General features: G+C 29.0%; 2 protein-coding genes, 1 long non-coding RNA gene and 2 pseudogenes across 5 annotated transcripts; 3 read left to right on the forward strand and 2 right to left on the reverse strand.

The window, feature by feature from the left end:
• Window positions 1-21,275: 21,275 nt before the first annotated feature.
• On the forward strand, window positions 21,276-22,984 carry LOC111039986 (annotated as a pseudogene).
• Window positions 22,985-48,260: 25,276 nt separating this feature from the next.
• On the reverse strand, window positions 48,261-49,852 carry LOC111039991. Of its 3 annotated transcripts, XR_002605157.1 has the most exons (4): window positions 49,660-49,852; window positions 49,358-49,595; window positions 49,168-49,279; window positions 48,261-48,380 (listed from the first exon to the last, which is right to left on the reverse strand). It is a non-coding gene; the product is annotated as an uncharacterized LOC111039991 (long non-coding RNA). The 3 variants fall into 3 exon arrangements; XR_002605158.1 differs by having other exon boundaries at window positions 49,362-49,849; XR_002605156.1 differs by having other exon boundaries at window positions 49,358-49,848.
• A 12,390-nt stretch (window positions 49,853-62,242) lies between these two features.
• On the forward strand, window positions 62,243-63,316 carry LOC111039987 (the record flags this gene model as incomplete). The annotated part of the gene is made up of 1 exon (XM_022323678.1): window positions 62,243-63,316. A coding segment is annotated over one exon (540 nt), but the record flags the coding sequence as incomplete, so codon positions are not given.
• Window positions 63,317-65,431: 2,115 nt separating this feature from the next.
• LOC111039988 (putative nuclease HARBI1) lies at window positions 65,432-67,040 on the forward strand. Its single transcript, XM_022323680.1, has 5 exons — window positions 65,432-65,529; window positions 65,630-65,837; window positions 65,935-66,071; window positions 66,135-66,303; window positions 66,372-67,040. Exons 1-5 carry the CDS (start codon window positions 65,432-65,434, stop codon window positions 67,038-67,040), a joined length of 1,281 nt encoding a protein of 426 aa, XP_022179372.1.
• Window positions 67,041-67,358: 318 nt separating this feature from the next.
• LOC111039989 lies at window positions 67,359-71,867 on the reverse strand (annotated as a pseudogene).
• Window positions 71,868-72,089: the final 222 nt, after the last annotated feature.

Here is a 72,089-nt window from a genome sequence, read left to right on the forward strand (position 1 = left end):
AGGATTCGATGCCGGTCAACGTTTCCCCTGGTCGACAAGAGACGCAGATTCACCACTTATACTAGACTTTTTATCCGGGCAATTTCCATGTGACGCAGATTTATCAAGTGAGTCTTAATAATATATAAATAAAATTAATTTTTTTAAAAATCACATCTTATATTTTCAGACGACGCCCAATCATTTCATCCGAGCGATTACTCCGATGGAGGTAGATACGACGAGAGCCGTGTGTACAGAATTGTACATTGGAAAAAAAAAATAATAACTAATTTTATGTATGAACAATTATAAGTGTAAATAAAATATCTTGATAAAAATACTTAAGACTTTTGATTTTTTATTTTATTTTATTTTTTAAATATTTCAAACAGATTTCTATACCAATTAATATTAATATCACACCAAGTCTGCATCAAAGACAACATATAATCTCGGAGAGAATAATTATATTACACAGCTAGGTACTTGTTAAAATGTATACCACTCATTAAATGCGTTTAAAAATATCGATTATTAAATAATATAATAACCTTATAAATATAAAATAAAATATTTTTAAAAACCACCACCTATTATTTCGATGTATATAAATACATTTTATAACTTGTTAAATGTATATAATTTTATTGAATAACTAGATTTTTCAAAAATACAGTCACTTACATATTATACACCAATAATAGGATTAGGATAAACCTTAAAATAATAATAATAATAAAAAAAAAGTATTCATAAGTTATTATTTTTATTTTGTCGAAAATTACATATACATTTTTTGATATAGAAGGTAGGAGGAGGAGGAATAAAACCATGTTTATTACTGAAAATCTATAATAAACCTACCTTTATTTTTCCCCTTATATATTAAAGAAACCTTAGGTACATTCCCCACATTATATTCCAAAATGTCACTAAGCGAAATCCTGATCGACTTGGGTAGAAAAACGTGAATTGTCCCTCCAGTGTCGCCATCCCTCGTCAGCTGATGCTCAAGTACAAGTTACTAGTGGCGATATTTTTGTACCATTTGTATCTTTAATTGACACATCAAAAAAGTTAAATACTATGACAGGAATCCTCACATTTGAAATACTTGATCATATTATTTATTTATTTTCAAAAGAGTGTCCAGATACTAGGTGTCATCATTTGAGTATTAAAGAAAGATTAATTTTAGTTTTTATAAAACTTAAACAAGATTTGTCATTTGCTGTTTTAGCAATTTTATTTAAAGCTGTTTCAGGTGAAACATTCAGGGCTTTGTACAATTTATTCATACCTCTATTAGCAAATATATTAAGACCCCTTATATATTGGCCAAGTAAAACTGAGATCATATCAAACATGCCCAGATATTTTCAAAATTTCAAAGAAACTAAAGTTGTTCTTGATTGTACAGAAATATCTGTACAGTCACCAAAATGTCTTTCTTGTAGAATAAAACTTTATAGTAACTATAAGGGAACATATACTCTTAAATTTTTAGTGGGGATATCACCTGGTGGTCTTATCACATATATAAGTAAACCTTACGGTGGAAGAGCGTCCGATAAAATCATTTTTGAGCAAAGTGGACTTGTTAATAAAATGTCCAAGTTTGATGCAGTAATGGTGGACAAAGGTTTTTTAATAGATACAATTTGTGATAGTCAAAGCATTAAAGTAATAAGGCCACCTTTTTTAAGAAATAAAAATAAATTTACAAAAGAAGAAAGTTTACTTACAAAAAACATTGCCAAAGCAAGGGTCCATATTGAGCGTATTAATCAAAGGTTAAAAACTTTCAAAATTCTACAAAATAAATTTCCATGGGCTCATGCTCATTTGATGGATGATATTATTACTATAATTGGGGGAATATGTAATTTGTGTGTTCCCATATTTGGCGAAGATAAATTTAATGATGTTTAATTTAACAAATTGTTATAATTATTTGTATTATTTTAATTTGTTTAATGTAATAATTTAATACATTATTATTATTAGGATTTTATTTATATTGTGTGTGCATACATATTTATATTCATAAATACGAGTATATTTCCAATTAAATAATCTATGAAATATTAAAATAACAATCAATAAAATATGTATTTAAAATAAAACTTATTTTTTTAACATACATATATTGTGTCTCATTTTAGTAAAGTATGCATTTTTATTCATTTTTTTTTTTGTAAACTCTGTATCGAACAATATTTCTGATTTAATTTATGGGATATTTTAATCGGGGTGCCTTCATTATCGTATATAATTTCTTTGACAGCATTATTTGTAATAATATGGTCTACATTTGTTACGTATATATTTTCTTTGAGTTCGTTATTTACAATAGGTTTCTTTATATCTTGGTATTTATCTTTTATTTCTGTGATTATTTGTTGTAAGGGTGTAAAGTCGTTTATTCCAATATAATTGTGCGGTATTTTAAGTGAAGGATTTATGGATTAAGTGCCTGGGATCCAGTGTGTGTTTTTATTTGTATTGTACAGAACGATAGGGGGTCTTTTGTAATTTTTATCACAGTGGATAACGGCTGTTTTTGAAGTCTCGTCGAAAATGTAAGTGTCATGATTATAATAGTTTGCAATGGAGGTCAATTCATTGTCGGACTACCAATGACCTGGAAGGTCAGATAATTGTAATATTTTTAACAGTTGACATATGGAGGTTATTTTGACTTGTTTATTATCATTCAATGCGTTACATAACGCATATAGAAACCACAGTTTCCATCTCCGGGACATTCTCGCCGGCTTTATAGTTGTTAAAAATTGAATTGATTTCGTTACTTTCGTTGAAATTTTTGGTTGAATTATAATTGTAAATTAATTCTAATTTGTTAGTGTCATCGGTTTCATTATTGATGTTTTTGTTAACATTGAAGTTGTCAGAACACAATTTTGTTTTATTGTTAAAATTATCGTTAATGTTGTTAAGATTTTTAATTATTTTATTATAATGGTAATGATCACGTATTAAATTAATAACCTTTTCGTGTTCTTTTGTTTTCCAACTACTTGTTATATGATTTTGGGTTTTGTGGCAGATCAGTAATTCTGTATCACAATTTTGGAATTCATTGTAAATTAGTTGCTTTATTCTGGACCAATTTCGTTTGTTCAGTCCAGCTGCTATAGTGGGAATAGAGATTTTATAATCATGTAATTTGTTCATGGTTTTTTTTAAATTTTGTAAGGCGGTTCTTATATTTTCATAATATGTTGACTTTAGAAAATAATTGTTTTGTTATAAGGTTAAATTGTTAAATTGTTCTATTCCCTATGTTTATTGGAATGGCCTCACCTACCATTGGTTTTAATTTATCTAATTGGGCCGTAGCGTCTCCAAATTTATTTTTTATTTGTGCCGCTAAGCCTTTGCTCATTTTTAAGTCTGCCGAAATGCAATGAGCTATTGAATATTCAGGACTTGTTTGAAAAATATTTTTTGCTTCTTCTTTAATATTATTTATATTATTGTTATTATAAATGTTATAATTTTTTATTACTATAACATCATTATTTGTTTTGTTTCTATCATTACCCCTATTAATGTTATTGTGTTGTTCAAAAAGTCTATTTTGGCATTATGTTGGTATAAAAACAATTATTATATGATAAGATACATTTTTTATGACATATGCTTTAATTCATGGGAGTTTATTTTTATTTTTATTACGATTGATCCGAACAAAGTTAAAGGTTTATTGCTTGCTCCTGTTAATATTATAGGTTTTTTTAATTCACTATTTGGGGGCATCAAAGTATGTCTTATGCAACATATGTTTGCTTCTGTATCTATTGTTACTGGAATTGTAATATTGTTTAATGTAGCTTTAATATATAGTGGTTCGGTTATATTATTTATTTTGTAGTTATATTTTGGCAAATCTGAAGATAAAGGTGAACATCTATCAGTAGAGTTTAGCCTAGAAGTTAGTTTTTTGAGTTCTGATTGATAGATCGACACTTTTTTGCTGAGTGTCCTTGTTCGCGCCACTCGAAGTATTTTTCGATGGCACCATAATTATTCTTGTATAAAATTATCTATTCTATAATATTTCTTAATGGTATTATAATTATGTAAAAATTATATCACACTAGGCAGTCAGCCAACTATTGTTAGCATAATATGATGAGATTCGGAATACAGTCGGTCGGCAATATCGTGGGTCGATCGTCACGAATAAAACACTGCACCAAGCGTGTTTGACGTCGTTAGGCGTACGACTGTATCGGCCGGATCTATGTTTTATGTAAAGCGTGGGTCAGATCGGTCCGGTCACAAGGGACACCGATTGCAACTTAGATCATATACTATGGATGGAGCTATCCGTATAATTGCTATAGCACCAAACTGTTTCCAACATCATCCCCGCCACCTTCAAAATTTCACGGTACATGACACTAATGCGCATGCCCGAAAATCAGTAATCAGTATCAACAATGCCAACTGATAAGTAATAACACATTTTTAATAACTATTAACTATATTATAGTAAGTAGTAACTACTATTCTGAATAATGTTAATGCATAAGAAATATTAATTAACATTTTAACAATATTTATTAACCTTTACATTTTACCATAGTACACAATATTTAATGAAACAAAACTTAGTCCAAATTCTAATAAATAAACTAATAAATAAATTATGGTAATCACATTTGAAAATGTCTTAATTACATAAATATAAAAATTTTAAAAATACTATACAACATCAAATATCAATACATCATTTCATTGCCTACTGATTTTTGAATAAAATTAACTTTGTTATGTTCCTCCGAATATTTTTTTTGGTGATTGATAAAGTATGCATTTTAGCAAAATGATGAAATCTTATGTTGACATAATGGCGGATTATTAAATGTATTTTATGTATTAGTTGCGATCTATGATTATTGAAAACGTCTTGGTTCAATATGTGATTTTTCATTATGTCATTATTGAAGATATATGTTTCAGAACAAACTTCATTCATAGATTTAATGCATAAATATTGACTTATATTTTTTTTGGTTAAAAGTAGATGATTATTCATTCTAATAACATGTTCTGTAGCTAAGCAAATTTTTTGTATATCTGCAGATGTGTTAATTAATCCGCCGTTATTTTTAATTTTTAACAGTAATGATACAGATTCATTGTTTTCATTTTCTAATTGAGATTCACAGATCTTACAAATATTTGTTTGCCTTTTGATTTTACGGACTATAAATCCACTGGTATATTTAATAACATCTATTATATAATCTTCTAAAGAAGGTCTTTGGTACTCATAGTCGTGATCAAACTCTTCAAAATATTGTGATTCATCATTATTGTTATAGTTAAAAATCGCATCAGCGTCACTCCTTTTATTTGTACTCACATAAAGAATGGTAGAGGTGTCCAAAAAAGTGCAGTTTCCCAATGCTGAACCACTTATATTGTGACGTAAAAGTAACCTTTTTAATTAAGCGGCATTTGGATTATTATTAAATCCACCACGACTTCTCAAAGCACTGAAAAACACCTCAAAGTGATCTTGGCTGCTTTTATATGAAAGTAAGTATGAAATATGAGGTTTTAGAATTTCATATAGTTTTAAAAGATTTGTTAAACATATAATTAGTCCTAAAAATCCAGTTTTACGCTGACTTTTCAATAGATACTCATTGTTTGGATTATTATTGTTGTTGCAATATGTAAGGTTTTCAACGTATTTTTTAAAATAAATTAAAAACTCTGATATGTATTGTTTGTTTGCATCATTCAATGGACGGTAGTAATTTCCTTTTCCTAATTTGTTACGACAGTTTAAAAAATCAAATACATTGTTTATAATTTCACAAAATTCTGCTGTGGGCTTAACTTCTGATAATAATTAAAGCTCTTCACAAAACAACAAAATACTACTTACACTTTGACTAAGTGTTTGTGCTGCTAGGCGCGCATTCATTTTGTTTTCAAAATAACGTATATGTGTTTTTTTTAATTTATTGGCTGCATGTAGACCTTTAGACTCCTGTAACTCCTGTAATTTTACTATATGATTCCATTTTATTATTTCTCCTTTACCATTTTGAATTGCTTGTTTATCTGCTAAAGTATTGCGAACAAGTTTAATCATATGAGACGCATCCCAAAATACATAAATTGGATTAAACTGTAATGGTGTGGATGGATTATTAAACCATGGCTTAAATTTTGGAGAAAAATGATCAAAATTTGATCCCAGTGAAGTGCACATAGATAAATTGCTGGGAGCTCCATCAAATGTGATAGAATGGCAAATTACACCAGTTTCTTGCAAAAGTTCAAAACACTTGGTCTGAAGATTGGCCCTTTCACTCCCACATAAGCTATGTATCAAAAAATATCCTAGAGGTACTTTCCAATGACCGTTAACGCAAACCGCAAGGAAAACCAAAGCATTTGTTGCTTCTTGTGCATTGTCAAAATCTTCACTGTCTTCTCCAGCATTAGTACCCAAGTCCATCCGTCTATAAAATTTACCATTTAAATAGGATATTTGCTTTCTTATTGACATTTCATCAATAAAAATGTTGCATATTATTGGTTGAGGAGATTGTGTTACACGTAATTGAATAGCTTCAAAAGCTTCTTTTGTAAATCCGGGGTTACCGTCAACTACTGAATACCAAGTTTTTAATGTTGCTGGGTGAGGTAGTAAATTTTTAAAAGTTTTCCTGACACCTCCAACGAAAAGGGTCGTAACTCCATTTTTGACGTTTTTGAGTTACGACTGCATTCTGATAGAATACTTTTTCCTTTATCGACCAAGAAAACAGTCGTATCTCTAGCTATTCCAAAGATGTTTTAAACTAATATTTTATAATCTCCCCAAAGTACGGTTTCCGACGAATTAAGTCGTATCTTGAGTTATGACCTTTTTGAAATATTATTTACCGCCGAAGGAGGTCGTATGCTTAGATAAGAATCTAAAAATAAACCAATGTCTCCGACTAAAATAATAATTATTAACTATTTTAATATTATAATGGTTATTATTTCATAAACTATTATAAAAGTGTGATTATGTTGATAACTTAAAATAAACTGCCATCCCAACACCATCCATAATAATTTTGTATTTCATGAATTTGATTGTTATCTGCAAGATTTTAATTATAATAATCTCATTATTATAAGAAAATATAAAAATATTGGCTGTATTAGTATAACAATAGACCAATTTCCGAAAGTAAGTACCTATACTATTATTAATTTAAATATTACAGTAATAGTAATCTGTTTTTAATGTTGTATGCTATTCAAATGAAGAATTTATACTATTATTGACACTTTTTATAGGATAACAATTTGAGTGATACTTCTAGCACTTGTAGTATTTTAGATACATATATGTATGGATGTACAAGTTCATGTGAATCTAATGCATCTGAGAGTGAGGGTGAAAACAACGACATTTTTAATACATCCACTAATATCAGTTTTTTCAAACCCAAGAAAGACCTATATGATACATGTGAAAAGTATAAAATTTCAACTCCTGAAGAGAAAGAGTCTCAGCAAGTATATTATAATGAACATCTATCAAATAAAGATATTGCTAGGCAAAAGAAAATTGATGATAAACAGCGTTGAATTAGTGAACCTAATTTGTGTGTCGCAGCCTTCGATTTGGAAAAGGTTTTAACCACTCCACAAGGAGAATTGAGCAACTTTTACTATAAAAGGAAGTTTGCTACGTATAACTTTACCATCTTAGACATTGCAAGAAAATTAGGATATTGTTTTATGTGGAATGAGTCTGAGGCCAAAAGGGGTGCTAATGAAATAGCCAATTGTTTGTTTCAATTCATGACAATGATGAAAAAAGATGGAGTAACCGAATTTATTTTCTATTCCGATAATTGTGGAGGACAAAATCGGAACAGATTTTTATTTTCTATGTGGGAGTATGCTGCTTTCACATTAAAGGCTAAAATTACTCATCGATTCCTTGAAAGAGGACATACTCAAAACGAGGGGGATTCCATGCATGCGTGTATTGAGAATTCCAAAAAAGGAAAAACCATTTATGTTCCTGTTCAATGGATAACCTTGGTGAGGTGTGCGAAAGTCACTGGCAAACCATACCTAGTAACCGAAGTATCAAATGAAGATTTTTTTGAACTTCAAGCCAATCGTTGAAGATAAGTCATACAATTGGACTAAAACTGTTTATGGTTGCCAAATTCGATGGAACTGTATCAAAGAAATAATGGTCACCTATGATAAACCATTTGATAAAATATAACCTGACATCACCAGATTTTATTATAATAGATACAAAACAAAAAAAACAAAAGGGCAGATATCAGTCTCGTTGTTTACCTGTACAAGCGTATACTGAAAAAATTGCAATTGATAAAGCAAAGTATAATGACTTGTTATCGTTATGTAAAATGGGTCTTATTCCAACTACATACCATGGATTTTAAAAATCTTTAACTTCTAAGTAGTTATACCTACTTGTTTTATGATCCTATAATATTTTAAGTATTATATTGAATGCAAATTGTGTTTATTTTATTTAGTTTTACTTCACAATATAATTTATATCATTAAATTTTATTGAACTGTTAAACTAGCTGAACGTTATTATAATTTGAGTATTTTTTTTCTTTAAAATCCCAGAAGGATTGGTTGATTTTATTTTGTTTTACAAATTTTTATTAAGTAATTTTGTAAACTAATGAATATTATTATAATTTAAGTATTTGTTTGATTATAAAATAAGTTTATTTTATTTAGTTATACTTCTTGTAATTAATGTTACTTTATAGTTTATTACAATATTATTAAACTTGATGAACATTACTTTAAATTGATTTATTTTTCTTTAATCCTTCATTGATCATTGGAGAAACTAGTGTATATAATTTGGGGGCCTAACATACTTATTATTTTAAATTTTGAGATCCTTAAGGTTTCAACATTATGCTGTTATAAAAAAGGGTCCCATTATTCTGTCAATATTCTGCAAATTATTTTATTTAAAATGACCGAATACATTAGATACGACCTTTGATTTTCCCACGAAAAAGGTCTTATGTTGAGATATGACTTTTTACTATTGGTCGTATCTCAAAAATAAGCTATAAATAATTTTTTTTTTTTTTAAATATAGAAAAACCATAATACATGGTTCCTTGCATGCTAGAAGTATATTTATTAAAAAAAAAAACAATGAGAAACAGAAGAAGAATATAATTTAGAAAACGAATTATGGTCATCCTGAAAAGTTAACAAAATTTCGTTGGAGGTGTATTTATTATTATTATTATTTATTATATGCCTTTGAAAAGTAAAACTGTAATGTAAGGGCAAAGCTTCGAATAGATGATGAATATTTACTATTGTGGTATTTTAATGCTCTATTTAAAATATCTTTTATAGGCTCAGAAGTAGTGTTCTAGAAAAAATAAACCACTACTATTAAATTATAATTAACGTAAATATATTAATAACAATGATTTATATAGTTTATACATAAAACCAACAACTGCTCGGCTATAACTACTCTACTACTACTCTAGTGTTCTAGAAGAAAAAAATACACTGCTACTAAATTATAACTAATGTAAATATATTGAAATATTAATAATAACAAATTAATAATTACACAAAAAACACAATTTCATTAGAAAACCACAAACACAATTTTGATTTTATTGGTCCATTCTTGATACAAATCTGGATGATTGAAATTCATAAAAACAAAAAATAAAAATTGTATTAATATTAGCTGCACAAATAACATAATTCTAAGAGTTAATATTAATTTATTGTTTTCAATGATTTATAAAGTAAGTTTATAGTTTATACATTACCAGAATGTTGTCATGGGCTGCTACACTCAATAAATTCTGTTTTTTCATGTATGCAAACAAACTTTTCAATGATGATAATTTTTTTGTAACCTATTAATTCGTTGTTTTAATGTTTTGATTTTTCTCCTCTGTTTAATGATTTTTAATTTAGCCAATTTGAAATGTTCTTTAGGACGTTTCGGAGTACACAAATCTGGAGTAGTCACATCACCAACATAACAAATTCTCCTTCGTTTTGGAGTTTCTGAAATGAAATCATTCATTATTACATATAAATAACACTAATAAATTACAATTTATAAAAATATTCATTATTAATATACCAATAATGCACTAAGATGGTGTAGAAGATGGTTCATTGTCAGTAATTTCAATTACTAAAATAAAGTATAAAACAGTTTCAATTAAAATGAAATATAATAATTAATTAATAACTATTCTTACTTACTATTTTTACTATAGGATACCATACGATCAGGTTCAATCATTTGCATTCTGTTTCAAGAAAATAAAATTACTAAAAATAAAAGCACATTAAAAAAATAACCACATATACATGTTGTGCAATCTTCTTAAATTTTGTAGGAACTGCACCAGGTTTTAATAATTTACTCCTTGTCGCCTTATAACTATGTTGTTCAAAATGGAGGGAACATATTCTCCTGTCTGGAGAATAGTCGTTTTCATTATAGCCACAGGCTTTTAGCCAAGCGTTTCTTAAATGTTTATCAGTAAGTAACCTGGAAATGTAATTTTGATTTATAAAATGCTACCTATCATCAGCCAAGTATTCATTCTATATAACAATGTTTATATATTTATAACTTACGTGTGCAATGTTAAGCGTGAGATTTTGGATGGCGTTGATTGGCAATAAAAACAACAAACTCTGCCCATGTTGATGAAAACAATTTAATAATTGAATATACAATTTTGATATCCAATTAGTAATTACTAATTAGTTAGTACTTGCCACTTGGTAAAAAAAATTAATAAGTTGACAAAATTTAAAAATTTGATTTTAAACGTTTTAATAATTAATTTCAACGTTATCACTTATCAGTTAACAGTATCATTCACATATATTTCTGAGTATGCGCATTAGTGTCGTGTACCGTGAAATTTTGAAGGTGGTGGGGATGATGTTGGACACAATTCGGTATACGCATAGCTCCATCCATAGTATATGATCTAAGGATTGCAATAATGTACAGTTACATGATTGCTCAATCTTATTGATGACCCGCGTATTCGGTAAAAACGAATAAATAAACATGCGATAACAGAACGTTGTGGGCGCGGCTTCGAGAGCAGCAGCTAACCAGCTTTACCACGCCCAACGACACTTCATGGGCGGCTCCTGCGATGACGCAGCGGCGAGACCAGGCTATAAATACGAGTGCGGAGCACTAAATCGACCAGTGTGTTCAACGGAGCCATCTGCGGCAAGACCTACCCAGGCAGACTTGCACAGATAGACTTCATACACAAATCTACTTAAAAATTATAACATTGTGCTACACTAAAATAAAACCAAATACAAAAATTATACAGTCCACTGTTAAGCCTTTTCCTCGCCGGAACAGTCATACTTTATCTCAAATTTGGCATGTTATCGGATGTTTGTTATTAAAATAGCTGTTTTCTGTTGTATGATTATTTTTGAAGCATATATTGCATTGTTGTGTTTGACTATTATTTTTATTTCGAAAGCATGTCTCTGTAGTGTTATTGCTAAGTAAGCAAATTTCACACTTTTGTCTTTTATTGTTAGCATAATATTGATTAAAAAAATTATTTTGTCCCCTTACATCTGAAGGTTTAAAAAAGTTGTTTTTGTTCATGTTTGATTTTTTATTTTCTAATAAATTTTCAATTTTTCTATTTAACTTTTCATTATTTTCATTAGACACTTTTAATTGTTCATTGAATTTTTCCGTTATTTTATTTATTTGGTCAAACATGATTGCATTTTTATATCCGTTTTAGATTAAGTTGATTCTCCTGTTACCATAAATTCGATCAATTCATACTTTCTTATATTGTCTTTTAGTTGCTTAAGAGTAGTATTACCTAGTACGCCTATCCCCTATGTGTCTAATAATATTTGGTTTTAAGCTCTTCATAATCGTGTGCATTAGTTCTGTTTCAGAAGTTGTGGGATTTGTTCTTATACATAAGGATTCTACCTCATTGACATAATTTATTGTTTGTTTATCGTCTAGTTTTTTCGTTTTTGAAGTAATAATTTTAACATGTCTATCTGAACCGTGGGTTTAAATTCACTTTCTAATTTTTTTTCTAAATTCTCCTGTTTTGTGTCGTTGATTAAATTTGATTAATTATTATCATAAAAAGTTAATGCGGGACCTTCTAAATATGAAGGTAAACATTTTATTTTTTCTTCATCAGACCACCCGTTTATGCTAGCTGCTCTGTTGTATTTTTTTTATAAATGTGTCAATGTCTTCAGAAATTAGACCCGAAAATGTATTAGGTTTATAATATGGTTTTTTTGTGTTGTCCATTCTGTTTGTGTTAAAAGCACTGATAAAAGCGTTTGGTGTTGTTTCTCCTTTAAGATATTGTGTTAGTCTATTTTTTAAATTGGGAACTGTGCCCATGGTGATAACGCAAAAATAGAATAAATGTAAAATTATAAAAGAATAAAATAAGTGGAAAATCACCGTAAGTAATGATACGACGCCTGCCGATATTAATACTTAAAATGATCTAAATTTATGTTATTACCTTCCTCCTGATCGTCGGAGGGCTCTGGAGGTCGTATATTCGAGAATTTGATCAAATACACTCTACGATATAAATGTAAATGCATACGCGTGTAATTTAATATAATGCAGTCAACAATACTATATTTTATATTTTAATATGTCTTACCTGACTCGCAGCTATCTCTGGATTATGCAATAGGAGTTTTAGGTGACACAAACTAATTATTTAAATTACTCAAATAAAAATAAAGAAACACACTGATTATTATAAAAATAGTCCAGTTGTCGTTCGTAGAATTCGGTCTATAGGTTGTCAATCTGTTTTGTGGTGCGCCTGCACGCGTGAGAGCTTGTTGGATTGTAGAGAGGAGCTCGTGCACTGACGAAGGGACGATCCGGTTGTGTCGACTAGAGAGTGATAGGCGGCTTCATCAAAAGGTTGTTCATCCGATTTCTCTTCTGTAACAAGGACCTTGTCAATATCTAAGAAATAATTAAAATTATAAAATATAGGCAGTGAAGAATTAATAGGTGGGAGGTCATGTCAGTGAGCATGGCCCTCATATTATCTTAAAACCTGTTTTGGAATTTTGATAGAAATAAACTGCGATAAGGAAACATCAAACATATCCGAAATAGTATCAATTATTATATATTAATTATAATATTCAACATTGTTATTTGTTATTGACAAATACAATTTATTATAAAATCATAAAATATCAAAAATGACGGATTACTGCATCTGTGTTATGTTCACTGCTCAAATTGTGAACAAACAACAGATTAATGAAATCGTAAATTTGACTTAGACTTCGTAATATTCTGCTAAGTAATTTATTAAACAAGCTAGAGGTAATTTTTGTAACCAACAATTAATTTATAACTAGGACCAGGGATTAAATTTACATTGTACGCCTTACGCCCTTACAAGTAATTAAAAAATGTCCTTAACTCCTAAATTACTTTTTACCAAAATATTGCTCTTAAAAATGTTTTATTTTTTACAACTAAAAATGTATTTGAAACATATTGTTCTAATATTTAAAGAAATTAATTAGGTACTATTTTTTTTAATATTTCTTAAAAAAAAAAAATTCAAAATCAACAGCAATAATTATTACTTATTACTAATAATATATTATTATTATATATTATATATTAATATGTTATTACCATTAACTGATTGCTTTATCTTTCTAAACACAATACATTTTTTAAAAAAAACTAAGATTATGTTTTTCTAAGTTCAACTATTTTATAGGCATCTGTTAACCATAATAATAATTTTAAAAAAAGTTAAAATAATTTGAGGGATCAGGCTAACATTTTTACATACGATATGTTATGAATAAAAACTAGGTAAATAAAAATATTCATTTTGAGACCAATACAATATAATTTATTAGTGTGTTGCAATATCAACAGCAGTCAATACATTATTAACAATAACAACATAACATAAAACATTTTCACAATCAAGATAATAATGGTTGATGAAACATAATAAAATATATACACACAAAATCCATTTTATACATTTTTAAGAATTTTTAATTTTTTTGGGATTTTTCAACTCTTACATGTTTAATATTTTTTGAAATCAAGTTGAAATTTCTAAAAAGTTTACATATAATTAGATGTTTGATTAAAAATTCAATATGTGGAATACAAGTTTCATTAACATCTAATAAACTAACTAATTCTGTTTTTATTTTTTTTCATCAAATTGAGCTAGTTTTTTTCTGTGTGGTTTTTTTTCTAATATATCTGCAAGGATTTTTTGAGCCAAAATAATAAATTGCGTTAATTCAGAAGTAGGTACTTTCAAATGCATTTCAGACGTTTTTGAATCATAGTTTTTACAAAAAATTAAAAAATCTAATTTATTTGGAATTGAAAAATCAGACTTAATCAATAACTTTTCACAATTTAAGCAGGGAAATTTTAATATACTTTTCATTGCTAGGTAACCAGCAAAATAAGTATTTGAACAATTTTCCAAAGTAACCACAGCTTCTTGTTCTAATAGAATGCTGTCCATTTTCCATGAATCGGACGATTCACTGGATGATATTGTTGACTCACTACTATCTTCATCTGTTTGGATGTCATTATTTGCAGAGTGAGTCATTAAATGTATGTCATCATCTGGCTCACAGTTAGAAGAACTAGATGGTTTCATTAGGCTCATTTTCGCATTAATTCTAAATGTTGTGCGGAAAGTTCTTGCAGTTGGATTTCTGAAATAACATCAACATTTTATTAATTATTGACAATTTATAATATTCAAATTTCAAATTATATAAGAATGTATTTCAAGCATATTTTACCTATTATATCCTCCTCTTTGTCTAAATATGGAAAATGTGTTTTCTATTACATCAGAGTTGAGGCGTCCAGTCAAAATCTATGTGAATCCCATGTCTTGTTGTTCTTTATACAGCATTATAATAGCCTTTTAAGTCCAGCACATACCATCAAAGCAAACTGGTCTGTTTTCTTTTTTCCCTTTGTTAGTAGAATTTTTCTTTTTTAAATTTTCAAATGATACTATAGCTGTTTGAAAAAATTCTAGTTTTTGGGGTCTCTCGGTGGATAAAGCACATTTAAATGGGTTGGAATGGTACAAATTCATACTATTTATTACATCTAATAAATCATTGAAATACTTTATTATATTAGCTGTCTGTATAGCTGTTTTTGACTTCAGCTGACCAGTATACACACTGGTTTTTATAGCAGTAGACATAGTATTACTGAAAAGTTGCATAGCTAATTTACATGACATCAGTTGAAATGGCCCAGCCGCCCAGGGTTTATGTGATTGTCAGTAATTTTTAATAAAGAACGACTAGTAGAACTTTTTTTGTCAATGTCATAAACATCTCTTATGTTTCAGTGAATACAGATTTTATGGTATTTATATTTCCAGGATGAATGGGACTTTTATACCCTTTAGATAAAGGTATTCCTGAATTAAGTATATCAAAGAGACGATCAATTTGTCTTATAAAATACACTGTCTCTTCACTATTTTGAAAAGAAGAATCACACAAGTATTCTATTGCATCAGCAAGTACTGCTCAATGTTTGTGCTGCCAGCTTAACTTTCATCACTGAATTTCTGTAATTTATATGTTGAGCCGTTAGTTTATTAGCAAATTTTAATCCTAAATAGTTTTGAAATGTATTTAATGAGCATAAATAAGACTATTTTATATCACCATTATCCGATTTAAAAAAGCGTTTATCTGCTAAAGCAGATCGAGCTAACTTACGCCTATGGCAAGCGTCAAATGTAGCATAAACTTCTAAGGAATTTTGTACAGTAAATCTTGTGTTTAAGGAGTTAATGTCAAAATTGTAGCCCAATTTTTTAAAGCATTGTACGTCCATCACAAGTTACATTCCACACTTTTATACGTATTTTGTGCAACTTTATAATAGCAGTTGATACCTGTTGCCGCGCAACAATATTTATATAGAGAATAGCTGGTCACACGCACACCATCACATTTTTAATTATTTATTTTTGTTTCATTGTTTTTGTGTATTAATTATGTGATTGTGAATTATTATATAATATGTAGATTACGCGCAATCAGCCGCCTCTTGTATGCGAATATTATTTTAACACGGCGGTCGTGACTTTGTCTCTTACCGTACGTTGTTCCGACACCATATCATCGCGTACTTTATTATAATATTATTACATAGTTTTTATTCAAAGGTTGTTTGCCATCATTGTTATTCATATATTATATATAATTGTCGGGCCAGAAGGGCCTTGCACTATAATTATTGTTTATTTCTTGGTGCTAATTGCTAAAGGCATCTTATATTTATATTATTTTTACTGTTGTAAGCCATAAAGGAAAAATATTATTATATTATTATCAACATCATCATTGTATATTATTGCCTTTATTATTGTTAAGCTTTGAATTATATAGTCACCGGTAGCAGCTGGCCAGCGGTTTCACCGACAAATAAGTGAGTTTATATACATATATTATACTTTATTCTGTTGGGCCAGTAGGGCCAAAATATTATATATTTATTTGTCAACCAAAAGGGCTGTACATTTATAATTTTATATTTATCTTGTTAAGCCATAAGGGCTTGATTTATTACTATCATTATATTATTGTTCATTGTGCCATAAGGGCTATACATATTTATTATAATTTGGTTTGTTCGTGTCGTAAGGGCCGAGCTTTTTATTAAACCTTTTTCTGTTGGGCCAGAAGGGCCACAATATATTATATACGTGAATACGTCTATAGCCATAAGGGCTTTGATTTATTTATTAGATTATATTTTATACATTTGTGTTGCTGTGATTTTTTTATATATTTGTGTCATTATTATTGTGTATTATACAGCAACAGCAACTCATTACCAAAAACCGTGTTACCATTTTATTATTATTGTTTTATTGTACACACACCCACATATATACACACATAACACACAAATAATACACATAAATACACTACACGCATTACGTAGCTCGACAGTATTTGCCCGGCAATCCCGACCACTGCTGTTCGAGCTATTACACCACTACACACCCAGCTAGTCCTCGCATATTTAAGACCTGTCCTAGGTGTTAGTGGTGCTCTAAAGCATTGGCGTTCGGGCACGCGTAATATTTATTATGCTCCCGGCCCGTTCATTAAAGTACATAAAACACTACTATCAATCTTATTTCATAGAAAAAACCTACAGGACATTTAAATTGTTTTGTCAAACTAACAATCATAATTACTAAAACTTCAGTCGCGAGCTCCGAACTTTCTCAAAAGCCAATTTCTACATTTCCGACATATTTTCCCTTATCTGATTCCCAAATCAATTGTTTTCTTATGGACATGGAATCATAAACTAGAGAACAATCTTGTTACCAAGTATTTTTAGAAACTTCGCGTTTCAAAAATATGAATAGGTACACCCTCTAAAAACCTGAGATATATCATTTCTATAAAATGTATTAAAAATATCCAAGTTGGGTCATTTTGATTAGGTAACTAAATCGCCTACAAGTAAAGGAAAAAAATGAATAAAACATTGCATTTCTCTCGCAGACATTTTCATATTAAAATTTTTAAAATGTATTAGTTTTAGTGGTGGTGACAAATTACCAATTTCTGTTTCCCCATAATTGAAGCATTGTTTGCGATTATTTAAAGTCAATAAATCAAAATAATTCTGTTTTAAAAAAGTTAAAATAATATGACACATATTATATACTCCTACGCCATAAAAAATATCATGCATCAAATCGACAGCGTAATTCTCAACAACATGGTAAGAATTAACTGTATTGAATATTGAATTTTCAAATATTACTGTTTGTTTTGAATCATATTTTAATACATCTTCCTCATAATTTTATTTAGTACGTAAAGAATCAACATTTTCACTGGCCAGAAAATTAGTTTCATTTTTACTGTAGCGACAAAAACGGCAAAAATGGTTATAAGAAAAAGATCTTGAAAAACAGTGTTAATCCCCAGATTATCTCTTAAAAGTTAAAATTAAACCTAATGAAAAATATACATTTACTTTTTTACCATTTATATTTATTTCTAGTCCGCTATTGTCCAATTCATAAATATTTTTAATTAATTGATAAAATGTTCTACAAATTCCAATAAATTTTACATCTTTAGTATTAAAAATAGCAGCAATAAAAATACTGTTTAAATTTGAACGCAAATAATGGTTGGGCTGAATGAAATGAATAATATACCACAAAAATTGATGAGGAATGAGAACCCAAAGCATTGTTGACCTCAAAATCGTCAAAATAAAGAAAATACGTTATGACGAGTTTATTACCATGTAATAATGTTTTTTGATGCCATACATTTGAGTTAATTAAATTAGAATTATTAAAGTTTGTGGTAATGTGATTAAGATTGTTTAAAAATGCATTTAATACACCTGGCAATTCGAAATATTTCCTAAATTTAAATTTCAATGGTGGTATTACGCCTTTTATTTTTTTCACATCTATAGTATATTTTGTACAGTTCAAAATAATATTTTTAACAGTGTTGTTTAAGGTTATTGATTTGGGTTGTTCATAGAAATCATTTATTTCTAAATGTTTTTAAAATGTATATTCTGTATCAATATTTTGAAAATGGTTTTTACCAAAATTCAGAGATTGTGTTAAGTGATTCTTGTATTTGAGGTGAAGTGCAATTGTTTAGATTAATATTTTCAATTTCAACAGCAATAACATAAGTTATGAAATTAACTATATCTTTTTGTAATTCAGTAGCTTCTTTTCTAGAAAAGTTCACTTTGCTGTAATATCGTTATGAGAATTTGAGAGCAAAATCTTTTAACAAGTTTAAATGTACAGATTGTTTATTTATATTTTTATCATATTCAGAAACATTTGTAATTTTATCAAACTAATTGTAATTCATAGGTACATCACTATCATTTGTATGTATACATGATTCAGAATAAAATGAAAGAATATTTTGACTTTCAGCTTTCATATGTTTTGAAAAAGATCGAAAAGCAGAAAATTGTTGTTTACAATTAGGGAAACAGCAATGATAAATACTATTAGATTTAAGTGAACAAATAATTGTTCTAATTCATATATTGCACTTTGGCAAACAAAACAAAAATAGTTCATATTTTATTTTAATATTATGTATTAGCTATACTATTAGGTATATTATTATACATTTTAAATTTATAATTTTTTATTTAATCTCTCATATCTGAAATTAGAGACAGTAAAGGAGCATTTTTTATATCAATGTTTAAGTCAATTTTATAGATATATTTTTGAATAAATGTCCACACTAACTCGCACTGCAATGGAGTACTTTAAATTAAACACATGTATAATTTTAAAGCATGTATTTATGGCTTTAACAATATTAGTAAATTTGTAATAAGTGTTAACAAAGGTATGTTTAAGGGGGGCGAAGGGGGCATTCACCAACCCATCGCTCGTATTTTTTCTATATAATACATTGATTGAATTAAAACATATAATTTTGTTAAATGTAATTATTTTCGTTTGATAAAGATCGTAAATCGTAATGATATAGTACTTAACATAATACGAATTTTATACCTGCACTGTGGTCACACTGATTTCGTCGTGGTGATAATATTCATAGCTTTTGTTTACATCTACATCACGAGGAAGCCGGCTACCACGGAATTAGGTAATAGATATAGTCATATAGATAATAATCCGTGCAGGCTACTGACTACTGAGCAGTGAGCTCATGACATAAGTGACCTAACCTAACCTGTCATGAGTGAGATATCCGTTTTCATATGCAGTTATATTGTATTGATCTGTGGTCTGCGGTAGCGCTATTATGAGTTATACATTATTGTATCATGTATTTTGTTTTAAGTTCATAAGTATTTAATAAAATCTAAACTAGGTCAATATGAGTAAACGCAAAGCTACCTACAAAACCCAAAGTTTATTATCGGGATGGCTGGACAAACGCCCGAAAAAAGAAAATACTAATGATACTTCTCCGAAAAAAATTGGAGATACTTCTAAGACTCCGTGTAAATTAATTCTCAATGTCAATAGTGAAAAACCGATTGGAAAACTGTCAAATTGTCCAGATCTACTTCAAAGCAGTTTGCAAACAATTGAAGATACTTCTAAGACTCCGTGTAAATTAATTCTCAATGTCAATAGTGAAAAACCGATCGAAAAACTATCAAATTGTCCAGATCTACATCAATGTCTGCAAATGATTAAAGAACAGAATGGTCAGCCACCTATTGTGAGTACATCAATAAATGTGTGTAATGAATTTACTACTGACGTTGGTTATTTTGTACAAAAAAAGAAACTATGTCAAATTCATACAAAATTACTGATACTATGAAATATAAATTGTTAGAGATGACTAATATTCCTAGTGATAATTTTATTTACCCATTTTCGGTACACATAAAAAAAATAAAGAAGAAAAGAGATTCCTAAAACGATTGCACTTTGAGAAGCATACATAGCTTACTTTTTCTGAAAGTAAGAATGGACTCTTTTGTAAATACTGTGTGTTATTTTCTGATAAAGGTGGTAAAGATACAGCTACGCCGTTAAAAAAAATTGTCAATGAACTTTTAAAAAAGTATGCAAAATTGTGGGGTAAAGATGGTGATTTGAAAGCACATAGCAAACTACAATATTATATAGAATGTGTATTAGCTGCAGAAGACTTTAAAGAAAAATATAAAAACCAAGATAAAGATATTATAAATATTATCAATACCAAAAGAAAGAACCAAATTAATGAAAACCGAAATAAATTAAAACCTATCATTGAAACGATAAATTTTCTTGGAAGAAAAAACATATCACTGAGAGGTCACCATGATTCTGGCGATTATTTTCAAAAAGTAAATGATTCAGTATCGACAACAGAATCTACAGAATCTACTGAATAAAGGTAATTTTCGAGAGACTCTAAAATTTAGAATTTTATGTGGGGATTCCATGCTTGAAAATCATCTAATGTCGACTCATTCCAAATCTACTTATATAAGTCCAATCATACAAAATGATATTATTGAATGCTGTAAAGTTTATATAACTGAACAAATTCTTAAAGAGGTCCAAGAAAGTAAATACTACAGCACAATTTTCGATGAAACTACACACATAGCTCATGTTTCACAGATGAGTTTAGTTTTGAGATATGCATACAACGGTATAATAAAAGAAAATTTTATTTGTTTCATTAATTGTCATGATACTGTAATGGTCCAGCCCACAGATCGTGGAGTATAAGACAAGAGATGACGAGGTGTAAATAATTCTAACTCAAATGTAGTATATTATGAACATAGACTTTATTTTAACATGTAAAACTGATAGAATATTTTTGGTACATTGAAATTTGTCAGAGAGTCGACTGGCGTGAAGGTGCTCGTACTGGCTCTGGTAAATCACGTCTGAATATCGGGTGGACGTGTCCCTGTTTTATAGGCCTACTCTCCACTCTTCTCCTAGCGAATGAGATAGCGCTGACCCCGTTTACTATTGCACGTGTGCGTGGTCGTGGGTTTCCAGGAAACGGTTGCTCGGTCGTGTCGGTCGAGAGATTAGAGTAAAGATATTATAATATTATATTTTAACATTTTTATAGATGTTTCACGTTTTAACTCTTTTCATTTATATTTTCCCAACGCATTTTCGGTAGTCGGATTCTCAGAACTACGCACTCGATTTCTTATTGCGTCGTTGTTCTTAAATCCCCGAGGTCGACAACTTCTCAATTTGAATAATCTCATATTATGTCCCCCTCGCTATTTAAGCCTTTAAATATATGCGTATATGGCGGGACGTCAGTACATAGCAATACGTATAATGAAAAAGAAACTGAAGATAAGGATATAACGGAAGGAGACCCTATTACATTTGAACCTAAATTAACTGGTGATATATCGGGTGAAATTGTGCTTAATGTGTTAAACAGTTTTTCACTTAATCTTACTAACTGTGTTTGTGTAGGCACTGATGGATGCAGTGTCATGGTTTCTACAGTACAAGGAGCTGTTACAAAAATACAATCTCATGCTCCAAATGCCATTCATTGTCCATGTTCTAACCACGCATCGAATCTTGCAATATCAAAGTCATCATCTATACAAACAATAAGAAACTGTGTTGGACTAATGATGGAAGTTATATCATTTTTTAACATGTCGTCTAAACGAAATTTTGTTATGAAGAAAATTTTAAATGGAAATCCACGTTTAATAAGCTTGTGTGAAAGAAGATGAGTTGAGCGTCATGATAGCGTTATGATTTTTAAGTCATCTTTACCCTATATTGTAAAAGCTTTAACACTTATTTCCAATTGGCAAGAACACATCTCATCTTCAAAAGCAAAAATGTCATTGGCATCAATATGTAAATGTGAATTTATTGTTGGAATACTTTCTTTATCAAGTTTTCTATGTGTGACACCAGTGGTGAGTAATCTACTTCAAAGTAAATGGCAAGATAATTGTAAAGCAAATGAAATTATTTCAGATGCAATTTTAAGCCTTGAAGAGAAGAAAAAAAATGCAACAACTGGCTTTCATGAACTATACATTGAAATAAAAAAAATCATGTTGGACCTAGACATTGAAGAAAAAATGCCACGTTTACTTAACCATCAGACTAAAAGAGCCAATCACGCTGTTGATTCAATTGAAGATTACTATAGAGTATCTGTGTACATACCAATAGTTGAAAACATTTTAAGTGATATGAAGGCACGTTTCTGTAATGAAGAAAATCGATCATTTATATTTTTATTCAAAATTATTCCAAAAAATAGTCTTCTTTTATTATATCTCTTCCCCTCAATTTCTACTAATCCTTATCTCCAAGAATGAGCTCATTAATTCAATGGAATTGTAATGGTTTTTACAAACACAACACTGATATAAACCGTATTAAATATGAACAAAATCCAGACATTATCTGTTTACAAGAAACAAATTTCAAAAACCTCCACATAGGCAACATTAACGAATACACCGGATAAAAATCGCCCCGACGCCCTCAGAACCAGTGGCGGAGTTGCAACATACATCAAAAACAATATTAACAGCAAGGAAATATATGTCAACTCAACTTTGGAAGTAATAGCAATTCAGGTCATTCTGAAGACAACAATAACTATATGCAATATTGATATCCCCGACAGCACTACTCTTTTTCTACTAGATCTAAACTCAATAATAATACAAATCCAATACCCTTCTTAATTCTTAACCTTCGACAGCAGAAACATCTTACGGAGATCATCACTCACTGACAGCCGTGGGAAAACAATAAAAAAATTATTAGAAAATCCTTCACTAATACTTTTAAATAACAGCGACCCAACAAGGCACAACTCCACAAACAGTTCTTTAACAGCCATAGATCTAACAATATACAGCACCAATATCGCCCCTGAATTAGACTGGAAAGTACTAACTGAATATAACGGAAGCGACCATTGGCCAATCCACCTTAACATTTTCAACCAATCTACACCAGATGAACCAATTAAGCGATGGAAACTTACCAAAGCCAACTGGAGTCTCTTCGCTGAGTTGGTTGATCACCACTTATAAAATCAAGACTGGACCAAAAAGAATGCCGATGAATTAGAAATAGACCAAAACAAAATTGACTCCATAGTGGCCTCCCTCATCGAAATTGTTGTAAACGCGGCAAATATGTCTATAGGAAAGTTGGACAGAAACGGTTTTCGGAGATGCGTGACGCGGAAGTTATATTTGCGGGCGCTGTAAATTTACTAATTGCTAAAAGGTAGTCTATTTGTTTAACACCATCGATTGCCTTAAAGACTATAGCTTGATTAAGTTTAGGGCAGGCATTAGTTGCTGTTGCCTCAGCAAAACTTTTTGTATGAGTTTTTACGATTTCGGTGTTTGTATCTATATTTTAAATGTTGTTAGATTGAGAGTTGTTGTTGCTTAAAGTGAGGTTGAACTTCGGAGATTTTGGTGATGTTGTTAATTTTACGAGAGCATTATTATCGATATTGTTAATTGGTTGATGTTTTGATTGGATTGTAGATAGTGATGTTACTGCTCCCGGGGAGTAGGCGGTAGGGTCGCGCCCATCATCTGAGCGACTATAGACGGTGCGTGTTGGTTATCTAATTATATTTAAAATATAATATATGCATATTACCCATGTATGTCGCTGTGTTACTTTGCTATCGGGAGCTAATAAATCGAGGTACGGTACACACGTGTTGCACGGTCGACTGTCAAACACGAACTGTAAATTTTGTTTGGATTACCTTTTATCAAAATAATACTTCTTATTGCTTTGAATTTTACTTGACAATCATAAGTATCCTTAATTTTTGGATTATTAAAAATTGAATTGCACACTTCTGTCCAATCTAAAAAGTCAGTATGGCTCAGAACAATTATTGTGTAGGGACCAGTATATGAGTTTCTGATGTCTGTTGGCCATTCAGAAGGGGCCCATATAATTTTTTTTTTATGTTTTTCTCAATATGTGCATGTATTGAGTCTACTGGCATATAGGTATGACCAGGAAGTAAATAATTTATAGTAATAGTTTTGATATTGTTTAAACATCTTACAAGAAAATAATATAGCATTATAATCATTTTATGATTTTTATTTGGCCCAGGACAACTGTAACAGTAAAAAGCTATGTCCTGAATAATAGGACTTCACTCATCAACAGATTTCAAATATGAAAATATGATGCTGCTTATTTCATTCGATCCCCCAAGACCATCAACCTCTGACCACAAATAACAAAATCCTGCTTTTGAGTTAAATTATAGTAAGCTAATTTCCTAGAGTAATATAACAACATACTATCAGCAAGACTTGACGCCCCCAACGAAGAAGAATGTAACTCACTTTTTATCATTTTTCAGGAGAGCAGTTTAAAGTTTTCTAAATTAAATTCTTCTTGTGGATTTCAACTTTTTAATATTTTTTCAATATTTGTATTTTTTAGTATCAAATGGGAAATTACAATTGTTTTTTTTTATTATCTTTCTTTAACTGACCTTAAGTCATAATTAAGATATTTTATTTGTCTTACGTCCTTTTTCGACGGAAAAATACTAATTTTATGAAACATAACTCAAGTCCCGCGCGAAGGCAGTTTGAATTCAAACGGCCTTTACGCGGAAATCCGCGCTGTGCTTCTCAAATAAACCGCCAACCGACGACGGCCGACACCAGCGCGCGACACCCGCGCTAGGATCCGTCGGCCGGCCACCAGGTGAACCGGATCGGTCGAACACTTCTGTTTGCACGACTCGCTGACTACGAAGTACGTCCGCTTTTGTCCGCGCGAACCATTTTTTTGTACTTGTTCTTTTTTTTGTTACTGATCAGCAACATAAATAAATTGCATTTTTCCGACACCATTCAGATCGTGTATTTTTTTTTGTTTGTTTATCAAACCTCCGACGCTACCTCGCCTCGAGAGTCTCTCACCAGCAGGACCACCGTCCGTCCCACACTCGCGAGGTACGCGTCATCCTTTACGACGAAAAAAAATTAATTCTGATGAAAGAAAAAAAAATTATAATAATATTGTTATAAACTAACTATAGTTTTTTTAAAGCATAATATTCTAAATTGCAATGGGAAATCAATAAAAATAAATCTCTTAGTAATTCTATTAGTAATAATATGAATACTTTAATTTTAATAGTAAGTATAATACATTGGGAATACATTGAATAATGATCATTATAGAGTTTAATAAGAATACAATTATATTATAGACCTTATTTTTAATAATAAAACAGTTTATAAAAGTATACCAATGAACAAAATAAACAAAATATAAGTCATAATTAATAACATACTTATTATAGTAAAAAAAGTCTTAATAAGTTTATATTAAGTCTTTATATTTATAAAGATTTATAAAAATGGTGGTACATTGAAGGAATAAGTCCTTTATCACACATGGATACAAGATCTTTTTTTTAAGGCATTCAACTGTCATTTTTCTTTTATAAGCATTTATTGGTATAGTTCTTTTTTGGTGTCTTCCCTTGTTTAATGATGAAATTATGTGAATAGTAATAAAATCTGTTGCACAGTATTCATATTTTATTTTTAAAATAATTAAAATCTTTAGCAGTTGATGTTTTCCAATTTAGTTCTTTATTTTCAACTAATGGCTTAAAGTTCAAAAAGTCTTAATTGGACAATTCGTAAGCCACTTATACATTTTTATTGAGTTCGGTACATCTTACTAAAGTTATCCACTGAGATGGGACATAAATTATTTTGCCTTTTTTAGCACATTCAATGGTGGCATACATACGGTTACCTCCATTCTGTGTGTGCTCTTTCTCCAAAAATCTATGAATTATGTTAACTTTGTATGCTGAAGCAGCATATTCCCACATAGAATAAAAATATCTATTTCTATTTTGTCCGCCACAATTGTCAGAGTAGAAAGTGAAATCTCCTACACCTCAATCCTTTAAAAGTGCAATACATTTTAGCAGGCATGTTATTATTTCATTAGATCCTCTATTACCTTCAGACCCTGTCATTATAACAATAACCTTACTTATTACAAATGTCAAAAATTGTAAAATTATAGGTAGCATATTTAATTTTGTAGTAAAAACTACTTCACTCTTCGGAGAATTCAACACTTTTGTAGGTCAAGCACAGCAACTCAATATTTTAGATCATTTAGTGTCCTTTCTTTATCAGCATTTTTATTCAGTCTTGCAATTGTTTTGTTAGACCAAGGGCGTATTTGGGGGGGGGGGCGATGGGGCGGTCGCCCCCCCTCCCCCCTCGAGCCTCTGTTTTTTAATAATTTTAATATTTTCGTAATAATATAACGACTTATGATACACAAAGTGTACACCGAATATAGTTTAATAATTTTAAATTTTAAAATATTGTAACACTGCAACACTGTTTATCGCACTAGACAATGAGAAGTCTATGGTTAGCATAAGCTGGTCTATGACGGTTAGAAATATCGTGATTGTAATTGTGATTAGTGGTTATCAATTTATCATACAGTTTATATTTTTCGTTTATCATCTGGTTGATGCTATTGAAGGTTGTGTATTACAATTTGGTTATTGTATTTATTTATTTGTATAGACTAATAAGTTTTTTGTGAATGCCAATAATATAGGTACGTTTTTAAAATGAATAAACGAAAACAGTCTACGCTTTTAGAGTTTTGTAATAAAAAAAAGAACAATAGTTCCAATTCTACAGTGGTAACTGCGGATGCCGATGATGCAGTTGTAATATCCGAGGTAATACCAGCGTCAACAACAAATAAAGTAACTACTAGTAATAATAGTAATATTGAGGTAGAAAATGATATTTCTTCATTAGTTATTACTTTATTAGTAATGATATCGGTCATTATATTAATTCATCACGTATTATTGAAGATACTGTTAAAATAAAACTTTTGGAAAATAAGTGGAAACCACCCCCTAGTTTTAAATATTCCTTTTCAGATCATAAAAAACAGGGAAAGGAAGAATAACGGTTTTTGAGGTATAACCACGCTTATATGTTCAGCTGGTACACCGGAAGCCGGTACTTTAATAGAAGCTGGTGTTACATCAGATGCTATTGGATTGTTACAAACATTTTCTTTGAACTCCTTAATAATTCTATTTTCCATTTGAGCCAATTTTGTATCCAGTAACTTTTCCATAGTAACTAATGTAACCATTTTTTCATTTTCCATTTTATATATTAATATTAAGTATAATTATTTCTTTTATAATAATTGTATATCAAATATTTTTTACCAAAGTTGTTATTTTAAGCTTTAAATGTTCATTTTCCTGAAGTGTTACTTCATAAGAACTTTTTAAAGCCATGTTCCTTGTTTTTAAATTCTCCTATAAAGTTAAAAGAATTATTTTTGAACTCAGTATTTATTTATGTTTTAATAGATTTAGTTAAGTTAAGTTAAGTTTGTATACTATTAAAACACTTATTATTTATAAATACCAGTATTTATAATACATTCATAATACATAATACATATTGGAAATAATAAAAACATTTAAGTTATGATTTTATATAGATAGCTGGTTTTTTTTCTAAACATACAATAATCATACTTTGTAGTTTGTAGTATTAAATATCGAATGCAATATAATATTATATCAATGGGTTATGGCCTTATGGGTCACAGGAAAATCTCTTTAATTAAATTGACCGTTTACAACCAACCATTGATTTTAAAATATACAGATAAGCCATGGCATAGGCGTTTTCGGTGACAAAAATATTTATTTTAATTCTCACTAGGTGTCGTTAGCCATTTGGTGCCGTATACAATCAAGATTTTCAAGGAAGAATTTGGAGTGTATCGATACGTATCGGACTCGGACTTCGATACAGGTGGTACGTATCGATACGTATCGAATTTTTCTTCTTGAAAATCTTGATAAATTATATTTTCTTTGAAATCACAATCTATTTCGACTGCGGCGTAGTGCTCTGCACGGTCCGTTATTTTAGGGACCGGACCGGACTTCAAATTTTAACAGAAGACCAAAGTCGGACCGTATCATACTGAAAAGTAAACAGAGGACCAAAGTCGGATCGAACCCATGGTACATATTATTTTTAGACCGAACCGGACCAGTAGTTAATAAAATTAAATAGAATAGACCGGGACCGGACTGCCGGTTCGATCTTAAAAAATTCTAGACCGTTTATGGACCGGACCGTAAAGTTTATAGACCGGACCGTAAAGTTTATGGACCGGACCGTAAAAGTGTATGGATCGGGCCTAAGATTTAGTTAGTAATACATAAATCGGATCATATTATTTATTTTGTATTAGACTGGACCGGACTATATGGGATAGTCTGTACCAGGAATCAATCCGGATTCCGGACTGTAGCAGTGTAGTGGACTGTAAAAAAGTACCAGATTTCTAACTAAGTTATTTTTTCTTTTGATTTACTTGTAACATTTACCTGTTTTAAAAATAAAAGTAAGAATCTCTAAACTTAACTTTCATATTTCTATATTAACTTAACTTAATGAGATAAAAAAAATAGTTAACTTGCTCATACTTGCATTTTAATACATAGACATGAGTTATGAAGGGATTCAGAACTGAGTTTTTAAATAAAAAAAAATTATACAAATTTTAAATTATTAAATCTAACCATATATTTTGTACTGGCTAGTGGCTAATAGTTAGTAGTTACTACCTACACAAAAATGTGTTAATGTGATTAAATGGCATGAGTGAATGACGCCAACATGATATATTAATCTATTTTGTGATATTAGTATATATTAGACTAAGATAATGAAAACAATGTAATGTTAAATTAATTGTATGATCATTTTATAACATAATATCTCTCCAATCACCATGGTTTAGATCCTAAAAGTTTCATAGTTAATTTTTAAATATTATTCTAATAAGGAAGTTCCAAATAATTTTTATAATGTGTAGTGTGCAATGTGCATAACCATCAAGAACATTTTAGCTGCACAAAAATTAAACTCAATTTAGTAATTATACCTAATAAAATTAATGAAGTATTAAGTTTAATAATCATTTTAGATTCTGAGCAGAGCGATGAACGTATTGATTTACAATTATGTGTTTTTTATTTGTGTCAGTCATCAGTCATCACTTTTTAGGACTGTATAAATGCTTGGATGTTTTTCAACAGCATCTTTTCTGACAGAAAAGTGAGTCTAGTTGGTAATTTGAGAGGTCAAAAGTAAAAAATACAATGGAAAAACAAAAATTAAATTAAGGAAACACTGAGTTTTTTATTATTTTTCATTTGAATAATGGTTGTTTAAAAATAATATGGCATCAACTGTTGAGCCTTCAAGACAGCTTCTTCGTTCTTCAATAACTCTACCCGCAACACTGAATGAACGCTCGCTGCTAGCACTGGACGCTGGTATAGCAAGTACTTGTCTGGCGAGTTTTGACAAGTACGGAAATCGTAATGTTTGTTTTGACCAAAAATCTAATATTTGGTCATCAGTTATATAATAAGTGTCTTCTCTATAACTTTGCAACTATTTTTTGTACTTATAAATTGGTTGTTGAGGTCTTTCTTCTTGAATACTATCTTCCCATTCAGAAAACATGGTAGCTACTTTTGATACAATTTCTTGTAAGAGGGAATTCATAATGGTTTCTGTTGCAGAATTTGTCCTCTGTTCACCATCTTCAATTTCAAATTTTAATAGCATTGTTTCTATGTCACTAAATATTCGATTTCTTTCACCATTTTCTTGGGGAAACATTTTGAGCATTTTAAACTTTGGCCATAGAAATACAGCTATTTCGTGCTCATTACTCAATTGAAATTTAATATCAAGAATATCTAATGCTTTTTTTCCCAGTGTCTTCATAATTAAGTCTATGTTGACTTCAATATCTTCATCAACATTAACCATTTCATGGTTAGCATATTTTATCAAATGATTTTTTATTAAACATTTAAATAAAACAACTTTTTGTATAGTAGGTTTTTTATCCCCTTCAAGTTCATCCGAAGCATTTTTGAACACTTTCAAAAATGTAATCAAATTTTGAAGAAGGTCTTTATTAATATTTTGAATACGACAAAAAAATTCTCCATGGATCTTAATGATTTCTGGTAAAGATTTTTGAATAGATTCCAACATTAATAATCTAGTGTTCCATCTAGTTTCGACTTCTTGGACCAATACCATTGATAATTGGTTGTTTTTCCCAGAACTCTTCATAAATTTAACTAGATTTTTGCATTCTGTAAATAAATCTGTTATAGGCTGTAAAGGCACAGAACCATTTTCATCTTCTTTTGATAAAAATTTTATATCAAAAAGGTTTCTTAAAATAGTGTTAATCAAATGTGCACAACAATTAAGTCTTTTATAATTTCTTAATGCGTTAACTATATTTGACCCTTGGTCAGTTACAAATATTATATTATTCATCAAATCTGAACTATTGTTTTCTTCAGCAATTTCAGTCAATTATGTAAAAGTATTAATCATGAATTTTTTAATATTTTCACCAGTTTTTGTTTCATGTGAAGGGTACTGTCCTGTATACAAAATACGGTTATTTAGACACCATTTGTCATCAATAAAATGAATTGTGATTGTCATGTAATTGTTTTTTTTGTAATTATCTGTCCACATGTCACAAGTGGAAGCACAGTATTTATCATTTATTAAGCTATAAACTTCTTTAAAAAATAATTTTCTAATTTTGGTTGCTGTGCTTACAATATGTCTGGATACAGTAGTTGGGTGGGGTAAAATATCGTGAATATCTGAAGATCCATATTTTGCACCAATATCCAAAAAAAATTGACCAATTTCACAAAAACCTGGACCTTTGATAGCTAACATAGGTCGAATATCCAGACTACAGTATTTCACACATTTTTTTATTGCCTCATCTTTTATATTTGTTGGCATTCGCTTCTTATTTTTAAAATCTCCATAAGCTTCAAGTGTATTTTGAGATGATGGCATACTACACTTATGTCTACTAAGAGTAGCAGTACTAGTAGTTTTACTATATAGTTCCATACATGAAACACATGCGACGAAATCTGTAGTACTTTGTTCTGGGGAATCTGGGTTGTCAGGATTAAGAATAATGTGCATAATAGTTTTAAATTTTTTCCATACATCACTTTTCCCAAGGTGTGGTACAAGAACATAATCACAATCCCCTTTTAATAGTTTCCGTTTAATTGACGTTTTAGAAAACATTGTACTTGCAGCATATTGAACTTCAGTTGACTGTGAATTTATTGTTGATACTGATGCAAATGAAATATCATGAAATGCATTTTCATCTAAGATTTGAGTACTACTACTCCCCATACTGGATATTAAGTCATCAGGTGTTGGAATAGGAGAAAGTGATGCACTTCTCTCAAATAGATCTCTGACATATTGAGAATTATTCATATTCTGAAATTAAAAATAATATATTCTTTATTTAATAATAATAATAATTTTATTTAAACTCTTTGAGCTCTTTCACTTAAAAATGATTTTATAAGATTATTTGGCATTCCTCTAATGCCCGCTTGATCCAATTTATTTAATAATATCTTATAATCAACACAATCAAATGTTTTTTGTATATCAAGGAAAATACCTAATACTTTATTACTTTTATCCATATTATTCCTAATAAAGCTATCAATCTCAAAAAGTGCATCTGTTGTTGATAAACCAGATCTGAATCCAAATTGTTTATTTGAAAAGAAGGATATTTTATTTAAGAAATTTAATATTCTGACCTTAATACATTTTTCGAAAATGTTTGATAACGTATAAGGATAAAGTGATGGTCAGTAATTACCACACAATAATCTATCATCTGTTTTAAACAAAGGTATAACCGTACACTTAAACATATAACTATAACCTTATTGTTAATATTTACACAATTTATCAATATATCAAAAATTTAACTACTAGTAAATATTTAATTGATAAAAATAAATATTACGTGACCCGTTTTGTATGTTTTTGGGTACCTCAGATTTTTTCGACATTACATGAATGAATAAAGTTGTAAACAAAACTTTAAACTGCAAAAAATGCATATTTTGAGATTAAAGATTATTTTGTACAATGTGGTATGTTTAAAGAATATACCTATAAGTATCTTTTTAATGCAGACTAATATATTATTATTATAATAAACAAAATTGAAATTAATATTTGACTTATTATTATTATATGTTTTTATTTTCATAAGTTAACTAGCATAAGTAGCATTATATGTAAGTATAAATACATATTGTATGGAAGGTGCAGTGGAAATAAACTAAATCCCATAAAATGTATATTGTACAAAAGCATATGGAAGGGCACTTTGTTAACTAAGCCACCAACTTTTATTTTTAGGCCCCAACAACAATATTATATTATAAGTTTTAAGCAAATTTAAAAAATTAACAAAATATTATACTACACATGTTAAAAAATTATAAAACTTACTCAATTCCAATGGATGTAGTAGGCAACAGTGGTACTGTCTACCGAATTCAACAAACAATATATGAATAAACAAATTATATCACTAAACGTGTACAGTACTGAAGACTGTAGAATAACGACCAAAAATGATAAACATCAAACATACACCATATACTGTAAATATAAAATTATAATCAGATATATATTTTCAATAGAACCTGCACATAAATAGCAATATAGTATAATCATGAATGAAATAATGATTACAAAGATAATTCCATATTAGGTTTAAGTTTAATGTAAATTTAAACAATTAACAAAATATTATACTACACATGTTAAAAAATTATAAAACTTACTCAATTCCAATGGATGTAGTAGGCAACAGTGGTACTGTCTACCGAATTCAACAAACAATATATGAATAAACAAATTATATCACTAAACGTGTACAGTACTGAAGACTGTAGAATAACGACCAAAAATGATAAATTAAGATGTGATTAAATATATTATTTACTGAATGTATAAAATAACTACAAAAAAGTATTATAGCCTATAGGTACTCAAAAAACCATAAACTGTAGAATATAAATACCAAATACATAGACGTGCAAAAACAGACAACAGTTATACTATTACAGTTTACAATTAGTAAACAGCATGTAGTAAGAGTTATGTAATAGGAATAATTTGAAATATCTTACTTACCTCGACCATTTATTCTGTAATCAGTGTTGCCAGGTTTGGAATGAGTGATAATCGTTGACAGTAAATCTACTTTAAAATTAGGTATCATACGTTTCATATGAAAATAATAAAATATCTTATTCATACTAGAACTTTACTATAATTGCTATTAACTAAAAATAATTTTTTATTTTCCAATTCCTCCAATTACGACGAAATATATTTTATCATGAACGTTTAATTGTGACGAATGTTAATAACATAACTTATATCATATTAATTATTATTATACCTATATAGCATATTATTCTTATCGGAAATCGACGTCGTCGTAATTTCGGGAAACAAATAAATACCCACGTCCCGCACTAAAAATAAACTGATTGCCTACAATAAATATGTCAAAACGTTATCCTATCAACTGTATTTATAATGAAGAATAAAAGTGAATCAATCCTATTTAGACTTTAAGTACTGTGATCGGGATTCGGGACCGGACTAAATTCGGACCGAACTGAGACCGGACCGAACCAATTAAAATTTTTTTTTTAAAACCGAACCGGACTGAAAATTATTCATTTGATCAGGGGACTGGACCGAACTGGACCGAATTACTCCTAAAAAATAATGAACCAGACCAAATAGACGATTCGTTAGTTTTTACGTATTAGGACCGAACCAAACCGCACCACGGTCCGGTCCGATCCGGACCGGACTGATTTAGACCGGACCATGCAGAGCACTACAGTGCGGCGGACACGGGCATGCGGGAGCGGCAACATTCGATAATAATAATAATAATCATAATATTGAGTGCGTAATCACAGAATTTAATATAATAGTGCAATTTTGTTTCGTACCTATTTTAGATACTGAACGGATCGAGGATTGATTGATTTTACAATGATGTTTGTTTTTTTATTAATTGTTTTTTATATTTTTTGTGTCTGTTATCTCGTTTTGAGGCAGTAAAAGTACTCCGATTTTCTTCACTAGCAACTTTTCTGATAGGAAAGTGAATCTAGTTGGTATATTGGAAGGTATATTGGAAGGTCGAAAGTAAAAAATTTTCAATAGCTTTTAAACGCACCGGGAAGAACAAACAGGCAGGTTTCATATCTAAGGATTGAAAATTGAAAACAAGATTTTTCGTAAATAGTTTATAGTGAGTAACCAAAAAAAATCAAAAAATGTAATTAAATTATAATTTTTTATAGACATTTTAAGTTAAAATTAAAACGTCAAAATATCGAACATTTGCAAGTTGTTTTGTAGTTAAACATTTATCAAATGTTCAGTTTTTATAACTAAGGAATGATAATTTAAAAAAAGCGTTTTCGTAAGTTGTTCTAAATGTGGTTTAAAAAATATTTAAGATAAGAATGCACAATTTTTTTTTAAAGCATTTAAAGTTAAAATGTCGTTCAAATTCATCAAAATATTTAGTGTTTGCAAATTGTTTTGTAGTTAAAAATTTATAAAATATCCTAGACTGACAAACCGTCTTCGCTCAGAAACGTTTTTCGTATACAATGATATATCCATATATCATTGAATTCAAATAATTAAACACCATCCATTTACCCACTTTTGAAGATTACTAATAAACTATATTCCTGCATGGATGTACGAATCCACGTTTTACAGTAAAAAAATAATAACTATGATGAAATTGGAACAATGAATAAACAGTTTAACAAAAGATCATTGTTTTATAATAGTATGTGATAACTACAATTACATCATAAAAACAAATACAAATAAACATAATTAATACACCTTAGTAAAAATGTTAATATAGTTGTAATAAAAAATAATAAATAAAAAAAAATTTTTAAATATGATTTAAAATCTTTAATTTACTGATTTTAGATAGTTGAGACGTAGTAGAATACAATTGAGTTTTTTTAAATATCTTACAAATTAACAACAAGTCTATAATATATAATTTATGTTCCATACAAGATTCAAAATCATTAATCCATTTATTTATTAAGACATAATTTTTCATTTTTAATGTTAATTTGAAACGAATTTTTTTTGGTGCTGAATTTTTTCAAAATTTTTTTCAAAAATGTCCAATACGTGATTTATTATTTTATTAATATTAATTGATGGTGCCTTTAATGCGATATCATTTTGATAGGAAGAATAATTTTTATTTATTAAAAGCAGTTGGTTTTTATCGCTTAAATTTGTATTAGTTAGTAAATTATTTTGACAATGGTGGCAATTACATTTTTTTTAACATTTGTATATAAGATATCCAGCAAAATAAGTGATTGAACAATCTTCTAGGGTGATTGGGTCTGTTTGAATTTCGTCTTTAAGCTTTAACTTACTACCAGTAGACGAACTCGAAGAAATACTCGATTCATTATCAGAATATGTTTCTAACGTTTCTGAGTTAGTAGATATTTTATCTACATCAATTGATATAAAATCATTCGTTTCTTGTAATGGTTCACAGTTAGTTGCTGTCGAAGCACATAAGGAAAAAATACAGCTACTTCTAATAGAAGTTCTTATTGTCCTTGAAGTTGGATTTTTATTATAGCCTCCTTTTTGTCTAAAAATACTAAATACATTTTCAAGCATATCTTGATTCAGTCGATTTGTCATTAAAAAAAAATTTCATTACATTTCTCTTCTTAAAAAAATTGTAAAATTGCATTAATAGTTTGCGTAAACCCTTTGAAGCATGGTAGTTGTGAAATTTTTCCTTTTTTAATTTTTTTAAATTTATAAAATATTTCGATGCATTTATTAAAAATGTTTTTACGGTTCCCGTATGAGTTAGTGCGGAATTGTATGGATTATTCCTATAAAGTGACCTATTATTAAAACAGTCAAATAAATTATTCATAAATTCTATGAAATCTGCTGTATCAATTGCAGTTTTACTGCAAAGTTGACCAGTTTCTGCGCATGTGCGTATAGCTGATGACATGGAATGGCTTAAGACTTGTGCTGCCAACTTCACACGCATTTTTGAAAAGACGTTGGGTGGATGTGCGAGTCTGTGATTTTGCTAAGAGTATTACTTTTTTTACTTAGTTTATCTAAATCATAAGTATCTTTTGTCTTTATATGAGAAAATGTGATCGTTTTTTTGAAAACAAGCTTCGATGAAATTGTTACGAACACTTTTAAGTAAATGCGGAACATCAAATAAAGAATATATCTTATGACCATGTACAATAAAAAACGGATTTATCTCATTAACATTTAATAATTTTAAAGCACTTTGATTTGATGTCCCTTAATCACATACTATAAGTTTCGGGCATAAGCCAATTTCAAATAAATTGCTTAAAATGTCAACAATTAAATCTTTTAAAATGTCTTTGTTTACACCAGAATGGGAGAGATAATATGCAACAGGAAATTTCCATTGGGAATATATACCACGAGCTAAAAACACTAATACACAGTTCGCACTTTTATTCATTCTACTATAGGTTCCTAAATCTTGAAATCCTTCAATAAAATCATATTGTTTAGAATATTCTAAAAATTCTTTGATATAGATTTCATCAAAACAAATGCTGCATGCCTTCTCTTTGTAACTCTTATGCTCAAATTTTTTTGAACATGATCAAAAAAGTAATTATTAAAACCCGGTAAAAATTTTGATTCTCCGATCCAACGTCTAATTGTTAACGGAGCAGGTAAATTCATTTTTTGAAGGCGTAGAAAATTATACGCAGATGGAGATTTATAAAAAAAGGTAAAAGCTAAATTTTATTCTTCAGTTGTCCATGTACGACATTTGGTTTTTAGTTGCATAGTTACTAAAGCCCTAGAGTTACGTGATGGAAATTGATATTCATTTACAAGATTTTTAAAATTATTTCGAACCTTAAATTTAACAGCATGGTTTTTTAATTTAGAATTTGACTGTTTTTATTATGAATTATTTTCGATTTTGTTTTAATTTTATTTTGCTGGGCGTATCGTGATTTTCATCATGTGGTTGTTTTCTCTTTAAACTCGGACTAGGAATATCAATTCTATCCGAAATTATTTCTTTATGTGGTGTAGAAAAAATTGAATTAGGGCTAGGAAATACTAACTCTACTTCAGTACTGGCCTTAAATTTGTTATATGTTTTGGTTGGAGTCAATAATGTTAAATCATAATCTTCATCTGCAGTTTGGTACGAAGTTAGAACACCTTGAAAAATAATTGTAATACATTTTATATAGGTCGATAAAAACATTTAGTGTAGACAAAAAATACTTAAAAGTTGAATACAATGTTTCTCACTTATTGTAGTGAAACGCTTTACATTACAGCTTTTAGATTCTGAGAGGAGCGATATTGTATTGATCTTACAATGATATGTGTTTTTTTTTTTCATTTTTGTGTCTGTCATCACGTGTTGGTATAGCACAAATGCTCAGATTTTCATACTTTTTAAACGCGGCGGGAAAAACAAACAAAAAAAACGGAAATGTTTACGAAACTCACTTTTTTGGAAAAATCGTTTTTTTTTTTTTTGGGTCTAACACAAAAAATAATACACGATACATGCAACTTAAAGTTTATATTTTCAATCTCAAAATACCATAACATTTTCAAAATATTTTTGATTTTTCGTATAGAAATTTGAACTTTCTATGCCTATACAAAAAATTGTGACTTACGATTTTTGTAATAAAGTACCTTTCATGTCACCCAATACAACGTATGAGAATCCTTGTATTCAATTTTCAACATTTTTTGGCATGCCAAATTTTTTTCATCGACATTTAAAAAAAACTAAGAAATATCATAAATTTCAACTGCCCAAAAATAGCTCAAAAAAACGCAAAATCTTTACTATTAGTAGTTGAATTTTGTTTCAACTCATTATAATTATAAGGTACAGCAGAAATGGTCAATTTTTGTTTATTACAAATCATGAACGACTCCAAAGAAAAATGTTCCTGACAAAGATATCTACAATAAAGTTTATCATCATCAAGTGACAGTAATTTTATGTTTCCTATAAAAAAAGTTTTTTAAACGTAAATATTGTATTATTTATAATTTGTTATGTGTACACTTAGTGTCGGCCTGGCCATTCCGTTTTTTATTTTATTTTTTTCGGGATCCAGGGTAAAGAAAAATTGCAATGTCTAAAAAATTGGATCAATAATCAGATGCTTACCTATTATATATAGTGTGAGCGTACTGGGCCACTGTTTATGTTGGGGGCCTCCTCGGGTCTACACATTTTGTTCATATAATATTCATCAAATAGGAATAATTAAAACTATACATTATTATTATTTATTACTGTATTCTTTTTAATAATATGATAATACGTCAACAATTTGTTTACGTATTTTTAATATAATATAATATTAATAATTATTGTATTTTTGTGGCTTGTAATATTAAAACTTGGTTTTAGGATTTTTACGTTTGTGAATATACTTGGTATATTTGTATATGGTCAATATTATTATTAAGATAAATAAAATCGTGTATTAATGTTCATGGTTTGTTAATTTTGTTTGTATGCTATTTGTGATTTCAAAGCTATGAGTTGTAAAACTAGGTATCTAAGTGTAAAATTTAACCATAAACTATAGTAAGTAGCATCTACTAACTTGGTATTTTGATATTTGTAAATTATAATGAATAATAAACGCAAATATAAATCCGGTTCGAAAAAACGCCAAGGAAAAAATAGAGAATTATTGTTGCAATGTGGAAATAATCAAAATCTAATTTTATATTTAAGTTAACTTATGATTATTGTCTATATATTTACTAAATTATATAATAGTTTATTAATGATTATAATAAAGGTACATTTTATATTATAATCCATATTGTTAAAAATGGCATACATTTTTTTTGGGGGCCCCTTAAAAAACTGATCCATGGGCCTTTGGTGTGCCAGACCGACACTGGGTACACTAAAACCGTAAAACATTTTACATCAACATATTTAATATTCTAAGTTAACAATTTGAAATGATATGGAACCCTGCCTGAATTCATTTTCCAAACTTCCAATTAAGCGTTTAAAAACGAATTTTTTTCAATTTATAGAAAAGTGATTATATTATAAAAATATTAGATTATATAATTTACTATTTATTTATATACAATATTAATTATCTTCTTTTAAATAAATTATGACTTTTTGTAACTTTTACCTACCTGCCATTTACTTCTAACATCAAGATTTATTTTTAATAATTATGAGGGGTAAACATGAATTTATTACCTACTATAATTGACTATCTATTTTGAGTAAACATTTTTTTGTCGCCTAGTAAAAAATCCTTAAAAAATGCACTGCTCTGACTGCGGGTAATATATCATATTATTTTAGGTTACTGTTATAAATTATATATTATTTACTGTATTGTACATATTTTTTATGAAGTAAGTATTTAATAATGCAATAAATATAAGCCGAGTGGGTAAGCGTGAATATTAAAAATATTACGGCGGCAATGCGGCATAATATACGTGTTAGCATTTTAATAATATACACGATTCGTCACAGACGATGGTTGAGCAAATAAATAAACAACGCTCCCGAATGAGCACAATCGTCGGCCGGTCACCGACAACCACGGACTAAGATATACAGGACTGGTATCGAAAACATTATCAGTGATCTATGAGATAAATTGATGACAATAAGACATTTTGGCTTGAATTTATCGGCCTTTATCATACGTTTCCTGAATTGTGGAAAGTTAAAAGCGAAGCCTTTAAAAATAGAATTAAGAAAGATGCAGCGTACGAAAAACTGGTAGAGAAAATGAAAGAAATTGATCCAAAAGCAAATAGGGACTTAGTGCGTGCCAAAATTAATTCTCTTCGTACATCATACCTTAGAGAATTGAAGAAAGTAAAGTCCAGCCAAAAATCAGGTGCAGGGGCTGATGATATTTATGAACTAAGTTTGTGGTACTTCTATGAAATCGATTTTTTAAGAGACCAAGAGACTCAATTGCAAGGAACTTCCACATTAGACAGTTTTGATGAAATTGTTGATGTAGTCGAGGAAAACAACGATGACGCGGTAAGCATAATATCATATTGTATTCCACTGTCGATTGCCTCGGTCTCTAACTATTTTTAGTGATTATAATAACAAATGATTAGATTAGATTAAATAAATAGTACGCGACTGTACTAATAATATTATTAAAATAGAATTGTAATCAGGGCTTGCAAACGTTATAATAACGTTATGATTATAACGTTATATTTGATAAAAAACGATTGAAATTTGTAAACGTAATTATAACGGAAAACGATAAACGTAAATAAATAAATAACACAAAACAAAACGTAACGTTTAACAAAATATATGATGTATCATTAAACAAAACATAACGCAAAACGGTATATTTTATATTCCATTAAACGAAATAATTAATTCCCAATTATTTAATAATACTTAGTAGTATTCAATTATTTATTCAATCCAAGAATTAATTTTATTCCGTATCCGGCCTATCCGGGAGATCCCGTATTAGATATTATTTTAAAACTTAATAAGAAGTTATTAATAGAATAATTTAATTACCAATAGCTAATAATAGTGATGCTCTGATAATATTGTACTGTACTATCTGTACTACGGTCGAAATTTATACCACTCAAGTTATTCAACTATTGTGTTCGGTGTTCAGTTTGCTCAGATTTATTCACTCGTCAGTGTTTGTCTAATTGTTGTCAAATGTTTAATATTTATATTTTATACTAATATACTTATAGTTTTAACGTGCATAGTGCATACGTTTTCTTTATATTAGTTTAACCCATTTAATTAAATAAATAAAATTAAACAATACCTACTTAAAGCTCAGAATAGGGAAATTATGTCCCCAAAAAAAGGTCATGGTCGTATACTTTTAAAACACGTATCTAAATACTTTTAAATTTTAAATAACTATAAACGCAAAAATTATATAACGTTTTAATTATGAATAACGATAAACGCAAAAATTGTATAACGTTTTAATTCTGAATAACGTTAAACACAAAAGTAGAATAACGTTTAAATTTTGAATAACGATAAACTCAAAATATAATTTAAAAAACTTACATAAACAAAAATCTTTAAACAGTAATAATTTATTTCAAAATGTATCTCAAAAAAACATAATATAATATAATATAATTAATATATTTTAATCCAACCTAGGTAATGACTGTAAGAAAAGTAATTTGCCGAGTTTACTTCCAGTCAGTCGGTTCCTTGTTTGACTAATGGTCGCTGCAGCTTTGCTGAATAGTCTTTCTGGGGCTACTGATGTTCCAGGTATTATTAAGAATTTCTGTTCAAGTTTATACAGTTTTAGAAACACAGTTTTAGTGTTTTCCCACTCGTCCAAAGGATTTTCATTCAATCCAATAACACTTTGACGTAAGTAACTCTTAAGTTCTTCTCTTGATGTTGTCATATGAGTCCTTTTATTTTTGTGTTCTTGCTCAAGTGTTCTATGCAAGCCCCACAAGTCAAAATTGTCTACTTTCTCTGGCTGCTACTACTGTTTCAGTCGGGCGTACTATTTGATCATCACAATTGGTGTCTTTATCCATCATTCTTAATACCTCATCTTGGGCTCTTGAATTAGCCATTGGATTTTTGAAGTGCATATCTTTAAATCTAGGATCTAATATAGTGCATATTGATTGTATAACTGATTGATCCAATCATTCAAATCTGTAGTCCAACTCTTCAATTATTTTCATTTTTAAATTTTTAGCAATGGCAAAAGTAGGGGCTTGTTTAATAATTTCATTTCTTGTACAGAACGTTATAGGCATAACCTTGCTTGACATAACAAACTTTTCTGTGGACAACTCTCTAGTTAATTGCTCAAGAGGTCGCAATAAAGAACAGATATCTTCAATACACCGGAACTCTGAACCGGTAACCATGTCTGGTATATTTCTGATTTCACCACTTTGAGCTAACAGAACTTGTGAAAAATTATTAGCTAGCAGTATAAATCTCTCCATCATATAAAATGAACTATTCCATCTGGTTCTGACGTCAAGAATAGGTTTGAGGAATTGTCCATCTATTTTACCTGCAAAATGGATAAATATTATTATGTAAGGTATGTTTTATTATAAGGCAAATTATAAAATTTACCTTCTACTCTTTGACTGTTTCTAAGCAAATCACAGGACTTAGTGTTTTTTTTTAAATATAAGATACTATCTTCCGAACTTTAAATAGTAATACTAGTACTCCACTACTTTTAACACCTGTGTTGCTAATCTCTTATGTTGTGTCAATGGCCTTTTCAACTACAAGATTAATTGTGTGGGCATGGTATATGTTTTTTAGCACCAAATTCCTCAACTATAGCTTTTTCCATATTCTCTCCACTGTCTGTAACTACAGCTACGACTTTTTCAGCTTCTATTCCCCAACTTTGTAACGTTTCAATTAAAGTATGCCCAATATAAATTGCTGTATGGCTTTCGAACAGTTCAACAGTATCAATATTTTCTATAATTATCAATAAAATAATAAAATAAGTTTTAAGTTTAAGTTTAAAATTATGTAAACAATAAAGTATATTACTTGTTTTTAATTTTCCATCTTGGATTAAATGTGTAGTTATGCCGAGAAAACTTCTCAATTACATTGTTTCTGTCCAGACATCTGTTGTGATAGAAACAAAAGAGACTTTTGAAAGTTCCTCACGGAAATTGCTAGCCATAACAGTATACAAATCATCAATTCGACGGGCAATTGTATCTCAACCAGTCGAGAGAGTCGGTTTATACAAAGGACAAATAGTTTGCAACATATTTTTAAATCCTTCATTCTTTATTGTTTTGAATGGTACATTGTCTTTCACAAAATAATGTATAATAATGTCGGTGATTTTTTTACTTTTGTTCCACCTAACCAATTAAATAAGTCAAAACATGCAGTTAGTATATTTAAAACTAGTAGAGATTTACATTTTAATTTTTAATAGTTTATTTACTTACTTTCTAAAGATCTCATATTGCCAAACATTTCAGGTAAACTTATCTGTGCTTGTGGAACTGTTGCTATTTGTTCTTTTGATGTACTTGGTATCTACAATTTTTTTTAAATTAAAATGTATTACTAAACCGGGATCACCGCATACTGGCGTTCATAAGTAAATTTTCCTGTATTTCTGTTATTACAATATTATCACTATTTATGTGTACTTACTAAATGATGTTCTCTTGATTCTGGATCATCAATATCCATTTCAGTTAGTGTAGTTAGTAATTTTTTATCAGGCGTTTGGGTGTGTTTGGATGGATTATTTACATGTGTTAAATAATGAGCCCTCAAATTGCCTACTCCACCATTTGGCGTTTTATATATTTTGCCACACTTCCTGCATTGATAATTATAACGATCGATTTTTTTAAAGCACTGTAATAGATGACTCTTAGATACACTTTCACTCATTTTAAATATAATTCAAAAAATGAATACAAATTACAATAACTATTAATTTTTACAATATAATAACAGCTTGTATATTATATTCTGTGGTTTATTGCATCAATGCCACTTAATAGTTTATTAAGATAATGTAAAATACCAGTTTTTTAACATTTGTTACATGTATTATTTAATTCTCTGGTCTTATCTTAATAGAATGTCAATAAAGATATTAGCACTCTTATGTTGAGATGTATTTCCTTTTAAAGCTTATTTTAAAATGTATCAGATAAACTGTTTTTATTTATGGGGAAATTTTATGATTTTTAACTAGACAGGAAACTGAGTACCATCTTAGTCTAGCCCACATAATATCATGATTAAAAGTCAAAGGCAGGTTCTAAGTTCAATATTATATAATTATATATGATAATCTAATCAAATACAAAATAATTACAACGAATATGAGTCTTAGTATAAAACTACCAACTGTTAGCGATTTATTTTTTTTTATGTACACTCGGGTAGCACTGGTCGGTCGGCCGACCAGTCTATCTCCGCCGCTGCACTCCGGGCGCAGCGACCTGTTTTTGCCGTAACCGCTGGACACGATGTGTGTGTCCGCGGACGAACCGCCGTTTCCGTTCGAAGCCATTACCACTGCTGTATTTTCTGTATTTTCTTATTAATAACAAACCGTTATATCACCATAATTAATTCAAGCGTTGTAATTGCTTTAATATCCTGACACCCCGTATATTAACTTTCTTTACACAACTAACGTTAAAATTATTTTTGAATTTTCCGCACCGTAGAAGTGCCTAACTTGGGGCAGTTTTTGACTTTGACGTTCTATATCTCAATAAATAATTATTGTTCTCGGAGTCCTATCGCACGGTATAATATTTACGACGTTAGATCTCTCCAACGGATACCTGCAGATACCACTCACCCCCGAAGCCAAAAATAAGACTGCGTTCGTTACCAAAGAAACGACGGCAAAATTCGAGCGAAAACCCTTCGGACTTAAGGGTGCACCGGGAACCTTTCAGAGGCTGATGGGTATTGTGTTCAAGGACCTGAAAAACGAAGGCGTCGTGAGTACGTATTTAGACGATATAATATTACCATCGAAAAGCTGGGACCTCATGATGTACGACCTACGCCGAGTGCTAGACGCACTACGCGCCGCCAATCTGACGCTTAAACCGTCGAAATGCACGTTCGGTGCACGCGAATTGGATTATTTGGGTTTCCGTATATCCGAAGGTACAGTTAAACCAGGACGCAAAGTGTTTGCGATCGCTAAATTTCCGCGTCCGCTCGACGCGCACGAAGTTCGGCGCTTTTTGGGACTCGCCGGCTACTTTAGGCGCTTTATAGTTAAATACGCGCAAATCGCCGCCCCGTTTACGTGTCTAACGGGTAAAGACGTACCGTTCGTCTGGTCAAGAGAACGCCTTCGCCGCGTTACTCGAAAATTAAGGAATTTCCCGCCTGTGAAAGTTATGCGTATAATTTATTTATCATTATTCCAGGCAATATTTCAATATGGTTTGTTGATATGGGGAGGTTTGAATGAAAACGCGGTTAGACCACTGATAAAAAGGTATCTATTATATTGTGGCGATTACGTCGGGGCGTCAGGTGTTATGACCCGGTAATCGACCAACGATATACTCGTAAGTAGGAAAAAAGGAAAGTGATTAAAAGACACAGTTAAATTTGGCGTAAGGCGAATACGTGGACCGTATTGTGTTTTTTTATTATTTTATGAAACAAAAAAAAACATTTAAAAAAAAAGAAACAATTCATACAAGGGTTCGAGCACGTTCGTGGTGCGGAACGCGAATTTTATCGTAAGTGTGCGGGCGTAACATATAACTTTAAAGCAAGCACAAGAAAAAAGGTTTTGACGAGTCGGGCGTCGAAAAAAGGAGTAACGGACAAAATCGCGGGACTAAGGCACGAGAGTCGCTTGACCGTCGAAAAAGTCGGTGGGGAAAATAATTCGCGAAATTTACAATAAATCACAGAACATATATACAAAAATACAAGGAGAATACAAAAACAACTACGACCGCCGGGCCGGGCTGACTCGTGATAGCGAGTGATGATACCGGTCGTGTCGCCACAATATATATAATAAAAAATTATACCAGACAGTAAAAAAAACGGTTTATATCAGTAGAAACGAAAACGGTTTATATCACTACTATCATGGATGAAAAATATATCGGCTTGGCATGGAATAAACAACAAATTACATTATCACTGGCCGCCGAATTTAAAAATATTTTATATTTTATATTTTATAATATTATAATATTATACATTACCATTTTTTTTCGTATTTAGATTATGAGACATGAGTCTTAACATACTAGTAAGACAAAAAGTAACAACATTAAACTATATACTTATGTATTATTTATGTATTTAGGTAGAATCTACACCTGGTGGATGCAGGTAAGCATAATATAAGATTGTTAATTTATAATTCATTATTATTCTCCTAGGCTCTACATTCTTAAGATCAATTTATCAAAATGCAATAAACAATCTTACATGTAACGATTCATTATATGAATAATGATTAACAATGGAAATAAACCATCATACGTTATTTTTTATGTTTGATGTCCATGAAATGGAAATCTTTGTCTCATATAAATATTTCTGAAGTTATATTGTGAAATTCAAAATCAATTACTACCTATCATACCAATATAATGCATATTTAATGTACACATAAAATTGACTGAAATGTTGTATCCAAGCAGATTTATTTTGTTCCAAGAACATATTTATTTGGTACAATCGTATAAATAAAATCTGATATTATTTTTAAAATTAATTGAGTTTTATATTGTACCAAAGTATTGTGTATTATTTATAACATATTAAGATATCGATTGTGTAAATTGCCATATTGTAAGTCTCTCGCATGCCATACATAATAACTGATTACATTAAAGTATTAAAGTATTAATATAATTGGTATACCTTTATACAAATAAAATAATTTGTAACAATATGTTTAATTATGTTTAACAGGTAGTCAATCTCTATTGATGAATATACATATAGTTGGTAAGTCTAAACAGTACTTAATGATAGACAACCATGACTATATTATATACTAATGAACTGTACGACACTATTGGCTAATTTAATAATAATTTTCTTCACAGATCACGGTTTACTTAAGTATAATACTAACCATGATCAACATCTCAAAAAAGTATTATTTTAGTATATAATAAATAATAATGTATATAAAATTGTATCTATAATATAGGCCAGTTCTTAACCTTTTTTGAATATCTGGACACTTAATATTTTATAAGACGTTTCGTAACACAGCAGTAAAATATAACAGTTTTTATACAGGTAAGTTTTTTTTAATTTTATAATAATATATTACGATGCATATATAGTTTACATACGTATAAGTCACTAAAAATTTTAAAAGTAATGAATATAGTTAATAAAATTTCAGAATCTGTAGAACATTACTGATATATGCTATTATGGTAAGTGTTAGACTGGATCATTATTGTTATTATATTTAAATTTAAACTATTTATTGTAAATCTTTATACTAAATATTATAATAATTATGTATACTTTACACTGTATGTCTGTACCACACTGTATATTTAAAATGAAATAGAAATTATATTCCGTTGTATAAAGATTATTATTATTACTATTCATATATTATTCGTTTTAAAAAAATTTACATGTAAAGTTCTCCGAATAATTATGAATTGGAAACATTGTACCAATTAATAATTTAGTTATTTGTTGAATTATTCATAAGTTAAATATAACATCTTATTTAATTATATTTAATACAATTATTAGATAGAAAATACATTTATCAAAACCTTAAACGAAGGTACAACTTAATTGAATTAAAATTTTTTTAGTATTTTTATAAACAATAGTTTGTTTCTTACCATCTTAACAACAATTTAATGTTTCATTTCTTGCAATCATAATTAATTTAAAAAATTAACAAATCATAATTCAGTTGTGTAGATTTTATCCATATGAAACTGGTAATGACCAAATATATGTATAAACTGAAGAAAACATAATTTGAGTAGGTAGTTTATGTTATACAGTGATATCCTAGTTGATCCGGAACTTGGAAACACTTTTTGCTGACTATAAGAAACAAAAAAAAATACATTTAATTGTAATTCTTGTAAACATATATTTATAAGTGTAACTCTGTAACATAACTATGCAAATTAAGTGTTATTTATATATTATGATAACATATTATTGGAGGGTAAACAGTTAGTTAGTAGAGTGTAGTCAACATATGTGTGAAGTTATTTACTTAGTTGAGGTAATTTCTGATCTATAGGCTTTAACGATACTGGATGAAACTTTGAGATGTGATTTCTGATAAGTGCATGTAATAATAAGCTATTGAATGCTTATTAAAATACACAGGGTTCTGTTTCTAGCTATTAGCCTTAAATAATAATATCAGTTCAAGTTCAGATATATATAATTTGGAGGTAATTTATAAACAAAGATTTAAGTTACAATAAATTATGCATGATGTACTCACAGTGCCAGTTAAAGAAGAAATATAGGTAGTTTAGGTATTAATACTTAATAGTATAATAATATAAACAATTTGATAGGTACTCTTCTTCGGCAATACAGTATAAAAGGAAAACTATTATCTAAAATATAACACCAAGTTATTCTTTTTATCATTTGTTTTTATGACACCCCCGAAATTGATGGATGCCCTTGAGCCCTTTTTCCCTCACCACTAGAATGGCTATGATTATATTGTAAATAAAAAATTAAGTATTAAGCCAATTAAGGTGTAAAACTTTAGTACCTAAATTAAATACCTGTTATGTTTACAATTTTCACATAATTGCACACAGTACAATAGAATTTTATTTAGTATTATGTGTCATAGATTTACCTACAATGTCCCAAAATGAATCACATCCAATCGTCAGCACACTGAACTTCCAAAATTGTTATGACGCGTGCTGGTTCAGTTTTGAAAACCACAGTATAGTACATTGCGTTAACTAAAAACAGTAACAACAAATTATTAAGTTACATTTAGCAAATATCTACAATTTTAGAAACCTCAGTCAACAACTTACTTACGTGTGTCGTGTAGTAAGAACTATGAGACGCGAGTTAGACATTACAAAACGTCTATAAACTTATGGAAAAAGTTTAAAACTTTTAACTAACCACTAATCGGTAATGACGAGTGTGAAGTTAGCAATTGACCCAGCTATTGATAAGAACGTGTATAAAGGGTTGCCTATATAATACTAAACCTTGCCACAAACATAATTCAAAACTCACATCAATAGTACAACCACATAGATGGCGCTGTATTATACAAAACAATATTATAAGATATTAAATATTAATATTATAATACTGAACATCATACTGAAATATCACCCAAAAATCGGCGGACGCCGTGGTAGAAAACCCACGGCCGGTCATTCGATCGGTCGGTACGGCATCGTAAAAAATCGCGGAAATTAGTGACCACAATTGTTTTATAGAGAATTTTCTCAGCTTTTCGCCAATATACGATACTTGTATTCTCACCTCCCGGGAGGCACCGGAAATTCATGTATTATTTAATCTTAATATTTTAAGTTGTCATACACTCATACTGTTATATGGTTTTAACTTCTATTTCATGGACTATAATGGATAGCATGTAAAATACCCAACATGTTTTATTTAAATAAAAATAGTAAAACTGCATCCTAAAAAAGAACCTGTTTTTATGCTGTTTAATCATAAAAATACTTCTTCAGCAACTGCACAATGTTAATACCTATAACCTACAAAAAAAAAAAAAACAAAGCAATATAGATAATAATTAATAATATTAAGATTTAAAAACAATTTAAAACAACAATGCATTACTTTAAAACCAAGAGTAGCATTATTAATTTTTAATGCTTCAATTATAAAAGGAAAATGTCTTTAAAGCGCACTTCCTCTTTTTTTCATACGGACTGAGGACCGTCAATGTTGGAGTTAACACTAAAATTGTTCAGTGTTCTAAGTCAAAAATTAATAGTTAATAAACAATAAATGTCACTGGTTACATTCTGAATTTAAGTTGATTTTAAAACAATTATCTTTTTTTTTTTTAATTTAAATATTTTAACTACCTAGTTAATATGCTCACTTTTAAAGATATGACTTAGTTACTTTAGGTAGCCAGGTAGGTACCTAATTTTATGTTAAAATTAAATTTTACTGTCCGTGTAATATATAAATAACATCGAACTTATGTAACCAATCATCCATTATCTACTTACAATATTATATTAGTTTGTTTATATTGATTTCATATTATAGTTTTATTTTGTATTTTATGATTTTTTAATCATAAAATAGGTACTTATTGCATAAGATACATGTGAAGTTTTCATTTGTCAATTCTTTAGTCATGAATTTGTGGCATACACCATCTACACACACACACATTATGAACTCTTCGCTGACCATTATTGCACTTAATTCAAGTAAAATTTACTTTTCTATTTTGTGCACACATTATGCATCTTCCATTCATACTATCTGAGTACATTAAACATCGATGCTGCAATGTATTTCTTAAATCACTCACATTAACTTCCTTTGAAAATTTCTGACTAAACATTGGATTGTATGTACTACAATAATACAACACAAACACTCCACAACTGTTACTATCATTCTGTAAAGGATACTCAATTTTTTTTCAGAACCATTTTATGCAGTAAATCTTTTGCTTTTTCGTTATCACACATTAAAAACAATATTTTTTTAAATTGAGGTAAGTACAAGTCACCTGATCCTGGACACTGAGGATCCATGTAAAATACACAACCCAAAATGAAGTCCATGATAAATAAAGACCAATGATTACCTTCAGGATTGATTGGTAGAAATAACACACAGTATTTAGTCCAATCAAATTTGGCTATTTCAACTTTGGTACCTGACCAAATTGTATTGCTTATTTTTACAGGAATATAACCAATTTCATTATTCACGTAAGTCAATAGCAGTGCGTCAATCACAGTTCCATTTAACCAGGAGTTGTTTTGCAATGTACGAAAATCTTCACCATACGGAGTCACAGGCTTATAGCCTTTACTCAAATAAACACCAACTACATACTGTTCACTTAAACTTGGAGAATAATATTTAATATCAGTGAACAAATGGTTGGAATATCGAGGTAAGTTTAATATTTTATCCTGTCCATTTTGATCATTATCATAATGAACAGCAACTTTTTCAATACTTTTATACTGCCAATCATAACTCAACCGTTGAATATTAGTATGACTAAAATGATTTTGAACTCTATTTAATCGTTTTTGCCATTGTTCTTCAACCAAGATATTGCCCGGGTCACCAGGGCAAAATGTTTTACTATCATTCCATTCTGAACTACTCTGTTTACATTTTTTATTAGACTGTGAACTCAATGCGTAATTATGATCAGTTAAAAAATGTCTAAAGGGACTTTGTATTTGTTTTTTTTTACGTTTGTACAATACCCTAGGTATTTCATCTTTTATTTCTTTACACATAGCTTCAGTGTAAGTTTGAATTTTATGAACAAAACGACCAAGTTTCATATTTGTTTCACCTTTCATCAAAGAATTTTTTACGTTATCAAAATGCTTTTCCACATTACCATTTGTAATAGTTTTAACAGAATATTTTGACATAACTTCTTCTGGCATCATCAATCTTGTCCACATACAAGTGAATGGTAAATACAAGTTAAGAAATTTTTTTGCAAACAATTCACAATAATATTCATTATTGGGTAATAACTCACAATTGTCTGCTATTTTACATGTATCATAGACATTTCTATACTTAAATTTTTTCAAAATCAACATAAAACATACTTTGTTCTTTAATATTGCTGCTGCTATAGGTAAACATTGCTTCATCACCAGAAACGTCATCACCGTCGGATGGTTCTTTTGCTTTAACCGAATGACACTGATCACTTAACGCATTCATACTGTGAGCACAGCACAAAGTTTTTTTCTGATTTAGGAGAATATTAAACATTAATCGTATAGTAGTCCTTATTGAATTCAGATTTGTACTTATGATTAATAAAGCGGTACAGTCCAAAACAAAATCATGAATTTTTTTACTTTTTGTGATGGATTTAACACATCTAGATATCATGTGTTGAAAATGTGAACCACACAGCAGTATAACAATAAATTGTTGATTTGGTTTGACAGATTTGCAGTATTTGCAATACTTCACACAAGCATCAATTGCACCTGCAGTTAACCATTGACCATCACCAAGAGATCTCTAGTCAATAACATCAGCCAAAGCTAATGAATCAATGACTTCCATTGCTTTTGAGTTTTGAAAATAAGCCTTAATTGATTGAATGTGAAAACTATAAGCAGTAACTCTAAGCAATAAAGTCTTGAACCTAAATCTCGACTTTATTTTAAGTCTTGAACCGAAATCTCGACTTTATTTTAAGTCTTGAACCTAAATCTCGACTTATAACCTTGTTTTCCTATACTATAGTTACACAAAATTTTACCTGCAAAAAAAAAAAACCTACTTACAACTAAACCACTACACTTTAAAATATATATATACAATTAAATATTTAACTAAAAAATAATAATAGAACAACACTTAACAAACAATAAACTTTATATTATATAAAAAATAAAATAAAAATGTCTTAAACAGAAAAAAAATTTAAATGTACTATTAACGTAAACAAAAATTAAAAATGTATATTGGCCGAATGCCTCTTGAAAACACAGGTAACTGTTCGGCTTTTGTCAACACTGGTCACTGCACGGCTTTAAAACACTGGAAACTGTAAAAAAAAAAAATGCATATTATGTTAAATCTTATTTATAAAACAAGTAACAGTTAGTTTCTCAATTAATCTCAATAAGTTGTAATAAGTAGATACTATGTATACAATTTATTATACTATGCACGTGTGTGTTGTATTTATGAACAGAGCTGTAGCAAGTGCTTGGCGATACTAGCCCAGGACAGGGGACCAAAAAGCAGAACAAAATATACCAATTCCCTATAATCAAGGCTGGGCATTAACGAGTTAAAAGGTTAATTTTATTTTAACTTGAATAGTTAAATTTCGATTTTCATTAACTTAACTAATTAATAAACTAACTAAATTTCTTTTTTAATTAACGAATTAATTTTTCATTTTAAGAAGTAAGTTAAGTTAATTTATTTTTATTACATTTCAAAATTTCAGTCTATTTCGTTTTCATGTTGAAAAATATTCATAGTGAATTGTTTAAAAGTTAAAATGTTGATATTTTTCCAATTTAACTTATATGGAAATACTGTATAAAGTATGAACACTATACTCTATAATTTAATTTTGGGTTAGAAAAAAATTAAGTAGGTATGCTAGTGCTGTATTAAAATATTAACTTTTTTTTTAAGTTGAACTTAATAGAAATATCAACAGTATGCCCCAACAAGAAGACAGGACCAATTTTTTTGAATGCAACAAATAGTGAAAAAAATTTTGTATCTTACTATAAGTTGCGAACCACATACGTTTATGACGTGAGCTGCAGTTTTGCCACCCCTACTAAAAAGTAATAGAATGTACTCTTTACAAAGTGCTACTGAACCAGTTCTATTGGAAAGTGATGTTCCAGTTGCTGTTAATAATTTGAAACGCGAGAAGAAAGAGTTAGAAGTAAAAAATTAGTAATCTAAACAGAGAATTTGAAAATTTTGAACAGTCAAAAGTAGAAAAGCAACAACACTTTGATAAGACTCAATCGGAATCACGATTTCTTCTGGCAGTCACGGTATCTGAGGAAAGAGGGCGCCATCCATCCACCCGGGCACGGTAGATACCTATGGGTGCCCACTCAAAAAATTCTGCCAAAACCAACACACACGTGTTACCAAACCAATGAACATACAATTGATATAAATTGTTTCCCCATTACTTATTGAGATTTAACAGTATAATAACTAATATTAGTATACTAATTTATAGCTAAAATGTATTGCATGTTCTACCAGTTGTGTTTATTGACAGAATTAACATAAGTTAATTCATAGCTTTTGTAAAAATAGTGTATTATAATATATTAACTACCCATTCACATGGATCGTTTTTGTATGTTAAAATAAATTAAATTAATTTAAAAAATTCAAAAGGATATGACGTGATGTATAATGTGACATTGTCACTTGATTTATTAGCCACAGAAAAAATGAATAACAATTCACACGTTCTGCAAAAATTCTGTTGACTATTTGACTGTGATCCATCCATACAGCTTGTAATTTTATTATCCAATCTCAAATTAAATAATATGAAAATAATTTTAAAATAAATACTTCACAAAAATAAATGTTATTTATAATGTATTAAAATAGCATTCACATAAAGTGACTGTTGTATAATTGTTGTTACCCATAGAGAGATAATTATACGTTATTATTTTGATATATCTATAATAATCAATTTATTAAGCTGAAGTCTTTATATAATATGCTCAACATCACAAACATTAATACATGTATGTAACATTAAGAGTTTTTATCTAGTTAGAAAGTTGTACGTTTATATTGTTTAGTTATATTTTATTGATATTAATAAAAACAAAACTATTAACAAAACTATGATGATTTTGTTGAATTCTATTTAAAAAAAACATTCTATAATAGTATTTACAACATTAATTATTATTTTATTATTACATTTTTCACAATTTGTGTATATCCCTTTCAGTCCCAAATTAAGTTCTGATAAAAAAAAAAAATGTTTGCTTTCTAATTAATTTTATATTATGCCTAACTAAGAAATATTTTTGATTTCAAAATTATTTGATCACCAAGTCATGAGTTATTGAATCATGCCATTGTAATTGCAATTGGGCATTAACGGTCATAATAGGTTATGCTATTAGGATGGCAATTGGGCGTTAATTAATGAAATACTAAACATTATAAATAAAGTCTGTTCAATTCTTTATTTTTTTATAAATCTTTTGCCTTTACTGTTAATAAAATAAAATAGACAATATAGAAAGTAAAATATAAACTTTATTTACCACTTACACACTATGAGATTCTTTGAATAAGTCTTGTAAGTTACATAATATTTTAATAACATAACTAATTGTAAAAAAAAAAATAATATTGTAACAAATATAAAAACAACTTAATTTATCATAATATCACAAACATAATTTGAGATTTTTGGATTAATAATAAGTCTTTTCAATTACATAGTCTTATATAATAAAATACTTTGTTAGCACCTTAACTATTTATAGTAAACAAAATTAAATTTTTAAGTATAGAATAACAAAACAATTTTTTAAATAAATATAACCAGTGAAAACAATATATAGTATGAGGAACCTTCTCTATAAATATAAAACTGTACAAATAATAAAATACTTTTTTGGTTACCTAATAGATTTAGTTGATAGCTAAGTGTGGAAATTATAAAAACAATTCCTATCTTTGGTCAAACATAAATGGACATTACATTTTTTACACATAATATGTGTTCTCATTGTACACCCTATATGTTTACATAAAGTTCCATCTCTTAAATTATCGATAAAAGCAAAGTGATCAATTCTATCTTTTATAATTTGTAATGGGGGATTTTTTGAATCTACTTTACGATGCTTTGTTGGAAGCTTGGCATCAGGTTTTGGGGATGATGAAGGACGTCCACGTTTCCTTGTCGGAGTCAATACTGAATTACCTAATTTTATAAGTGATTCAGCTAAAATAAGTTTGAATGACAAAAGATCTAAGGTATTTTTTTTCGGAACTTTTAAAGCTTCACAATCAATTATGTATTGTAGCCATGAATTAGTAGTTGCCATATCAAAAACATGAAAAAGTAATCTCAATGTCCACTTTTTGGATTTAAGAAAAACTCTGTAATAACTAATAAGTTGATCATGGAGGTCTACACCTCCCATGGAGTTATTGTATAATCTAACTATTTCAGGTCTACTTATTTCAATATATCTTTTTTCTTTTTTATCGAAACGCTTAACTATGTCTGGTGTTCCTGATGTAACATAATTAGAACCAAGACAAACAATTTTATTATCACACCATTTGATTATACCAATTTTATTGTCTTTTGAACTAACCTCATATGAAGAACCTCTTCCTAATTTAGTTAGGTCTTTATCACTTATAATTGGGACTTTAGGAAAGCGATTTAACCGTATTGTACCTGCTGCTTTTATTCCTAAATAGTCAAGTGAGTTAAATAAATTATATGAACTAAAGAAATTATCAAAAAATAAAAAATGTTTATTTTTTTCAAGGCTTTCAACTAATTTTAACACAACAGATGTGCCTAAACCATACTTTTTAAGAAAATTAGGGTCAATTTCTGTTGATTTTCCTTGATATAAAAGCATGTCATAGACCATTCCTTTCGAAGAACATAATAAAAAATTTTTTATACCCCAAGGGCAAGGTTTGCCCTTCATATATTGCTTTATTCCCAGCTTTCCTTTAAATTTTATCATTTGCTCATCAATGGACAGATTTGTGTCTTTGGGTAATGTTTTACAGTGTTTGAGAAATGAATCATACAGAGGTCTTATTTTAATAAACTTATCTTCATTGTTGACAGGTATTTCATCATTATTTACAACATGAAAATAAGATAGTAGCTAAAAAAAACGGTTTCTTGAAATACTATCAGCAATTAAATTTATTCTAAAATCACTTGTCCAGTATAACCTAATTCTAGTGTGTTTCAAACAACCGATCAATAAATGAACTCCCACAAATACTTTCATTTCTGAGGAGGTTGTATCATGAAAATTTAATTTATTTTTTTGTTTGGCATAAATATTAGTATATTTAGCCATTTTCTCAAACTCTCCTTCAGGAAAATAATTCATGAAATAATCCAACGGATTTAATGTTTTATAAATAGTTGAAAGTTCAGGTACTGGTTCTTGGATATCAATTTCCTTACATACCAATGGTTTCATATCCCACTTTATATCTTTTTTGTCAACATATGGTAAATTTACCATAGGTGATATAGTAGGTGTTTGAATTGGAATGAATAAATCAGTATTTTGAATTGGCTGAGATGTAGAATTGCCCTCACTTATTTCATCTAAATATGATTTATTTAAAAAATAATAATAAATATAGGTATATGCAATAAAATTATAAAATATATAAAATATTGATAATTGAACATACCGTCACCAGTAGGAATATCAACATCAAATAAATCAGGAAACAATTCATAGCCATCATCATTGTCGAAATCATTTAAAAGTCTGTCTAGTTCTGATGTAGGAAATATATTTTCTTCTTCTACATTATCATCATCATCACCAGATAAAGATGATAAATCTGAGTCTTGGCCGTTACCAAGCAATTCCAATATATCAAAATCACGGAGTTGTTTTCGTGACATTACATATAAATACCTAAATAATTTCATATTACATAAAAATAATATTAAAATTGTTTATAAGTAGTATAATAGAATCTTAAAAAAACTTACTTTAGACAAATGGAATTGAAATAACACGGTAACGACCGTAGACAAACGTCGTGGTCGTACGGAAGACGGAACGAAAATAAAACGAATAACAACCGTTCGTCAGTGGTGTAAAATGTAAATATTAATTGATAAGAATTTCGACATTACGCCCAATTGCCATTATAATGGCACAATATTTAAGGTACGATAAAATGATAACGATTAAAGTTAGGGGTCTGTCTATACGCAGTCGATTAGACCACCACCGCCGTTATCATTTTGTTGTTATCAAAAAAAAAATGTTATCTTAAATATTATATTCTCACTCATATCAAATATTATTATTGTATATTATTTATAAATTAAATCCAAGTCTTTTGCTGGAAGTCATGTTACAATGATACAAATGATTTAAATAAACAATACAAAATAATTAATTAAAACATGTATAGGTGGTTAATTTATGGATTATAAAATAAATAATTAATTTAAATATATATAGTGTAATAAAAATTGTGTTTTGATAAAATTGATAGTCAATTGTACTTAGTAAAAAAAAAAAGTAGAGTAGTAAGTAAAAAAAAATACAAATAATAATAATAATAATAATAATAATAATAATAACAATCATGTTCATGCAAGTTTCTTTTTTTTGTGTGATTTTGGTATATCTAATAACTGTGTAGACGAACGCTTTGAAGGTAATAATACTAAACCATTGTCTTTATTTGTCATAGAATTCATATTTGAATGAATACTATTTAAAATTTTAAGTTGTTCAGACAATTCTTTCGAATGGTCATTTGAATTAATTATATATGTTAAATCTAACATTTTTTTTAGAGTTTCTCGAAATTGTTCTGGAAGATTTTGTTGCTTTTCAGTGTCTGGAATTGGATTATGTTGATCACTTATACTGTTGTCTATGTCTATAATATTTAATTGTGAAGCATTTTCCTTTTTCAATACATCAATAGGTGATTTTGTTAATATGTTTTTACAGTGTATATTTTTTATAGAATAATAAGGATCAGCTGATATGAATGAATTATTTTTAAATTTTTCAGGTAGATCATCAAATGAATAACCTGGAATGTAAAGGAAAATTGCACATATATGTTTACATGGCCAATGGAATTTAATGTAATCAATACATGTACAATTTGGTATTAGGAAATTAACTGTGTAAACACAAGTTCCATCTTCGCTCTTAACATGAAATGAATGTTCTAATTCTAACTTTTTTATTTTGTTTTCAGAATATATATTTTGAGCAGTAGAAAATCTTGAATAAATATGCTTGACGAATGGTTCTGGTCTTCCATGTAAAAAATCAGGTATAACATTAGACATTTTTTTATACTCTCCTGTAAGTTTTAAATTTTTTATAGAATATTTTTTTAATGATTCTGGTAAAAATTGATCAATTATAGTTTCTATCGTACTATTTAGAGACTTGTCACTTGTCAATTTTAAATAAAAGCTCTTAATAATTTTATTTTGTGTCTCTACTCCATTATTCGTCGAAATTTTAATATCAAATTCGTCTTTAAAGAATCGATTAGTCCACTTTTCTTCAATAGAGAGCCAAGTTCTTATAAAATATTCTTGAGCTTTTGGATTCCTTAACCAAGCGGCAGTCAATTTCATTTTTTCTACTGCTTCTTCAAATTGTCTATCGTCATTACTGTGGGCTACACTTCTCCAAAGTGTCAGTATTTGACCACGATCATCTTTAACATGTAGATTGCCTTGTTTATTAACCCATCTCAACCATGCTTGCTCTCGGTGAAAATCGAAAATGTAAGTAGGACAATTATTGAACACTTTGGCTATAGCATTATATTCTGCTTCGCAATAATCAGTAACAAAATATTGAGGAACCCACTTATCATTCCAGGATTTAATCATGTATAGAGCCTCTTTGATGGAATCTGCATCTTCACTCTGTACAATAAATGTTGCAGCTACACAATAATTGACATTGGTTTTGACAACTAAGAAAAATAGAGGCAAGGTATATTTTGTCGTTTTATAAGTTGCATCAAGAAGACAAATGTTACCATATCTTGTTATTAAATGTCTTTGCCATTCTGTTTGATAGCAGAAAAGAAGTGGTTTTATACTACCATTAGATTCATTATATGGCCGAAAAAAGAAGTTATCATTTGAGTGAGATTTTTTCCATTGTTCGATTTTAACAGCCAAAGCATGTTGATCAATTTTACTTTGGTGTTTTTCATAAGTAAATTTAATAATATAATTTCTTAATGTTTTTTCATCAGGATAAAACGCTCGTGATATTGGAGAAGGTGCAGTTGCACAAGTTCTTTCAATAAAATCCTTCAACATAGATGACACAATCTTAATATTAGAAAATCCATTATTCACCAAACGGGAAATTTCTTTTAATATTGAACTATCAATAGGTAGATTTAAAAGAGATGTTTCTATAGCATGATTGTGTACTGAAGGAAGTGACAGAAGTAGTAAATATTTTTCTTTAGCCTCTATTTGTACATTTTCTAATTTTAACTCGTTTTTTAACTTTTCTATCATCTGTAAATTACAAAGTTATATTTACCAGCGTTTTATACTTTTATCATCTAAACTAATATTAAAATAATTTTTAAATGGGCTAAATTCTTTAAATTAATAAACTATTTTGTATTTCCAGGTACCTGTTTTTTAGATCTCCAATTAGTTGATGAGCTTTCTTCAATAGTATAATCAGGGAAATATAATAATTTCACAGCTACCAAAGTTGCTGGACAGTTAAATTTTTTTGTGCTATTAATAGAAAACCTTTTTTTAACACAAGTAGGATGATCATTCTATAAATGTCAAAAAAGTAAAAAAAAAATAAATATGTAAGTAAGTAATTTGATTTTAGAAATTTATAGAAATAGTGTTATTACATGTGTATTTTCTTTGGATTTGTGATTAGGTCCATTAACACATTCAAAATAAATGTGCTGTTTAATTAAAAATGGACAGCCCATAAATTTAATTGGCAACTCTCCACGCTCAAGTGAAAATCTGTACTTAGAGTTTTCTCCTATCAACACATTTTAATATTATTGGTTTATATTTTGAAATTCAATTAATAACTATATTTTATAGTCTATTCAGTATTCATACTAATTAATAATTTACCTTCATATTTTATTGACTTTGCCACAACGTATCCGTAACCTAATTCTAACAAATGGTTATTAAAACAACTTAAATCACTCATTTCTCCTTGTATACTATTGTTCATGATTTTTGAATTGTTTAATAAATGTTTAAGGCTGTTAAAATACATTGTATCTTCCATTTTAATAAAAATTACACCAAAATTACAACCAAAATTTAAATCAATTATTTAATCAAACGACTAAAAGAGTTTCATAATACTTATACTTATATAGGTACAAATAACAATAAAGTGGAATAACCCATTCATATCAAATAATCTTCAATATATTTTTTTTTTCCTAATAATATAATAATATGTATATCATTTTAAATTGTTTTTGAGATATTGTATTTGATGTTATTATATTTTGATATTGTAAGGAACTTTATTGTATTTTATGAACACAACTTATCCACATACAAGCAATGGGTGCTTTTAGAATGAGTTTGCAACTGTTCTGATTACTTATGTAAAATTGTAAATTCTTGTGGTTGCAATAAATATTATTATTAAATAATAAAAATGTTTTTATTCAATAAATGAATATTTTATAATATTATTATTATTTGTATTTTTTTTTACTAAGTACAATTGACTATCAATTTTATCAAAACACAATTTTTATTACACTATATATATTTAAATTAATTATTTATTTTATAATCCANTTTAATTTCATTTTTGTGATCTATTTGTGTTTAATTATAACAAAGTGTGCTGGAGTGCCCCACCTACTACTTATATGTTTTCCGTCTACCGCTCCAATGCAGTGAGGAAAATTTGCTTGTTTCTCAAAACCAGTTGAAATATCTTTCCAGTATTGTTCAGTAAAAGTGGGCATATAAACTCCAACAAGTTCATTCCATATAACTGAACAAACTTCTCGAACTATCATAGCTATTGATGAGACTCCTAATTTGTACGAATAGTGTAAATCCTTAAATGTACATCCTGAACCAAGATATCTAAAACCAATAAATAATAAATTACAGTTATTTTTAGTTGTGATATAATTCATGAGTATTTATAATCTATAATTTTACAATATTAAAATAATATATCATTGAATACGAAAAACGATTCTGAGCGGAGACGGTTTGTCGGCGTAGAGTATTGAAACTACTAAATAATTTGTGCATTTTCGAGATATTGATAAGTGATAACTGTCAAAATTTGGCAAAATTTTAACTTACAATGCTTATAAAAAATAAAAAATAAATAAAAAACAAACATCATTGTAAAACCAATACATTCATCGCTTCGCTCAGAATCTAAAAAAAAATCCAATATTTCAAAAGCCTATATTTACGTATTACATTTGTAGGAAATAATATAGAGAAGAAATGGAGAAATGTTCGAGATGCATTTATTAGAAGTTTAAAGGAAGATAAGCCAAAATCAGGCGATGGCGCCAGGAAAAAATCCAAAAAAACATACTTATATCATGATGAATTAAGATTCCTCATTAAAACAATAACCCCACGAAAGACTTCAAGCTCTATTAATTTAAATAATACTGCATATGACAATATTGAGAATGATACTATAAATGACAATGATATTGCGAATAATACTATAAATGATAATATTGAACATAACTTACAAACATCCGAAATAGTGACAGAACAATGTTCAACTTCAAACAACTCTGGACTAAACAAAAAAAAACAGAGCAAACAAAAGGAATCAATTGTCGAAAAGAAGTTTTTAGAATATTTAGAAGTACAAACACAGAAAGAGATTAATGATTATAAACAAGATCAGCATCAAGAATTTTTTAACTCCTTGTTACCGATAGTTAGAAAATTTAACGACGACTAGACACTACTTTTCAGATCAGAGGTGATCAAAATTGCACAAACTATAAAGAGAGGCCAATCTTCTAGTTTACCGGAGACAATAAAACCAAATGTATCATCCACATCTTTTCAGCATCACCCATACTTCCATCAACTTCCATTTAGTCCGTATAGAATGTACAACCCGAACAATCAGCAATATATACATCCACAACAAACATCATCACAGTATGCAAATACTCAATACGACATATTACCTGCAAGGAATACCAGTCTTTATGTCCAATCTCAAAATGTTCAAAATGTTCATAGTCTACAACCCCCAGTTCAAACTTATGCTTCGTCTCAACATATTAATGTCGTTTCCCCAGAATCTCCACACCAATCAAATGCCAGTTCTCCTTCTCCATATTCTACATCAACACTTTCACATCACTCGGATATTGTGCCAGGGAGGGATGTGATATATTCTGATTCTGATATAATGGATGAGTTTTTAATAACAAAATAAATTATTACTAATTAAACAAATAAATTAGTAACTAGTATCTGGTAAATGTTTTTTTTAATTAAAACGTTAGTTATTATTTTTATTTTTAGCAATGAATTTCTAATGTAAATTGTTAAATAAACTGACTTATAAAGTATATTAATTAAAAACAGGACTATTATTAATACAATATATTAAAATATAATATTAATATGTAATACCTATGTACTACTAGTATTAATTATACCTTAGAGTGACTGCCAATTTTTCAGCTGGAGTAATGGCTTTTCGCATATTTGTATCCATTTTTATCAGTTTGTGACCAACAAATGTTGTAAGTAACTCATCAAAAGCAGATACTGACATACGAAAATAATTAAAAAATTTTACTGGATCTTTTCTAAGACCTTCAAAATTAATTGAAAACGCACCTTCCGATAAACGAGTGGATAATAATGGATGGACCCACATTTTTCGATTTTTTTCTTTTTTTTTCTTTAGTAATATTTTATAACCCATATATACAATTATAATATCATTCATTGTTTTTTTTTTTTGATAATAAACTAGGAATTAATTGTTAAAATGCACTTAAAGTGAGAACTGTAAAATACACAACACTCAAATAACACTGCACAGTTCATACCGAATACGTAATTTTGATGATATATTATAATTTATAATATATGATATAGATCGTACGATAAAATGTCGGTCGTGTGTACCTAACCAACACCTTATCGTACGATAATATTTTAATACGATAAATAAATCGTACGATGAAATATCGGTCGTGTGTACCGGCTCTTACTATAAAAATCAAACGGTTTCACGGGTCACCGTTTGTGTACAATATCATTATAGAAACTATAAATAATACTATATATTCTATTGACTATATATAAATATAATATACTATAATATTATATACTTTTTAAATTCAAGATAATATTATATTATCGTATGCAGGCCCGGCGCAAAATTGAACAGACTACACCACACACCAACCCACCCAATGTTCCTATTGTTTGTTGGTTACTAGTTTCGTGGAAAATCCACCGCTCGGGTCCAACGTCATTGTAAATGTTTCACAAAGTATTTTTGTACAATAATTCGTATATATGTAATTAATACTGCTATTGTGTTGGTTGACGTTGTGCCGTTTTTTGCCCAATAATTTCCGGGGCGGCTGGTCGCAGGAGAGTTCGATACCGCTAGATACTTGTAAATTATAATTATCTAAAAATAAATATGTATAAAAGTTATTGAAAATATATTATATTGTAACATTGTGTTATCGTATATTATATCGTCGGTAATCGGTATGTCGATGTAAATATTATTTTAGTAATTCGGTCGGCGGTCTGTCGCGGTGGGCCGTGATATCGTATATATATATTTATTATCGTGATGGTCAAGGTCAAATTCTGTATTTAATTACAACCGGATTTTGTAACAAGAGAAAAGAGAAAACTTTACTGCTTCGGTGCGGCAAGTAGGATAAGATTCAATCCAACTTAAAAAGTTTTCACTGCAAATAAAAATTAAATAATTTTTTTAGAAGTAAAATGAGATTGACTTTGTCGAAAGCTTTTTGGAAGTCTGTGTAAATGGAATCAATTTGAATATGGTTGTTGAAGGGATTTAAAATTTTAGGCTAGTAAAGCAAGAGATTAGTAGAAATTGACATTTTAGGTCTGAAGCCATGTTGATTTGTGCAAATGTACGGGGAAATAATTAAAGATAATTTTTAGTGATAATTGCTTCAAACATCTTAGGAATTATTGACAACTGAGAAATAGGTCTATAAATTTTGACATAGTGTTTGTGTATCGGCGTCACAAAAGACATTTTCCAAATGTTAGGAAAGTAACCAGTAGTTAAGGAGGGAGCGCGTATAATGGCCAAAAATATATTAGCCGATCCGTATTTTAGCCGAAAAATAATTGGTTGGACAAGTAAATTAGCAGAACCGTATTTTAGCCGAAAAATATTACAGCCGAACGTATTTTAGTCGAAACGCATTAAAGCCGAATTTATACCGATAAGTGTTATCATAATCAATTTTTTTAATTTATTAATAGCGTTTTCCACCTGACTGCACTAGCTGCACTGTGGCTGCACTAATGCACTTTTTTATGTTTCATCAGCTATTTCAGTGCGTACTAAATTACTAATTTTATGTTCCACGTTACTGCACTATGCGAGTTTTTTGCACTCAGTGCAGTGATAGTTGCACGAGCTCCTGGAGCTCGTGCGCCTTATCAGTATCACGAAAAGTACTGATATGGCAGTATTGATATTTAATAAAAATGATAAACAAATTTAAAAACAATATTTTATTCATTATTGTACGACAAGGTAGAACGTTTTATAAAGAAAAATATTGATCATAATAAAATTTTCGAAATTCGAACTCAATATGAATAGGCATACAATTGCAAAAATCATGGATTACCTTTCCTCTAGTGATAGTGATGATGATGATGATGAAATTATAAAGTATTTTATGTCCAGAAAAATAAAAATAATACCAAAAATTAAAAGTTATATTTCGGACATAGTTCATGTTTATACAGATAAACAAGTTAGTTCTTTATTATAAATATAATTATTTTTGTAAATGTTAGGTTTAGGCTTTAATGTAATTAATCCGATTATAATAATAATAATTTTTTTTTTAGTTTAAAGGTAGTTTTAGGGTGGAAAGATCTACTGCATACAATATTATAGAAAAGTTTGAAAATTCTATTTTCTTTCCAAGAAAAAATTTGAATGAATCTTCTGTCACGTCAGAAAATCATATACTTTCCTTTTTATGGTAAATTTATAGTTGACAAAATACTATTCTAAATCCTTTACTTATTAAAATAAAATGGTTCAGGTTTTCTGCAAATAAATGTTGCCTACGTGATGTGTCAGAACGGTTTGGTGTTGGATTGACCACACAATTCCGTATCAACAACAGAGTTATGGACTTCCTTGTTGATATTTCAACTACTAATATAAATTTAAACGAAGGAACTGTTAAATTATCTCAAGAATTTCAAAAAGTATATATACAAATTAAGCTTTTTTTGCCTTACATAAGGTTTATTTACTAAATCCATATTAAATTTAGGTTTCTGGACTTCCTGGTGTAATCGGGTGCATCGACGGATCTTCAATACCTATAAGAACTCCTGCTCACAAACTTAAAAGTACATATACCAATAGGCATGATATGCCATATATTACCCTGCAAGCTATATGTGACTACAAAAAAAAATATATTGATGTATTCACCGGTGCACCAGGGAAAATCCATGATTCAAGAGTATTTGCTCTGTCAGACATTAGTAAAGAGCTTCCTTTAATATGCGAAAATAAATACCATATTATTGGAGATGGTGCTTATAGTATAAGAGATTGGCTATTAGTACCATACAAAAATTATGGAAACTTAACAGACACCCAAATTAAATTTAACAAAATGTTATGTGGTACTAGAGTTTTAATTGAAAATTCATTTGGACTTCTTAAATCGCGGTTCAGACAACTACTTCAGGTTGATATACATGATGTGGACAAAATAACTAAGTTTATTATTTCATGTTGTGTATTACACAACATGTGTATTGATATGGAAGATTACAATGAGTTGGATAATGAAATACTATTAACAGTAGCAGCAGAACCAAATGTTTATTCAATCGACTCGGACATTGTCTTAAGAAAAAAAGGAGAAGCTAAACGTGAGACACTAAAAAATAGCTTACAATATTTTCAGTGCTACACTTCTGATGAATGATTTAATACATTTTTAGTAATATATTATAAAATCTAATAAACCATTTTCAGTTAATTTTTTTAAATCAGACAATGTTTAAATTTTATTATAATGTTTTGAAAAAATGCATACAAATTAAATGTATGTGCAAACATAAAAAATAACATATGTATTAGGTACATAAATAACTTCTTGTAAAAATTACTAAATAAACTAATTATACACTAATAAAGCTTTTCTCAGTCTTTAACAAAATATAATACAGTTTTTGAATATGTATTTTACTCTTTATACACATAAAATAATAATCAATGGTATATAATATACATGGGTTACATATTATTTATCTCCTAAAAGACTTTTTAGGAGATTCATTTTTTCATTGTGGCGCCTTTCTTTTGCAATCTCCTTTTCCTTAAGAAAATTTAATAACATGGTCTCGTTGTTGTCTGTTCTCTTTTTTTTTTGTTTTGGCTCTAAACAATCTTTTTTGTTAATGACAACTGTTTTAGCGCTGCGTAATACTTCTGGCAATATGCTATCATCATTGTTAGTTATTTCTTTCCATTCTTCTTCGTACTCATCATCCATCCGTGATGCACCTGTGCTTCTGTTATTGTCAATTATGGTCTTTTTTCTTTTACAAATTGTCTTATAACGGTTTTCAACTTGAATATAAGAGAAATCTACATTTAATTCCTCTTGAATATCAGAAGCCAATTGTATCCACATAGATTTTTTGTTCTTAAATTATTTCATAGGTCCAACATAACTCATATATTTTGAATATTTTTCCAACATAAATTTAGTGATTCCTTCACTCCATACACCATTGCCTTCTTTTATTTCTTTGCCTTAAAAATAATTTGGTGTTCAATTAAATTTTCAAAATTGATTTTAATACAAATTATACTGCACTCCCTGTTAAAAATATTAGGTACTCAGGGTACTCTTACCATTGGCCGAATTAGAAAGATTTGTTTCCGTCATTTCTGTGTGATTTAGTACTTGCAAAATACTTTGGCTGCCAGACGAGTTTAAATTATTGTAATCAATAGTGTCCTGTGATTTAGTATTTCTATAATTATAAAAATGTAAAAAGTTTCAATAATGTAGACAATATCATAACTCATAAGGATATATTATAATAGGTCACCTATCCTCATTTTATTATCACACCTAGTGATGGCCATTGGGAATATTCCCGGAATATTCCCCAACCTCTCGGGAAATTCCCTCGGGGAGTATTGAATAAAAATAAAAAATCGAGTTGAAATAGAACGACAGTCTATACTAGTATATTTTGTTCACATCAATTGGCTAAACTGCCTTAATGGCTAAACAATATTATTATAAAAATATTAATTAAGAGTACAGTTTTGCTTTTATTTTTATTAATTAAGAGACTGAAGTACCTAGGTATACTAGGTATAGTTTTGTATAAATATATGTTGTTCATTATATGTATAAGTAAAAGTTATTCAGTATTTTAATTTCAGTATGTATATTTTTATTTTTTCAACATATATAGGTAAATGAAAGTTAGATAGTTTATTTTGTGGTCATTGTACAGATTTTAAAAAATTAAATTATAGTTACTTAATAACTTTTTAATAAAGAATAAATATCTAAACTGACATAATATCAATAAATAGCTGTCATTTGGATCATTTAAAACAATAAGTTTAATTTAAAACTGAAACCTACGATCAATATTTAAAAACTTATTATATTCCCGGGAAATTCCTGGTGATGGGAATATTCCCGGGAATTTTCTCGGGGAAATTCCCGAAACTATATTCCTGGGAATTTGCCCATCACTAATCACACCATCTCAACTTATTTCAAGAGCCTAGGAGGGAGCAAAATATATTTATTTTCAATTTTTGTTTCACTATCTGATTAGTAATAAAGAATTGTTTGTGACATGTTTTCTTATATTATATAAGTAGGAAATGTAAAAATGATTTATGAATTATATGTTGATAGTTAAAACTCAGTCTTGGGTAAATTACTTTTTAAAACTATTTGGAATAAATACTCGAACATTCTTGCAAATAAGTATTCAGAATACTAAATATATTTACTACTCTATATATTCAAAATACAGTATTCTAAATACTTTATTCAGAATATTGCCCAAGACTGTAAAAACTGTTAATCTCACAGCTTTAAATTTAATTAATTAATATACAATTTTAAATTAGTAAATGGCCTATTCTTTCTTATTTTGTCTACAATTGGTGCCATTTCAATACTATCTTTCACAATTTTAATTTCTATTCTATCTTCTCCAGGTGCAATTGTTTAGGGGGGGAAGGGGCTACATTTATAGAAGATGCACTGACCTGCTATTTGTCAAATCTTTGTCAAATGTCTTAGAAATATCAATTTCCAGAATATTGACATTGTCATTTGAATCATCCCAATCAATAGTCATTGCTGGTTGAACAATGAACTCAGTATTTCTAAAATTGACAATAAAACATACCCATTGAATACTTTAGTTGTAGGCTAATACATTGGTTATTGTACAAAGGAGAATAATATAATAACTTAAAATGTTTGATTTACCTTTCAGGAATTGTAACTTTTATCCTAGAATTTTTAATAGTATCCATGTTAAGCTTTACAGATCCATCATCTAAACAGTTTTTTAAAAAGTCTAGCACTGTTCCCAAACAATCTTTTGGACCTATATACCATGAAATGTAAAAGAAAATTAAATTAAATTCTTTAAAGAATTTGAATTTGAATTAATATTAAATTTATAGTTGTTACTATAAATAAAAATATTTACTATTGGATAAATAAATTGTGAATGGTAAATGACAGGGGCGGACCCAGGGGGGTTTGGGAGGTCGGCTGACCCACACTTTTTTCCCTGTTAAATGTGGCCCCTTGAAATGGCAAACTGTATAAACATTTTTCTTTTTGAAAAATTATTTACAATGGTGGATTTAGAGTAGGGGCTCGTGCCCCCCTGTCAATTTTCTGTCAACAATTTTTTATGTAACTACGAGTATCATATAAATGAAAAATTCAGTTAATAAGAATAATACTACCAACTATTAATTATTATTTATTATAAGCATTATTGTTTAAAAATGATAGTTTGTATGTATTATTAATTAAAATTAAAATTATACAATTTATATGTGCCCCCTTCCATTTTATGAAGTAGACATAGATGAAATTAATATAGAAGAGGAATACCGTTCATTATATCTAGTTTACCAACAAGTGTATGACAAAACTATTGAAACTGGAGTAACTGGAACTTTAAAATGAAATCAGTCATTGAAAACTAAAATAAAATAAATATACTGCAAATATACGTATAAAAATAAAATAATAAATATATATTATAATCCCTTCTAATGATTTAAATATGTCAGGTAAATTTTTTAATTGAATATAAATTTTAATGCAACAAATAAAAATAACAATTAATTGTTATGACTCATGTAATATAGTTATATTGAATGTTGATATCAAAATGCGACGTAAATAACTAATAAGGTAAATCACGAGCTCATTGGGCGACTTTCTAATACCTAGTTGGTTGATGTTTCTACACACTACTGGCCTCTCGTAAGTAAGGTATACCCACAGTTCTAAAATCCTGGGTACGCCACTGGTCCACGATGTTGTATTTTAAAGTTTCAAACATCTACATTTCACTCAACAGTCAACATTGTATTGAACTTTAATTTTTTGATATTATACGTAACTAGAGCTACATTTTAGGGAATTGTAAAATTATGTATAGGTTTTTGTATCACTAGTCACTAATCACATACAGGTATTATTTTTTATAAAAATGTCAAATAAAAAAAATCTTGCATAAAGTAAAGAAATCACTCTTTTCTCACATTATTTTTAGTGTTTTATTACAGTGACCAGGTGGTGTTGAATTGGAGATTGGGGAGTGCTAAAGTACTCCCCTAGTTGGGCTTATGCCGGGACTCATACTTTATAAATATAAAATACTTACCAGTTTGCTGAAAATAATTTATGGCTGATTCATCAACCACAAAAAAAAACGGTTTACTACCGATTGTTATTTGTAAATTATATTCAGACATAATAATTAATAATAACAATTTGTAATAAATTTAATGAAATTTATTGTCATGAAAATTGTTTTAATTTGTAATGAATTATTATTTGCATTAACTGTATAATAATAATAATAGCCATTGATATAAATTCTATTTTAAGAGAAATTAAATGATAAACAAATTGTATGTTTCATCTGCACTTGCACCAACCTGCACTAGACCGATTATCAGTGAACTGTACCAGTGTCACTTTGGTGCAACAGTGCGGTCAGGTGGAAAACGCTATAAGAACTAATCAGGGGTAACGCACTCATACCTGAAAATATGGTTTTCTGATAATAGTTCCCGAGAGTAGCACGCTAGCGCTTACGTCGTATTAATATTTTGTTCCATGGAAAATTTAATTTATTTTAAAACAAATATGGCCAAGTCAGTTTAGGACGTTTATATTTATATTAATTGTATTTTCGTTTTAAATTACAAGGCTTTTTATTATCTAATTTACCGCACTTGGCGCACTTCCGAAAACCTTAAGTCTACATTAAATTTGTTTTTACTTTTCTGTGTAATTTTAACCGTACGATACCGAATTGTATGTACTGTACTACCGTGTACAATTACATTATAATTATTGGTACTATACTGCTGTTTCATCAATAATTAACACCGACTACCAAGTAAGCATCTACCTATTTATTACTTTGTAGTTTTTACTTATAACTTATAAGGCACCTATCTATCCCCCATACCTCCCCCCGTAAATACGTCCCTGAATCAACTGCATGTTGCAGTTAGCTAATCTCCATTATTATAGTTTAATATATATTGTGTACTAATTTCAATTTCAGCATGGTATCTAATAAATGTGTGGTTATTGGATGTGTAAATACTGCAAAGCGAAAGTATACATTTCCAATAATTGATGTTGACTACAAAATTTGGGTAGAGAGAACAGGAAATGTTAAGCTTCAACATTTGACAAAAGATCAAGTTAGAAAGTCGTTTC

Source organism: Myzus persicae, unplaced genomic scaffold (assembly GCF_001856785.1).
Source record: "Myzus persicae strain clone G006 unplaced genomic scaffold, MPER_G0061.0, whole genome shotgun sequence".
In the NCBI taxonomy this organism is placed as follows: Eukaryota; Metazoa; Arthropoda; class Insecta; order Hemiptera; family Aphididae; genus Myzus; species Myzus persicae.

Coding starts and splice junctions, on each gene's coding strand:
- LOC111039988 (XM_022323680.1), top strand. CDS start 65,432: ATGTTCCACGTTACTGCACTATGCGAGTTTTTTGCACTCAGTGCAGTG. Junction 65,530..65,629: donor CCTTATCAGTATCACGAAAA/GTACTGATATGG, acceptor CGTTTTATAAAG/AAAAATATTGATCATAATAA. Junction 65,838..65,934: donor ATGTTTATACAGATAAACAA/GTTAGTTCTTTA, acceptor TTTTTTTTTTAG/TTTAAAGGTAGTTTTAGGGT.